Source organism: Ailuropoda melanoleuca, chromosome 2 (genome assembly GCF_002007445.2).
Source record: "Ailuropoda melanoleuca isolate Jingjing chromosome 2, ASM200744v2, whole genome shotgun sequence".
In the NCBI taxonomy this organism is placed as follows: Eukaryota; Metazoa; Chordata; class Mammalia; order Carnivora; family Ursidae; genus Ailuropoda; species Ailuropoda melanoleuca.
In genome coordinates this window covers 162,374,007-162,446,095 of record NC_048219.1, presented here as the reverse complement: position 1 = coordinate 162,446,095, position 72,089 = coordinate 162,374,007, and the positions used below count along the sequence as shown (strand labels likewise).

The following is a 72,089-nucleotide window of genomic DNA, read 5'->3' as shown; positions in this document are numbered from 1 at the left end:
AAAGACTAACAGTGTAGCAGTAGTAGAGCAAGCCAGGAGAGTACCACGAAACAAGGTTAGACAGGGTCAGAGCTGAATCATGCTGGGAATTATTAACCAGAATAAAGCAATTTGGAATTTATCCTCAGTGAGAAGCTGTTGAAGAATTCCAAGTAAAAGAGTGCTATTTCATTAAATCAAATCTTCAAATTACTTTTTAAGCAGTATTTTTCAAAAAGATTTTATTTACTTATTAGAGAGAGAGAGAGAGGATGTGCACTGGAGGGGCAGAGGGAGAGGGAGAATCCTGAAACAGACTCCCTGCTGAGGGTAGGGCCCAAGGTGGGGCTTGATGCCAGAACCCTGGGATCATAACCTGAGCCAAAATCAAGAGTCTCAACTGAGCCACCCGGGCACCCCCAAATTATTTTTTAATTTTTAAAAATATTTCCTATTTTTTTAGTTTTTTAAACGGGTTGGGGGTTGGGAGGGAACCACAGCGGCTCCGCCCCCCCCCATCCCTATCACAGGTCACCAACTCCCAGCGAAGCCCAGGTATGGGCAGATCCTCCAGCTCCATCTATTTTCAGGGTTAGCTGATTGGGCAGGTGAGCTGTTACACACTCCTTAGCAGACCTAAATTATTTTTTAAAAGGGGATTGGATGGCCTGGTGAAAACTCCTTATGTCATACATAAAATTTGCTTTGTAAAATAGGATTTACATATAAATAAAATTTCTTTAAGGACCTAGACACCCTACAATTTGGCCGGAGAGGAAGAGACAATCAAGTCAAACAAAGAATGGTTTAAGAAATTGGGAATATTCAGCCAGAAGATAGGGATGATACCTGAGGATATGGTTCCAAAATGTAAAACAAAAGTCCAGTCAGATGGAGACAAATTTGGGCTCCATAATACAAGAAAGAACTTTTCAACAATTAACACTCTTTATAAAAATTAGACGGGCTTATTCCAGAGGCAATGAAATAGAGGTCAATGAAAATGGGTAAGCTAAACACTTCACAACTATTAATTAAAATGTAATGGAAAAGAATAAAACATATGAACTATATGGATGAACTTATTGGCCTCTTTTAAGACTTCAGGATAGTTATGTATCCAGCTCTAAATAACACTTCAAAAAAATGAACAATGGGGAAAACAGAGTAAAACAAGATAGCTTTCAGAATTCTAGGTTTTCTAGGATATCACAAGTAGTATCTGATTTTACAGTGATGGTAACAGCATATTTTAAAGATATCTATGATTTTCTTTTTTAATCAAAAGAGATTTTAGATAGATTCACCTACTAGAGAGAAAAATATGTTCCCATTTTAAATAGATCATCTCCTAGAGAGAATAAAAGTGTGCTTCCAAAAATCTTTAAAAATATGATTTGTTATGTGAATCTTATTTTAAAGGCAGGAATAATATTAAAATAAGCCCATTGTGATTTTTCTTTAGAGTAAACCTGCAGTTTGCTTAGAAGTCAGATTATACCAATAATGACAGTTACTCTGCTAAATGAAGCAGAACAGCAGAAATAAAAAATTAAGCAGTTAATTTAGCTTCCCCCTTTAAAAAGTCACATAACATAATTTAGGATCTCTGTTAGTTGTACTAATTACAAAAACCAAATCTGGTATACAAAATACCTAATCACGTTTCCATTCTAAGACATTCTTTAGGTGACTTTGTTAAAACAGTTTTACCTATTTCCCCACTTTTTGTATAGATACCTTGTAACCTATTATTGGAAGCCAATTATGTGACAGATACTGAGCACACTTAATAATATTCTGATAAATATCAGAAAAGGTAGCATAAGACTGTTGCTTCTGAAGAGGTGAACTGGTTGACTAGGAAGCTTACTTTTCACTGTACATGGTTTTGGATTTTGTACCAAGTTTATGTAATACCATCACCCCAACCTCCCCTTCTCCCTGCTCAAAAAAACCCCACAAAAAAACCCTTACACAATCTGATTACAATTATAAAGGAAATACCTGTGTTTAGAGCAAGCTAACAGTTTTCCTGATGAGTTCCCATACTATGGTTACAAACCCTGGACAGCACATCTATTTTCACACATTATCAAGAATAATGTCTTCAACTGCAATAAGGAGCCATACAGTCATTATGTATCGTTAAACCATGAAATTCAAACTGAATCAGATGAAGGACAGGTTTTTGTCACTAACCTTCCAATACTACATCTCAAATACTCTACCATGATAAAGGCCAGAACGTATGTTAATGCTTCTGCCTAAAAATGAGCTAATAAACTCCCTCCCTCTTCATTATTATAAACAATAAATATTGGCCTTGTAATTTAAGTCTTAATTTGATCATTAAAACAATAGTATTTTTTTCTTAGAAGTAACAGTTTTATTTGCAAGCCAACATTTTATAAGGGTAACACAAGCTGATCTAAAGCAAGATAGGCTATGTTCTCCTTAGAACTACTTTTTCAGGTTGTTTCCTTCAGCAGGACTAAACGATATGACATTATTTTATTTCAATTTCAACCAATATTTGTCTAAAAGGATTTAGAGTTGGCTGGGGTTTTGGTACTTGAATAATTCCTGGAGTTCAGTATTTGTGCTTTCTCCATTCTATACTGTATACAACTGAGTACATTTTATTTTATTATTTTTTTAAAGATTTTATTTATTTGACAGAGAGAGAGACAGCCAGCGAGAGAGGGAACACAAGCAGGGGGAGTGGGAGAGGAAGAAGCAGGCTCACAGCAGAGGAGCCTGATGTGGGGCTCGATCCCAGAAAGCCGGGATCACGCCCTGAGCCCAAGGCAGACGCTTAACGACTGAGCCACCCAGGCGCCCCAACTGAATACATTTTAAACAATATAATTTTCGAGCATAATTTATAACAAAGTCATTAATAAAAAGAAACTAAGTGGTGGAAGTATGGAATCATTCCTGTCTCCGCCTCCACCCACCAAAAAGGAACCAACCAGGGAAATCGAAGGCTGGTTCAAGGTTACAGGACCTCTAAGTTACAGTCGAGTGGAAAAAAAATCCAGGTCCCCTACTTGGCTACATTTAGTTTTGCAAGCACCAAAGGGCGGAGTCAAAGGCCCCTACCAAAAACTGGGAAAGCACATCAGGCCAATTGGCCGGCTGGAGAACAGAAGAGGGCTCGCCGCCGGGCCACAAACTCCCACAGCCCGGCAGCCATCAACTCTTGGGCCGCAAAGTTAAAACTTTCCGAGAGCAGCAACAGCAGTAGGCCGTAGGGGAGGAGACCGGAAGAGCCCTAAGTTACCGGTTGCCGAGTTGCTTTATCAGCTGCTGCTAAAGTCGCTCTGCCGAGGACTCACTACCTCTCGCGAGGGTAGCGAGCTACCAACCCAGACGGAGCGTCTGGGACAGGCCAGCGAGCCTCCCGCCCGGGGTGACGAGCGCAAAGCCTGAGTCCCTCAAATACCGATCACAGATACTCTCTGTTTAGAGACGCGGAAATGCATCCGGTCCGGCTTCGCCTCGCCCCAAAATTCCTCGGTCCCTCCACTCAGCAAGTATAGGCCGAAAACTAACGCCGTCGCAGCACCCCCGTTGTTTATTACCTGACGTTCCGCGCAGCCCCCTGCGCCGGAGCCGAGGTTTCGGCCGATGCCGTCGACTTTGGACGGCATCCCGAAACCACCTTTCTTAGAGCCCTCTGCCCGGTCCGAGCTGCCATGATCATCTCACTGAAGCCGGTCGCCACCCCCGGGACCAGGCCCACGGCACCGCCCTCCTGCGGCCGGCCGAACCGCCCGGCTCCGGCGCCTTCCAACCAATCGGCGGGCCCCTTGAGCCTCCAGACACGCCCCCCTTCCCACCCTGAAAGCGCAAAGCTGACGCACACTCCCACTGCCTGTAAGGACTAGCGTAAACGCTGTCGTCATCCTACCGGCCAATCAGAGGGAGCGCAGGGCCGCCCGGACACACCCCTCTACATGGCCGGGCTCTAGTTCCCGCCGCGCGCTCAGGCGCGTTTTACGGGAGACTGGGGGTGGCCGCTCACCACACCTCTCGCGCTGGAACTGTTCTCGGGATTCGCCAACCGCCACCGTTCTTTTGGGTGCTGTTGAAGGTTGCGAGGCTCGGCACGTGAGCCCAGCCCAGGGGTGGGAGGAAGCTCGAGGTTCTGGGTGTTAATTACGTAACTGTCCAAACCGGTGAGTGCTGAGCCGGACTGCCATCGCTCCTGGCTGCCAAGTCTGGCCGTCACAGTCTTTCTGTTTAATCATAGTCTAACACAGGACCGGCCGTGCTTACCGCATGAGGTTGTTGAGAGGGCAATATAAGGTCATGTTCTTAGGGAAGAGGATCAGTTCTATTTGCCTTCCTCTTAAAATGTGGCCAACGTTTTAATTGGTGTTCGTGTATAGTGTGGTTTCCTATATTCCAGATAAACCAGACAACTTTGCTTTATTTTACCCATTTCAGGAATCAAGTCATCAAATCCTGACATCCTTTTCTCCTCCGTTTGTTCCCAGGTCCTTATTTAACTTTTGTACGCTTTCTGTAAACTGGATAGCAGTACTACCTACTGAATGCAGTTTTGAGGAGTCAGTGAGATGGTTGATTAAATATAGCCAACAAATATTGGGCACTTGTTATAGAAGAAAAAAAGGGTAATGAGGTGGAAAGGGGTAAGGTAGGGTGCTAATCTGTATAGGGTGGTCGGGTGGGCCTTTGAGGAGGTGATACTGGACAAAGGCCTAAATGAAGTGAGGAACTATGCGAGTCTTTGGGGGGGAAAGTAACTTCCGGTGGAATACCAAGTGCAAAGGCCCCAAACAGAAACAATCTTACCCCGTTTTATGAAGAGCAAGTTCTTTGAATCACAGTGAGGAGGAGAGAGGTAGGATATGAGGTCAGAGGTAGTGAGAGCTTTTTCACAGTGCCTTGGGAGGCCATGGTACCAACTCTGGATTTTATTCTAAGTGTGAAGGGAAGTCATGCAAGTATAGAGATCAGAATAGTGACTCGATCTAATTTACATTCACAGAAATATTCCAGCTGCTTTGTGTATGTATGATTATTTGGGGGAGGTGATATTTAAATAATGATATAGGGAATTTGTTATTATTTTTTATTATTTTTCTACTCTTGCTTTGTTCATTGCAATCATGCTTTATGGAGTGAGTTGAAATCACCAGCTACAAAGTTTGTCACTTTATAACACGGGATGTACTTGTTGATTGAGGTGGTTCTGTAGCTGCATCCAAACAATTCTATATTAGATTACCTCAAATACAGAATCTGTGCTCTTCCTGACTTAAATATTTCCAGTAATGTCTTCCTTAAAACACATTTTTATGATATTACTACTCCCTTGCTCAAAAACCAGTTATTATAGAAAATATAAGCATTACACTGCCACCTCCTACTAAGTTCTATTTCAAACTATTGGTATTGTTAACTAGAAGGCCTGTTAAACATAATTTTTCAGTACAATACATGATGTGCTTATGTACTTAATATAAGGCCTTTTATTAAATTTGCCAAACATTTTCTCATTCAACTCTTCCAAAACATATGAAAATACCTGCTGAATTGGGTCACCTAATTGAATATAGTCTCCCAATAAAAAACATTTCTTAAGGCAAATAAAATAATCTTTGTAATAGATAACAGTGCATGCTACTCATTTGACTTCTCAGCAAAGGAAATAATGTCATAAGCTTAAAGGTGATAATAAACTCTGGTTCAGTTTCAGTAGATGACCGTGCTTCCATAATTTGAGGATTAAAAGGTCTATCAACATCTATCAACATAAAAAGATTGGTAGTAAATTAAAACTCAGCAGAGACCTGTGAGAGGAAGTCTCTCAGAGTCCAAACCAGCTATGCTGTCAAAAATATATTTGACACAATACCACATATTAAATATTCTTGCCAAAATAATTGAATCTTAATCTGGTCAAGCTTTCAAATAAGCCAGTTTATACAGGGGATAGAAGAACAAGTTAAATGACACCAAAGAGATCCAATCTGTCAAATAATATGGGAAATTTTATACAAATGACCCAATTTCTTCAACAATTATCAAATACAGAAGGAGGAAGGATGAGGCGCCTGGGTGGCTCAGTTGAGTGTCTGACTCTTGATTTTGGTTCAGGTCATGGTATTGAGGTTGTGGCATCAAGCCCCGCATTGGGCTATGGGCTGAGCATAGTGCCTGCTTGGGATTGTCTCTCTCCCTCTCCCTCTGTCCCTTCTGCCTACCCCTGCTGGTGCCCTCTCTCTCTCTCTCAAAAAAAAAAAAAATGGAGAAAGGAGGCAGGGGACTGTGGTAGATTTATTGATTTATTTATTTATTTTAAGAGAGGGAGAAGGAGAGGGGCAGAGGGAGAGGGAGAATCTTAAGCAGACTCCACTCCCAGCACAGAGCCTTATATGGTCTCACAATCCTGAGATCATGACCTGAACTGAAATCAAGGGTCTCAGAGGCTTAACAGACCGAGCCACCCAAGTGCCCCTATTTTTTTTTCTTTCAGTATTATTGATACACAATGTTACATTAATTTCATAAATGTACAACAGTGATTGGATAAGTTTATACATTATGCTATGTTCACCATAAGTATAGCTACCATCCATACTGATTAGATTTAAAAGATTTGAGAGGCATTTTTTGGATTTTGTTTTGAACAAACTAAATATTAAAAGACATATACAAGACAAAGAAATTCAAGTGAAATCTCTACTTCAGTAAAGATTTATACTGAAGCTTTTACAAGTGAGATAAGATGTCTGTGATAAGTTTTGAAATAATACAATGGAAGGTGAAGAAATAGAGTATATAAAACAAAATTGATCATTGTTGATAATTATTGATCTGGATGATGGGTAAATGGGGAGTTTATATCTAATTCTCATGGATGTTTGAAGTCTTTCATTTTATATTTTCATTTATATATATATAATATTTAATATAAGGATGTTGTTAAACAGGGATTGCAGAACCATAGTGACAAAAAGTGCAAAAAGTGGATACTGATAAAAGAAAGCAGTAGGTATCATCATATGTCCCAAGGACCACTGGTAGGTTTGATGATTTGCTGAGAAGATTTATGGGACTCAGCATATAGTTGTACTCACAGTATAATTTATTACAGCAAAAGGATATAAAGTAAAATGAGTAAAGGGAAAAGAAACATGTGGGATGTCTGGGGGAACTGGATGAAACTTCCAAGGGTCCTTTACCTGTGAAATAGAATCATAAGGACAATTCTGACAATTCTGACCACGTGTGTGAAATGCTGCCAACCAGATAGATAAGCTCATTAGAGACTCGGTGTCCAGAGTTTTTATTGGGGGCTGATCATATAAGCATTCTCTATTTTTCATGTACTCAAATTTCAGACCCCACAAGGAAAACTGATGCTCAGCATAAACCATATTGCTTGCACAGTTTAAGAACAGCAAGTCTTAAAAGTTCTGGGAATGGTGAAAACTTATCTGAAATACAGGTCTCCAAATGCCAGCCAAAGGCCAACCTTGTAAGCAAGTCTTTCAAAGAATAGCAGGCAGGCCTGACTTTTCTGCACACTCCCCTCTTTCTGAGGGAACAGGGAAGAATTTGGGCTTATCAGAACTTAGAAACTTAGTCCCAAAATGCTGGGACCAAGATATCTGAGAGGAGGCCACTGCTTGGCTGGTGCTAGTGCCTAAGAAGCGTAAAAGTGACACATCCTCTACTCCTAAGCCCCACAGAACTGGGTCTCAGGTATCTGAGGAGGAAGCGTGGGTTGATATTGGTGCATCTGAGGGGTTGCAGTGAGGCCCTTTTGATCCAATCCTTCATACACTAAGAACAGGAAACAGGTTTAAAAATAAGTAACTTGCACAAACTAGAAAGTAGCACAGCTTGCAAGTGAACACTTGTTTTCTGACCTTGCATCAGTATGCTGCTTTGTACTCTATGACTTCTTGAAAGATGAAGCAGCAACTTTGTAATACTAAAATATTAGAACTGTTTCTTAAAACAAACAAAAAAAAACAGCTCAACTAGAACCAGTCAAAACTCAAAACTTGAGGTAGTGATTCAAACCAGAAATGTGAACAAGAGAAAAGAGGATAATTGACTACCCAGGAAGGGCCACAAAGGATAACAATATAGTTTAGGGGCTCTTCTCAGCTTCCCAGATTCAGACATTTTTAGTTCAGGGCATTTGGAGTTTATCAAGAAAATGGGTTTTCCTGGTTTCATAACCAGTCTCTCTTTTTTTTTTTATTTTAAAGATTTTATTTATTTATTTATTTATTTGACAGAGAAAGACAGCCAGCTAGAGAGGGAACACAAGCAGGGGGAGTGGGAGAGGAAGAAGCAGGCTCATAGAGGAAGAGCCTGATGTGGGGCTCGATCCCACAATGCCAGGATCACGCCCTGAGCCGAAGGCAGACACTTAACCGCTGTGCCACCCAGGCACCCCAGGGGATACTTTAAAAAAAAAAAAAAGATTGTATTTATTTGAGAGAGAGTGAGCAAGAGAGAGAGCACATTAGCAGGGGCAGAGGAGATGCAAAGCACAATAAAATAATTATATGAAAAGAAAAAACAAGGGAGAAGCAGACTCCCCTCTGAGCAGGGAGCCCCACACAGGGCTTGATCCCAGGACCCTGGGATTATGACCTGAGCCTAAGGCAGACATGTAACCAACTGAACCACCCAGGTGTCCCTAAGTCTTTTTTTCGAAAAGATTTTATTTAGTCATTTAACAGAGAGAGAGACAGCACAAGCAGGGAGGAGGGGCAGATGGAGAGGAAGGGGGACAAGCAGACTTCCCGCTGAGCACAGAGCCTGAATTGGGACTTGATCCCAGGATCCTGAGATCATGACCTGAGCAGAAGTCAGATGCTTAACACACCGAGTCACCTAGGTGCCCTTGGCTCGGGGTGGGGGTGGGGGGGTACTTTTGAATCATTTGTAACATACTGTTTTTGGAAGCAAAACTAAATTACCCAGGACATTGGATTTGTCAACAATTTGTTGAATAGGTCACCAAATGCACAAACAACAAAAGAAAAAAAAAATTGGACTTTATCAAAATAAAAACTTCTGTGCATCAAAGGATATTTGTCAACTGAGTAAGAAGTCAACCACTAGTGAATTAGAAAAACTCCTGTGTGTCTCCTTTACTACTCACACAAAACACTTCACTTCTGGTTACCAAATGTATGGAAGTTTTTCCCACACCAAGTAATTCTGTGCAATACCAGCCGAGATACATAGGGCAAAGTCTAGGAGTGTCCCAAGTGCAGGAGCTTCTCTCCTGTGGAGTTGGGGTGTGTTACCCTCTCAGTGTGGATATGTTCCCTAGCCTGGAAACTCTCTGAACCCTGTACTATTGGGATCTGATGGAGTCTCCTCACACAGGCATGATCAATTATTAACTCCATTTCTGGCCCCTCCCCTTCTTTCGACAAGTTGGGGAAGTGGGGCTGAAAATTCCAAGCTTCTTTTATTTTTTTTTTAAAGATTTTATTTATTTGACAGAGAGAGAGAGAGACAGTCAGCAAGAGCAGGAACACAAGCCGGGGGAGTGGGAGAGGAAGAAGCAGGCTCCCAGCAGAGCAGGGAGCCCGATGCAAGGCTCGATCCCAGGACTCTGGGATCACGCACTGAGCCAAAGGCAGACGCTTAACGACTGAGCCACCCAGGCGCCCCTGAAAATTCCAAGCTTCTAATCATGGCTTGGTCTTTCTGGTGACCAGTCTCTGTGTAGGAGCCCATCGGAGTCTTCTCAGTGGAACAAAAGATGCTCATATTACTCTTATCACTTAGGAATTCTCAAGGATTTTCAGGAGCCATGTGTCAGGGACAGGGTCAAAGACCAAATATTAGAACAAGAGATATTCCTAGTGCTCTTACCACTTAGGAATTTATAAGGATTTAAGGAGATCTGTGCTCGGAACTGGAGGCACAGACCAATGTATAAATTTCTATTATCTCACATACAGAATGGGAGAAGGTATTTGCAAATCATATATCTGATAAGAAATTATGGTCCAGAATATAAAAGAATTCCTAGAATTTAACAACACAAACAAAACCCACCTCAATTTAAAAATGGGCAAAGGGGGACACCTGGCTGGCTCAGTAGAGCTTGTGACTCTTGATCTCTGGGTCATGAGTTCGGGCCCCATACTGGGCATAGAAATTACTTCAAAAAAATAAACATTAGAAAGTGGGCAAAGACTGGGGCACCTGGGTGGCACAGCGGTTAAGCGTCTGCCTTTGGCTCAGGGTGTGATCCTGGTGTTATGGGATCGAGCCCCACATCAGGCTCCTCCGCTATGAGCCTGCTTCTTCCTCTCCCACTCCCCCTGCTTGTGTTCCCTCTCTCGCTGGCTGTCTCTATCTCTGTCAAATAAATAAATAAAATCTTTAAAAAAAAAAAAAGAAAGTGGGCAAAGACTTGGATAGACATTTCTCTTAAAGATGTACAAATGGCCAACAGGTATATGAAAAGGTGCTCAATAACCTTAGCCAGTAGAGAAATGCAAATCAAAATCACAGTGAAATACCACTTCATACCTACTAGGATGGCTATGAAAAATGATTACACACAGAAGATTAAGTGTTGGTGAGGATGTGGAAAATTGGATTCCTCATACATTGCTAATGGGAATGTAAAATCATTTAGTTGCTGTGGAAACAGTTTGGTCGTTCCTCAAAAAGCTAAACGTAGAATTACCATATTACTCAGCAGTCCAACTCCTAGGTATAGATATACCCAAAAGAATTATTTAAAGCAAAGACTTAAACATGTATTTATATGCCTGTGTTCACTGAAGCATTATTCACAATATCCAATTGGTGGAAATGACCTAAGTGTTCATCAGTGGATGAACAGATAAACAAAATGTGGTATATACATACACAGTGCAAAATTATTCAGCCTTCAACAGGAATGAAGTTCTGAGACGTGCTACAACCTGGATGAACCTTGAAAATATTGTGCTAAGTGAAATAAGCCAGACACAAAAGGACAAATATTGTATGATTCCAGTTATGTGAAATATCTTGAAAAAGCCAATTCATAGAGACAAAAAGAAGGTTAGATATTACGAGGAGCTGGGGGATGGGGAAGTTGTTGCTTAATGCGTACAGAATTTGTTTGAGGTGATAAAAAAGTTTGGATATAGACAATTGTGATAGTTGCACAACAGTATGTACTTAGTACCCCTGAACTGCATACATTAAAATGGTTCAAATGGTATATTGTTATATATATATTTTACTAAATAAATAAATACCTGCCAGAAATGGCCCACGGGCCAGAGTTTACTGTTCCTTCTGTAGATCATCGGGACTTTAGTGCCCCACTTAACCCTTTCTCACTCACTTGAGGATCCGTGGGACCACTTATGTTGACATCCTAATAGCAAGATATCCCTACTTGTTACCCTTGCTCACTATCTGAGTTAAAAGCCCCTCTAGTAATCATCCTCTCCTATATCCTCATTATACACCTCAGTACTCCATCTCAGCTGATTTTCTCTCTTAAACCTTTCCTTTATGCCTTCTAGAACCTGTAATCTGTGATTCATAAGCTTCCCTTCTCCTCAATACATCTTTTATTATAAGCACCTTTGCTTTCATTTCTTTTATATTTCAGTTAGGGTATTTTATTGATATTTTTCAAAATTATCTGTGTGATCAGGTCATATTGGCTATGATTTTTGTTTCAGGAGAGTATAGGAGGTGTTGTATAGGGTTGAGAACAATGACCTTAACTGCATCTTGGCTTCCCTGTGAAGCTCTTCTGTGCTTTCTCTCTCATATGGAGGCTGCTTATTGTTTTCTCACCCGTAGGCACATTTTATCTAAAAGTGGGGGAAGGTGACAGACCACATGTATTGTTGAACACTCGGGTACATTTATTTCTTTTTTTGACCATGGTACACCTGAGCTCTGTCTTCTCCCAGAATTCAGATGTAGATGAGGAAAGAGGCTTTGAATATGCAGTGTTTCTCAATGCATGCTAGTAGGCCACCTGTAAAGAATTATCAGCTCTTGGAGCACCAGGGTGGCTCAGTTGTTAAGCCTCTGCTATCTGCTCAGGTCAAGATCCCAGGGTTCTGCTCAGCAGGGAGTCTGCTTCTCCCTCTCCCCAACCGCACCCCCCACCCCACTCATGCTCTCTCTCTCAAATAAATATTTAAAAGAAAAGCTTCTCAGACAATTTGAGTGCTGTTAGAATTTGAGAATCAGTGCATTAGTGGGAGAGAAATGTTTCAGAACTGAGCACATGCATGTGCCCCCTGCCCCTGCCAACTTCCACACATGGAGACTCCTGGAGAGGCATAACCATTGATAAATTGCCATGAATTAGAAAAAGAGGCTTTATAGGTTATTTTAAATTAGTCAACATTCCAAGAAAGAAAAAAACGTTTGGGAATTTTGGAAGGGGCATTTGCTAATCCACATACTATCTATGTACTACCCGTGTACTTAGGACCGTTGTGTGTCTCACTCCTCCATAGTGCTTTCAGCCCATTATTTACCCACCTTTTGGTGAAAGCTCACACTATAGTCTTAAAAAAGATTTTATTTATTTAACAGAGAGAGAGCACGAACAAGGGGGAGCAGCAGAGGGAGAGGGAGAATATAACTCTATCATAATATAATCTTAAGCAATATGGACTTCTGGACATACAGCACAACATTCTATTAGTCCACTATATTGATGCATTGTATTAATCCTGTTAATAAGGCTAGATGATCAGGAAATGGTAAGTACTTGGAGGCCTTGGAAAGACATATACTCCAGAAGATGGTAGATAAACCCGAAGAAAATAAAGGGTCTGCTCCATTAGTGATATTTTTAGGGCAGGATTTCCTTTTTTTTTTTTTTTTAAAGATTTATTTATTCGACAGAGATAGAGACAACCAGCGAGAGAGGGAACACAAGCAGGGGGAGTGGGAGAGGAAGAAGCAGGCTCATAGTGGAGGAGCCTGATGTGGGGTTCGATCCCATAACGCCGGGATCCCGCCCTGAGCCGAAGGCAGACGCTTAACCGCTGTGCCACCCAGGCACCCTAGGGCAGGATTTCTTAACTGTGGCACTATTGACATCCTGTGCTAGAAAATTTCTAGTTTTGAGGAGCTGTGCCACATAGGATGTTGTGCAGTATCCCTGACTTCTAGATGCCAGTAATCTCTCCCTTTAAGTTGCTCTAGGTGTTACAGTCCAGTATAGGGAGACAGACACATAGAAATAATGATAATACAAGGTGATTACTTAGAGGTCTGCGGCATTTCAGGAGCGTGGCAAAGCATGCCATCTATATCTCAGTCCTTGGGAGAGGTTCCTCGGTGGGGTGACACTGGGCCAGTCTGACAGAATGAGGACAAGGTAGCCAACTGAAAAAGGGTAGAGGAAATGGGGGTGGAAATAGGAAGGAGGACCCTCTAAGCAGAGGATGGAGTTGGGACAACCAAAATGTCATAGACATCTGCCAGGTATCCCTAGGAGATAAAATCATTTTCAGCTGAGAACCACTGTTTTAGGGGCATAGTGGCCTCCAAAGTAAAGGACAAACTATTGCATCTTGTATCTTCTATCACCAAGAAGAAAGCACCATGCTTAGTAGGTCTCTTTGGGTTCTGGGTGGCATCAAACACTGCTGGCTTTGTACTGTAGCTGTTGTTACTGTTATTGCCAACTTGTTGACTCTGGTACTTGCTGACAACAGAGCACCTGTCATTGACCTAAGGACCCTAGTGTGCCCAACATTCCTTACCCTCCTTCATAAATTCTATTTCACTGATTCTCATATACCACCTTCCTCTACCTCCTACGAATTTCTTAGTTCAGCTAGTGAACAGTTAGCTTAAGGTGAATCATTAATGACAATGTTTCCTGCTTTTATGTACATCTATCATGGAAAATCCCATAGCAAAAATTATGTGGCTGTTCCCCCTGTGTTAGCTAACAGAGGCAGTATAGAGCAGGAAAGTTTGGAAGATATCTTCATTCAATATGCATTCATTCATTCTTTTTTCCAACAATGTAGTAGTACTGCTAGGTACCTGTGGTACCATCTTGTCTCATGCCATTTCCCCCCCACCCCTTATGTCACTCTGGACACATACAGGCCTCAAGCTCATTCCCACCTTGGCACATTTGTACTTATTATGTCTGGAGTACTCTTCTCCCCAATCCTCATTCCCTTATTTAAGTATCTGTTCAAATGTTATCCCCTCAGAGATCTCACCTCTGCTGTTCATCTTATCCTTCCATCCTGCCCACTCACCCCTTATTCTGCCTTTTCTTCATAGTATTTGAGAGTACCTGAAATTATATACACACACACAGTTCTTAATCTCTCTCCCTTAAAGGATCTAAGCTCCATGAGGACAGTGTCTTATTCACCATTGTATTCCCAGCATCTAAAATAATATCTGGTAATTCTACTACTGGGTACTTACCCAAAGAATATGAAAACACTAACTCTAAAAAATATATGCAACCCTATGTTCACTGCAGCATTATTTACAATAGCCAAAATATGGAAGCAATCCAAGTGTCCATCAGTAGATGAATGGATTAAAAAATTGATGAATGGGTAAAGAAGATGTGGTGTATATATACAATGGAATACTATCAGCCATAAAAAGAATGAAATATTGCCATTTGCAACAACATGGATGGATCTAAAGCGTATAATGCTAAGTGAAATAAGTCAGTCAGAAAAAGACAAATACCACAGTTCACTCATATGTGAAATTTAAGAAACAAATGAACAAAGAAAAAAAGACGAACAAAAAACCCCAGACTATACATAGAGAACAAACTGGTGGTTACCAGAGGCAAGGTGGGTGGGTGAGTGGTACAACAGGTGAAGGAGATTAAGAGTACATTTATCGTGATGAGCACTAAGTCATGTATAGACTGTTGAATCAGTGTACTGTGCATCTGAAAGTAATATAACACTGTAGGTTAATTATACTGGAATGAAAAAAAGAATAAGTGACAGCTACACACAATAGAAGACTATAACTAGGATGATTCTGTTTACATAAAAGTTCAAAAGACAAGCAAAATCAAACAACATACTTGATGATTACATACATATGTAGTAAAAGTATAAAGAAGTACGAGGGAATAATTAACACAAAATTCAAAAGAGTGGCTATTTCGCATATGACTGGTAGAGCTATAATTGAGGCAAGGCACACTGGAATCAGCACATAAAAGACTGATAATGTCCTTGGGTAACAGCTGCATGGGAAATTGTAAGGTACATACTCTTTGTGTCTACAATGTGCTCCATAATTTAAAAAAAATTAAAAAATGATGCTGGTATACAGTAGATCCTCATTAAATATTTATTAATAGGTCCTTGATAAATATTTTTTTAAATTTTTTAAAGATTTTATTTATTCATTTGACAGAGAGAGAAACAGCCAGTGAGAGAGGGAACACAAGCAGGAGGAGTGGGAGAGAAAGAAGCAGGCTCCCAGCGGAAGAGCCTGACGTGGGGCTCGATCCCAGAACTCCGGGATCACGCCCTGAGCCAAAGGCAGACACTTAACGACTGAGCCACCCAGGCGCCCCCTCGATAAATATTTTTTGAATGAATGAATGGTGAAATTTACCTTTAGCATTTATTTTTTTAAGGTCTTTTATTCATTTGAGAGAGACAGACTGAGAGCACAAGTGGGGGGAGGGTTAGAGGGAGAGGGAGAAGCAGACTCCCCACTGAGCTGGGTGCCTGACATGGGGCTCCATCCCAGGACCCTGGGACCTGAGCTACCCAGGTGCCTTTGGCACTTATATCAATCAGGTTTTAACTGGAGAAACAGACCACCAGGAGATACATATTAAGAGGTTTATTGCAGGGAATTGGTTTATGCAGTTGTGGACACTGGCTAAGAAAGTCCAAAATCTGAAGGGCAGAGACCATCAGTAAGGGCAGGCTGGAATTCTCCAGCATAGGATGAAGTTTTTGTCCACAGGTAGAATTTCTTCTGCATCAGAGAAGCCTAAATTCTGCTGTTAAGGCTTCTCACCTGATTGAATTAGATCTACCCAGCTTATCTAGGCCAATCTCCTTTACTTAAAGTCAATTATTATGGACTTAAAGCACATCTACAAAAGCCTTCATAGCAACACCTAGGTTGGTATTTGTTTGAATAACTAGGGACTGTAGCTTAGCCAAGTTGACACATCAGAAGACATCACAGCATTCCAGGCACCTAATGCTTCTCTCTGTGCCACAATCCCTTAGCTCTCTGGGACACCTACGATTTATATGTGCTTTGAATCTAGATGTTTCACCATTATGAATCAGAGAGACCGCTCAGTTGACTTTTAACTAGAAAAAGAAGCTAGTTAATGAATTCACACTAAGTGTTAATATACTGCTGTTCTGTTCTAGTTAGGCCCGGAATAGCTGGAGGGAAGAGAAATCTACCCAAGGTAGTTCAAGAAAAGCAGTACTATTTATTTATTTTTAAAAAGATTTTATTTATTCGAGAGAGAGAGAGAGAGAGAGAAAGCAGGAGCAGGAGGGAAAGGTAGAGGGAGAAGCAGACTCCTGGCTGGACGGGGAGCCTGCTTCAGGACTGGATCCCAGGACCCTGGGATCATGACTTGAGCCAAACGCAGACACTTAACCGACTGAGCCACCCAGGTACCTGAAATGCAGTACTATTTAAAGAATGGGCTGTTCGAAGGTTGGGGCTAGAGATGGTTCTGGATTTAGGGTAGCTGTGGGGACTTGAGCAGCAGGAATTTGTGATCCCTCAGTCTTTTGTCATTAAAGTGACATTCTTTTGATTCTTTCTGTTTCAGTAGCAACTAACAAGTTCCTTTCATACTTCCAGTTCAAATTTCCAAGAGAAGGAATCTTGGCTTAGCCAATAACTTCTATTTTCTATGGGTGGAAATGCCCTGTATTCCAGACCAGGTTCTAGGTAGCTGGCCAGGTGCTTTTCTCTTACAGGAGAACAACCCACTGCTGTTTCCCTGAGCAGAGTTTGGTCAGGTAGGTTGGAGCTAGAAGGGAAAGTCAGGCATGACAGGCACACTGACTGACATATTTAGAATATCATCTGAAGGTTATCTTTTATTTAATAGAGTAATGCATTACATTTTCAGAAATAAGATTCTGTAGTTTTGGAACTTTAGGCATAACTGAAAGGGAGATAGAAAGTTTTGGATTTTTGGCCTTGGGTAGGTAGAGTCTGATATTCCTTTGATATAGAAGACTTCTAGGAAACATTACGCATCAAGATTGTGGGCCATTTATCCATAAGTCTTCTTTTACCTCAGAAAGGATGGGCTTGGGTGGTTCAGTCAGTTAAGTGGCTGCGTTTGGCTCTGGTCATGATCCCAGCATCCTGGCATCCTGAGCATTGGGCTCCCTGCTCAGTGGGGAGTCTGCTTCTCCTTCCCCCTGCTCTTGTGCTCTTGCTTTCTCTCTTTCTCCCTCTCAAATAAATAACTAACTAAATAAATAAATAAACTCTAAAAGAGAGAAAAAAAAAGAAAAGATGGGTTTGATAAACTATCAGTGATTTTCCTATAGCAGAGAATTTTAAGGCCTATTTTATAGTTTCATCCCCAAAGGTGACTTGAGCAAGTTACAGCTAGCATTTAACATTCTGAAAAATTATTGTGTCTTGTTTTTTGTCCAGAAAAATTATGTATGCTTGCTACTTTGCAATATTTTTTTGAGACTCAGAAAAGCCAGCCTCCAAGTACCTCTGATAAGAAAAGGAATGGGGGTGCTTGGCTGGCTCAGTCAGTAGCACAAGCGACTCTTGATCTCAGAGTCATGAGTTCAAGCACCACCTTGAATGTAGAGCTTATTTGAAAAGAAAAGGGGGGCGCCTGGGTGGCACAGTGGTTAAGCGTCTGCCTTCGGCTCAGGGCGTGATCCCAGCGTTATGGGATCGAGCCCCACATCAGGCTCCTCCGCTAGGAGCCTGCTTCTTTCTCTCCCACTCNTTTCCCACTCCCCCTGCTGGTGTTCCCTCTCTCGCTGGCTGTCTCTATCTCTGTCAAATAAATAAATAAAATCTTAAAAAAAAAAAAAAGGAATGGATTCTCCTCTTAATTGGATTATATCACTGTCAATTGTCTAGGTTATAAAAAGATTAGATTACCTTTCCTAATTTGAAACAAAAAACTTCACCAGAGAAGGGCAGGAAATGTATTTTAAGTGATATCTGAATATTATTAATATTGAAAATGGAAATTAAAAGGTACTTATTGAAAAACCCTTATTGTCTGAATGTCCAAGTCATTATTTTATTAAAGACAAATTAGTCTTTAGAAGAGGACTAAAAGAAGGGAATCTCCCTTGATCTTTAGCAAATTTTTTCATATCTCACTATCCCATATATGCCTTTGCCCTACAAAAGTTAACTTAATACCTAGTAACCTAGAGAAATATGTATATAATACAAAGTGGCCAGCAGGTGCAGCTTCTATCTTGGAAAGACAAAGGACATGTGATACCTACTTTGCACATGCTTTTTATTTTTTTATATTTATTTTTTTACAGTTTATGTATTTTTAGAAATCTCTACACCCAAGGTGGGGCTCAAATTCACGATCCTGAGATCAAGAGTCGCATGCTCTTCCAACTGAGCCGACCAGGCACCTCATCTTTAATACATACTTTTGTGTGTGTGTGTGTGTGTGTGTGTGTGTGTGTTTATAAAAATACGTGCTCATAGCAAAGTATCAGGAAAATACTAAAAATTATTTTAAAAGTTCATAATTTCATCATTCATAAATATCCACTATTAACACTTTAGTGAATTTCCTTTGCATATATTTTTACAGGACAGCGATTGCCCTGTATATACAAATTTATCTTTTTTTTTAAATAGAGCCAAGAAATGCAATGTGATTGTGATTCTTTTCGTCAATATGGATGGATTTTTTTATATTGTTGATTATTGGTAGATATAATTCCTTATTTCCCATTCATCCTTTTTCATTATTTTAAAATAGGCTATTTTGTATATATAAAAGAATATATGTAATCAATGTGTAGGTTATAAACCACGTAAGGAATATCTGTGGGCCCTCAGCTAATACAAGAACTAGAGTTTACCATTAATTTGTATATTAATCTACATGTTCTTCTCTCTCATCCCCTTCCTCCCCCAACTATTGCTTAACCTAAATTAAAACAAATTAAAAATTGAAAATTTTATCCCATCAATTTGATTTTTTTCAGTGATGCTAATAAAAATCCCATTTTTGTTACTAAAGTTTCTACTGAGTGTGTTGTGACTCTATCACACAGCCAGTTGAACTGTTTTCTTTGTGATAGCTCTAATCTTAATCCTTCCCTGTTTTCCTAGGCTGCTTCCTGTACCAACTTCCCTTCTAAGTTATGTTGTCATTTCTAAAGTCCAAGGCCAGTGTGACAGTTCAAAATTACGCTAGTGTAATTGGTGCATACAAAAAAAAAAAAGACAGCCATCTTCGGATCTTTTAAAAATTCCTGATTTAAGAATGAGATTTAGGATTAAGAGGCATTTCATCACTGTTAATGCTGACGATCAGTGGTTTTCAAAGAACCTATAAAGTTAAAAGGCTTTAAAAGGGTGGCAAAGTTCCTCCTGTGTAATTTAATAACTGTGTGACCTTGCATATTTTATATATATCCCCGCCCTAGTTTTTTCTCTCATTTCTTCAATGGGATTAGCAACAACTTGTCCACCTTACTGGGTTATTTGTGTAGTACAATAGTGTTTGGAAATAATGTTGTAAACAAGCTCCTACCCAAATGGGAAGTAATTATTAAAAAATAAAGAAAAATGACCTTGAATTTTAGCGCGAAGGATGTGACTGTTACATGACTGTTTCCACAACTAACCACTGCAACAGCTAAGACAGATGCTAAGGAAAGCTTTTGTCTGGCACCAAGACACCTTCCGGTCGATTTGGAAAATGGGAATTGACGGTCTAAGATTTCTTCCAGCCCTGAAACCCGTAGTGTTTCTTACAGTGACTATTAACTGTCCTCGCACAATCCACTTTCCTCCAGGGCAAAGTTACTCACTTTAAAGCACCAAGATTTGCCCAGGCTTTTTCTCGTGCCACCACGAAAACCGCCTCCAGGCCCAATCGTGGCTCCTCCCCCTCCCCCACAATGCATTTCTCTGTTCCACCTAGGTGGCTGCTCTGTCACGTGTCACAAGACGGAGCGCGCTCCCGCTTGGCGCATGCGCAGGGAGCATTCCCCAGCTATTTTTCTCCGTGGCAGCGGCGGCGAGCGGAAGTTCTTGGGAGCGCCAGTTCCGTCTGTCTGTTCGAGTGGACAAAATGGCGAAGATCGCCAAGACTCACGAAGGTAAGCCCTCTTCCCATGCTTATGCGTCTTCTCTGCTGCCAAGCCTGCCAAGACTCTATTTTCCTAGGTTTTTCCCTCGGCCCGTGGTTTGTTTTATGGGGTGCCGCGCCCGTGCTTGGGGGTCCTGGTCGTCTCTTCCGCGCTAGCGGCGCAGGCCACTGCCCCACGTAATGGCGTCCTACTCATACACCGCCGGCAGGCGCTTTGTTCCGTGTTTGGGTCTTGTTCCTTCAGCGTTGCTTCTCTTTTCTGACCAGAAGGCCTCGTTCAAACGGCTAGCCAACGAGGTGTCCAGAGCAAGGGATCGGGGAAACGGGCGTGGAAGCCAAAAGTCTCGCTCGCGTCTCGGAACTGTTTGTCCGCACAGTTTGTGCAGTGGGGAGTCAGTAAAGCACTGAAATACGGCAGCCGCTTTGGGCGCCCCAGATCGAGTTTAGCCTACCTGAGGCCCATTTCTTTTAATCTTGACTAATTTGTGTGTCTTCAGGCATCCAAAAAACTTCGTTTTGTTTTTTGTACGAAGTGATTTGGGAATAAAATCTAGTGGTTTTTCTTCCCTTGATCACTTGTAGTCTACTGGTCTTTTTCTTTGGAGACTGATTATTGGTGGAAGAAGGGAAGGCACATTATTTTTTCTTTATGGCCAAAGCTTTCGAGGTACTTGATCATTTTATGGAATACGGAGAATACAAAATTAGGAATGTTGAGAATCGGCTGGAGCCCTTAGGCAGTATCCAGTACCCAGAAATGGCAGGAAATAGGGTCACTTCAGAAAAGATGAGGCATGGGAATTTGGAGGTGCATTCCTTGATTTCTGACGTGGAATCTGAAGTGTTCATCAAGCACGAGGCTTCCCAGAGTTACTTTTATTTCACTTGTCGTTTCTAAGTGCCTGGCTCAGTATGAGTCTGTAAAGTAGCAAAGAGTAAGGGCCTCAGAAGTTTTACTGGCTAATGGGGAAACTTGTGTATACATTTTCATTCCTTTATGAGGCAAATTAATGCTTAAATAGAAACACAAGCCATGTTGGGATCCTGGTAACGGAGTGATTAATTTAGGCTTAGGACTGTTTCATAGTGGAGATGACGTGTCCCTGGTCTAAAAGGATCAGTCCGTTTTAAATTAGGGGAGCACATTTGAGCCTGAGAGAACATCTTGTAAGGAGGCAGGGAGTTGTGAAAAGTATGTTTGAGTAGTGCACTGTGGCATTGCAAGGAGGGAAAATGTAGACGAATCTGAAAAGGTTGGTTGGGACCAGAATGTGAATGACATCGAATAATTGTGTTACCCACTAAAACTGAAGTCCAGCTTTCTGCAGCTTCTGAAACATGCTAATTAATTGGCAATGACTTAATATTCTTCTTATTCTTGGTAGGTATTTAGATTTAAACACTGGTTTAACCCTGAACGTTTTTTAGGCACTTACTCTAATTCTGTCATTAGACTCAGACATACCTTTTGCAAAATAATTAGAAAATGTAAAGATGTTGCTGTTCCTGTTTGTTCAGAAGTAGATTGTTCATTTGGGACATTTTGTGGCTTTGATTACTTGTTTATTGGTAGTTTTATCGTAAGATACTTTTGGACAGGAAAATCAAAGTTCGGATCAGTTTTCCTGCTTTCCTGAAACCCAGTTAAAAGCATTGGTCTATAGAAGATTGAAATTCATTGGCCAAATCTGCTATTTTATTTGGAATCATGCTGTCAATATGAATTATTTGATGCTGTAAAGAAAGCGTACGAGTGTTCAGTTAACATCAGGGCACTGTCTACAAGACACTGACCATCACTGTGAGTATAAGATGGAGGATGATAAATGTTTAGTGGAAATACACGTAATATTTACATAGTTTCTTATTCCCTCATATTTTTCTAAAGAACTGTAGTCCTTTATGGTGCATCTCTGTTTTCGCTTGATAAGTCACCTCTGATAACCTGGAGCAGAATTCGTGGTGGGTTTTTATTTTTTTTCTTTTTGGTGCTACTATAGCACTTTATAACTATTATATTAAGGTTGTGTTAAGGTTTTCTCATCCACTTTGAGATTGTTGTGTACAGGGTAGCTATATCTTGGTTTCCCCGGTACCTAGTGCCTAATGGGTACTAAATATTAACATTTATTGAGAGATTATATTGGAAATATTAAAAGTTTCACAGGATGAGGTTGCTTAAACTGACTTTTGAATGACTGGGGAGGTTTGGGTACGTTGTTTGGCTGAGATAGGTGGGAAATAGGACTTATTAGTATATTGGGGATCTTCTGAGCTGAGAGGAAGAAATGTTAGGTTAGCATCAAATTAAAAAAGACTTTGAACACTGAGCTAGATTTGACTTGGCTTCCCAGTGACTACAGAATAATGCCTTGCTCCTTCTCCCAGGTGACAGGTTACTTCTGTGTTTTAGGAAAGTCATTGTTTGCAGTGTGAAGGATGACAGTAAGACCAACAATTTTTTTTAAGCTAGTGAAGTAGTTGATAGGAGGACTTGAGTTTGAACCTCACTGGAGTGACTTTTAAAAATGTATAGTACTTGTTTTATTTTTGTTTTAGAGTTGTCCATCATCATGTTGCCTTTTTTATTTTAAGATTTTATTTATTTATTTGAGAGAGAGAGAGCAAGAGACAGGGAGCACGGGCAGAGGGAGAGGGAGAAGCAGACTCCTCCCTGATCAGGGTGCCCGATGTGGGGCTTGATCCCAGGACCCTGAAATCATGACCTGAGCCGAAGGGTGATGCTCTACCAACTGAGCCATGCAGGTGCCCCCCACCATGTTGCTTTTTTAAGTAAGGAAGGTTATGTAGTCTTTTTATCGTAAGTAATGTTGCTGGTAAAGACTTCTTGTTGTATTTTGTAATTTATTTTTAAAGTAATGGCTGCATCAGTAATTTTTAGTTGAATTTTGTGAATTAAATAATACTGTATTCAGAGTGAAGTAGGTTATTGTTGTACCATCCTGTATGTTCTTTTCACAGGTTATTAGTTCCCATCATTGAGCCAAACTGATAACTGGTTTTTTGGTGGGTTTTTTTTTTTTTAATGCCATCATATTCCTTTTGAATATTTCTGTTATGATCAGCCCTTAACATCCTCTTTAAGCAGCCTGATTGTTTATTACCCTGGTGGCTTACATTTTCCAGTAATGCAGTCTTAAAAGAGCTGGACTGGTTCACATCAATAGAACCTTTTGGACCTTTCTGCATATTAAGTTGTGTCAAGTGTATACAGTTATTAATGTGCATAGTCTTGCTGTCCAGCAGTTCACATATTGTTGACTTTGACAAACAAGGAAACATACTCTTTTTCCTCTTGGAAAGGGGAAAATGGATTGTCCTAAAATCTCATATATTGGCTTGTTTTGCCACTGTCTCTTGAATGGATTTTTTGGGGGATCACAAAGCTGAAAAAGGTTTTTTCCCTAAATTTTTGCTTTTAGAATGTCTGAAATAGTCATTGTATTCTTCATTTTCTGAGATTTTTATTTTTCTGTGTTTGGAATACTTACTGTTTTGGTTTTGTAGACTTCTAGTATGAATGTTTCTAGTAAAAAAAAAAAGGAAAGCAAATTGCTTAAAGATTCTGAAAAAGATTTTCCTTTTCTGTGTAATTATTTAAGAATTGATTTAAGTAGTGCTAATTAGGGATTAATAACTTAGGAATTGATACCTGTAGTGTTCAGTAAAATAATTTACCACCAGAGTTAGTTTTCTTCTGGGGGTTTGTTTAAGAAAAAGGATGAAAGTATTGGTATACAGAATATACTTGGGGTTTTCTGGATGTCTTTTAAAGGTGTCCTATGTGAGAAATCCTTGCTAACTGCTTGCTTCTGCCTGTTGGAGAATAGGTAACACTTAGGACCAGACTAAGGTGTCAGTAACATCCATGGGCTGTGCCTCTGTAACATGTAATGAACAGTGATTAGAACATTGAAAATGTTCTAATGAGGAATAAAAAGACACATCAAGGAAGAAAAATGCTGCAAGCTGGATTTAGCATTATCTGGGGCATGGAAAAAAGAAAAAAGGCACAGAAGTGGAAACTATTAGAGAGACAGAATTGGTGGGGAGCAGTTAAACAGTTGCCTCAGGTGTGAACTTTTTTTGGGGGAAGATTTTATATATTTGCCAGAGAGAGAGAGGGAGAGAAAGCACAAGCAGGGGGAGCAGCAGGCAGAGGGAGAAGCACGCTCCCCACCAAGCAGAGGGCCTGATGTGGTAGAGCTCGAACCCAGGACCCTGGGATCATGACCTGAGCCAAAGGCAGATGCTTAACTGACTGCACCACCCAGGCACCTCTTTTTTAAACTTTCTATTGAAAACTGCAAACATACAAAAATAGAATAGTGAAATGAACCCCCGTGTTGCACGTATCACCTAGCTTCAACAGTTATAAATGGGCCCACTTTTGTTTAATCCTCATTCTGGTCCCTTCACCCTTTCCAAATAACCAGGCATATTATTTTACCCATATGTTTTTCAGTGTGTACCTCTAAAACGTAAAAACTTAAAAAAAAAATACTGTTGTTGTACCTAAGATTAATACAACAAAATATCCCGTGTTCAGTTTTGTTGATTGCCTTATAAATTTTTTTTCCAGTTTGTTTGCATCAAGTTGCAAATAAAGTCCATACATCAGTTAGTCTTAAGTCCATACATCAGTTAGTGTTCCTCCTCCATCTTTCTTTTTCCTTGCAATTTATTTGTTGCAGCACCTTTGTCCCGTAGAATTTCCCCATAGTCTGCAGGAACAGGGGAAGAGGGCAGAGAAAATACTCATGACTCCCGCTTAGACTCTCCCACCACTGCTACTGCAATTAAGATGTCTGGAGGCGCACAAGCAAGGGAAGCGCCAAGAAAATTATTGGCTTTAGGAATGAACACAGTTCCTGAAATCATACTGCATGCAGGGTTAGGTTGGACCAGCCATGGCAAGGGAGTCTAACAAAGGATTTGCAAAATCAGGTGCCCCTCCCACTATAATTTTAATGGCAATTAAAACAGTTCTTATGTAGATAGTTATTTCTATGTGAAATAGTTTTGCTTGAGTCACTGTGATATTCGTACCTTAAAATAGGAATACCAACTTGAGAAAAACCTCATTCTCGGCACTTTATACTGTCAAGTCTCCTCCCTTAGTGAGGCTCTTGCAGACTCTGATAAATACAAATAGATTACTTTTTTATTATTTATTTTAAAAAATATTTTATTTTTATTTATTCAACAGAGAGAGAGACAGCCAGTGAGAGAGGGAACACAAGCAGGGGGAGTGGGAGAGGAAGAAGCAGGCTCCCAGTGGAGGAGCCTGATGTGGGGCTGGATCCCAGAACTCCGGGATCACGCCCTGAGCTGAAGGCAGACGCTTAACGACTGAGCCACCCAGGCGCCCCCCGAATACTTTTTTTAGCGCACATATGCTTCACGTACACGAGCAGAGGGGAAGGGAGAGAGAGTGAGTCCTAAGAAGACTGTGCTAAGCGTGCCCCAGGAGGGGCTTGTGTCACGACCCTGATCACAACCCAAGCAGAAACCAAGAGTCAGAAGTTTAACCAGCTGAGCCACCCAGGTGCCCCTAAATACAAGTCTGATACTTAACTAGTAGTTTGATTTCTTATCTAAGACATCTTTTTTTTTTTTTTTAAATTAAACTACTACTAGACTGCCAACTCTGGGGATTTGAAGGACCACCCATAACTTCAATTTTAAGATTCTGAATCTGCTGTCAAGATAGGGAATTCTTGCTTTGTTTTTACGTTTTCAGCATCAGTAACCAAGAGTCCTACTATATATGCTCCCACTCCATAGATTTTATTGAAGACAGAGGCTGGGGTGGGGCAGATGTGAAGCTTTAATCTGGAAAATCGGATAATTTAGAAATCCACATTAGATATATCTGTCTCCTGATAACCCCCTTTTTAACACCATAAAGCTAGAATTTTACTACTCACTTATCCCAGCGCCCAGCTTTTCTTCATTTTACTTGTTCTCTTAATTTCCTCCATTTCATCTCTCAAAATGATTCTTCCTCTTTTATACGGAATAATTCAGCTCTCTTCTGTTCTCAGATTTGGGTAAGTAAACCCACCAAAAGGACTTCGTAAGTTTTTATAAAATTAAATATATACTGCTTTAAGACCCAGCAGACTAGATATTTACCTATAAGACGAGGTATTTACCCAAGTACTGTTAAATCCCATAGTTACATAAAAACCTGTACATGAGTGGTCTATAGCAGCCTTATTTGTAATCTTTACAAACTGTAAGCAACATGGATGCTGTAGTACATTGGAATACTACTTGATAATGAGAAATATTGATGCACGCACCATGAAGACTCAATATTTATGGGTTCACATGGATTAGAGTGCCAGCTCTTAGTCTTATGTGTGGCCACGAGGAGGTCCTAGTCTCTTGTCCAATCACTAGCAGACAGTATCCATTTCTCTTTATCTTCACATCTGAATGTCTCAACTACAGGGAGTCTGAATTGGAAAGGGATTAGGCAGGAACAGAGGATTTATTCACGTTGGTTATAATTGAAGTAAGTCTCCTCAAGTCTTTTATTTAACGTTTTGGACCTCTGGTTATTCTTTTTGGTGTGTTCCCTCATTTTTTTTTCTTATTATTGCTAACAAATTTTACACATTTGTTGCCAGAAATGATCTTGATGATCTTTATTTCATATTTCAGAAAGTACAGGAATACCTGCATACCTTTAGCTATGATTTTGTGTGAGATAGCTTTGAAAACAAGAAATTAGAGACAACTTTGCTTTTCCCAGAAATGCAAAATGTTTATAAAATGTGGGACAATTACTTTTAATGACTTTTACAGATTGGAAGTTGCTTTTTAATTATGAAATAGTGTAACATACAGAAAAGTACAGGAAAAAAATATAATGAACCCAATGTAACCCGTTGCTCAGATTTACCGGTTCTTAATATTTTGCCATATTTGTGTCACAAATTTATTCTGTAAACAAAATATCACAATTACCTTGTTTATAAATGTAATGATACGTTTGTTTGCTTATAAATATTTGAGTTTATTATAGTTCATATTTCGGCACATAGTTTATTAAATAATTACTGAGTTTTCTAGTTTTTCTGTCATTTTCATAACCGCTGAGTGTTGTGGAAGCTGTTGTCTCAGTTTTGTGGTTAATGTGACATTTGTGTAAATGTGCTACAGTTTACAATGCATAAACATAACCCACGAGCTTTTTAGGCTTTTTTTCTGTAGTTTCAAGCAGATACACATTGAACTGGTTTGTGTATAAACACTGAACTATACAACTTGTAGAAATTTAGTGATGAATTCCCTTCAGAATTAATTAACTACAAAGAGCTACCTAGCCCCTAGGTAATTTTGTTGCTGAATTTTATTTAATAGGAATTCAGTCATAATATATATTAGGCATTTTATACAGACAAATTTGGTATTTTGAGTACTTTTGTAAGTACTCAAATTAGTGTTGCTAATCCTTACATAAAATCAGTAGGTAAGATTCAGTAGATGAAAGTAGTTCCTGGATAAATGTATTGGATCCAAATAAAGGACTAGCTGCTGAAAACTTGGACTGGAAAAATCATTTCACAGGAATATAAAACTGATGTATTAATTAATGTGTGTGGAGGGGGAGAGCAAACTGCACAATATGTATTGTATGGTGCAGTTTTTTTTGAAACAACACCCCTTTCCTCTTTTTGGTTGCTGTTGTTGTTTTGTATGAGCTAGAAAAAGTATAACATGTCCTAAATTGGAAATTTTGGTAAGGGCATTCTGGGGCTGGAAGTGGAGAGTTTCCTGGGGTGTTTGTTACTGATGTCGAAACCTGGGCTCTTCAGTTGGAGGTTCTGACTTAATGTGTCGGAGTCCTGGAGTCAGTCCTTATAACAGGGGCCCCAGGTGATTTCAGTGTAGGTTGTTAGTAGACTTAGACTGATGCTGTAGAGGGGAGATTGCAGATTTTTTGGCTGGCCTGGTTTACATGAGTGTGTCCTTTCTGGATCCGGATGGCAGTAGCATTTGTGTCCCGATAAAAGAACCTATTTACTTAAAAGTGGTCCTTGCATTTGGTGTTTGTTTTTAAGCCTCAAACATTTCAGAAATGCAAATGTTCAGAAAGAAAAAAATGAAGACTTAATCTCCATTCACCCCTTAGCCAGTCTAGCTAACTCCTGAGGCTTCTTCTGTTTTTCAAGGCAAAATATTCTGGGGGTTAGGGAGGGGACCAAATGTGGATTTAAAACTTTTAAAAAATATGCCTCAAACAGAAACAGAAGTAGAATAGTAAAATAAACCACCCAGTTTACATGAGGCTATTTCTGTTTGTGATTGATCATGGTGGGGGCCCCTGGCTACCTGGGCTGCTGTAATAGTTTTGAGGGGAGAGATGCCAGAAAAAGTAGTAACTGTGGAGATGGTGGTGCTGTGATACACGATAAGAATTTTGAGGTGTGATTACAAACTGGAGCTGCTAAAGTTCAGTGGTAAACCTGTTCTCTTATTTTGAGTTTCTGAGACTTGCTCCCACTCTTACTGGGAAAATGTGGTATAACGTTACTACATTTTCTGCTTTAAACCACACCCGTCTTGAACTACAGAGGGTTTTCTGCCTTTGCTGAGGATGTGCTTTGGGCATTTGCATTGTGCCATTTGAATCCGTTTCTTTCTGGTCCTTGCAAACTAGTAAATGAGCTTTTTAATTATTTTATTTTAAAGATTTTGTTTATTTGACAGAGACACAGCGAGAGAGGGAACACAAGCAGGGGGAGTGGGAGAGGGAGAAGCAGGCTTCCCACTGGAGCGGGGAGCCAGATGCGGGGATGTGGGGCTAGATGCCAGGACCCTGGGATCATGACCTGAGCTGAAGGCAGACGCTTAACGACTGAGCCACCCAGGCACCCCTAAACGAGCTTTTTAAAAGTTCCTAGCGTCAAAGGGTTTTAATTTGTTCATGGAATGCTTAAGTGCTTCATGTTCATTATCTCATTTAACCCTTAAAAAAAACACATTGTAGGATACTGGGACACAGAGGCGAAATAACATATTAATTAGTAGAGAAAGCCTTTATTTGAAGGCAGACATTTTGATTCCAGAGCTCAGACTTTTTTTTTTTTTTTTAAAGATTTTATTTATTTATTCAACAGAGATAGAGACAGCCAGCGAGAGAGGGGACACAAGCAGGGGGAGTGGGAGAGGAAGAAGCAGGCTCATAGTGGAGGAGCCTGATGTGGGGCTCGATCCCGTAACACCGGGATCACGCCCTGAGCCGAAGGCAGACGCGTAACCGCTGTGCCACCCAGGCGCCCCCCAGAGCTCAGACTCTTAATCATAAAACTAACGTCATGGTGGTTGTAGCCAAACTGTAGGGCTCTGAATTCCAGGCTATAAAGAATTTAGACTTTATCCTTTATTATTTTACTCATCAGAGTGTGATCCTAGATGTTTAGGACATCACCTGAGAACTTGTTAGGAATGCAGAAACTTGGGTCTGATACAGGCCTACTTCATTTTAACAAAATCTACAGACAGTTTGTTGCACATTCTAGTTTGAGAACTACTCTCCATAGTAGTGTTGTTTTTGCCTTTCTAGTATTGATGAGTTTAAATGATCTTGAGTATTGTTCTTGGTCCCTAATCAACATTGACAGTATTATTTTTTCATTTGGGGAAAGGTTTGGAATTCTCAATAATTTAAACTTTGGAACCTGTTCTAATTTGTAGTTGATGAAATGGTAAACATCTCTTATGTGTAGAAATATTGTCGGTTGAGGTGGAGATGTAGTAAGTGTATTAAAAATCAGTATTAGGTATAGTTCTAAATCTTTATATATTATAGTTATTTTAAAGTTTATGTATTTAGGAGAGTACTTTGATAATTTCTACTAGAGAAATGCATTGTTTTGGGTCTCTTTGGAAAATTAAAGTCTGTATTAACTTTCTTACAGATATTGAAGCACAGATTCGAGAAATTCAAGGCAAGAAGGCAGCTCTTGATGAAGCTCAAGGAGTGGGCCTTGATTCTACAGGTTATTATGACCAGGAAATTTATGGTGGAAGTGACAGCCGATTTGCTGGATATGTGACATCAATTGCTGCAACTGAACTTGAAGATGTGAGTTACCGAGTATATATAAGTCAGGCATTTCTTTGATGAACAAAAATATAAAGGGATTTTCTATTTAGTCATCTTATTTAATCTGGGAAGATTTGGGGATTGGGAGATCTTTTGGAGGATAAAACTATTGAAGGTGTCCTTCCTCTCTAAGGTCCAGAAACTCCTGGAAGTGATCAGTTCTGAATCTTTACATTAAAACTAGTTTCTTTATCCAGCAAAGAACCTGCAAATCACTTACTATTGTAAAATGAATCCCTGTTGTTCCCTCCTGAGCTCTATCTAGAGTAGCCAGTGTTTGAGATATGACTTTATTATAGATAGCCATCTGTCCTTGCCACTTTTGACTTCTGACTTGTGTTTGATGCTGTTTTTCCACTTGTCATCTTAATAAGAATGGAATGTTTCTTGTTACTGATGCTAATGGCCTTTTTTAGTTACTCTAGAGGATGACTGCTTCTTGTTTTGAAGTGCATCTGTTAAAGTGTTTTTATATAGTCCACATAGCTTATTTTGTGAGACCATTCCAAACATCCAGATTTGGTGAAGTTCATTTTTTGAGTGATTGAGCAATAGACATTTCACGTATAAAGATTTTATCAAACTTGTTGTTTTTATGAAATGCAAGCCACATTTTATTTTTTAGTTGGCACTTTGTCTTTTAAGAAAAAATTTAAAGTTCTAGAGGTACAATTTCCAGAAGCTAAGGGGGAAATTGTGATTTCATTTTTGAATAAAATAGGTGTTAAAATCTTGGGAGTTAATCCATTGTTGCACTTCTTATATTAGTAAAGTAATATAACATTGGTCTGTTTAAAAATACTACTAGGGAAACAAATACATTTATAATTAATTATATTTTATTTGTGTGGTTAAATAATGTTTAAAAAAATGAGTTAAAAAAACAAGAAGGGGCACCTGGCTGCCCGAGGCAGTAGAGCATGAGACTCTTGGGGTTGTGAGTTCGAGACCCATGTCAGGTGTAGAGATTACTTAAAAATAGAATCTTTTTTTTCTTTTTTTTTTAAAAGATTTTATTTATTTATGTGACAGACAGCCAGCGAGAGAGGGAACACAGCAGGGGGAGTGGGAAAGGAAGAAGCAGGCTCCCAGTGGAGCCCGGAATGCCGGGATCACGCCTTGAGTCAAAGGCAGAGTCAAAGGCAGACGCTTAACGACTGCACTACCCAGGCTCCCCTGAAAATAGAATCTTTAAAACAACAAGGAAACTGGAGAGTTCTAAATAACTGTTTGCAGTCTCCAAATTTGAAAAACAATTTTTTAAAAAAGATTTTCATTTATTTATTTCTCAGAGAGTGCACAAGCAGGGGGAGCAGCAGGCAGAGCAGACAGAGGGAGAAGCAGGCTCCCCAGTGAGCAAGGGGCCTGATGTGGGACTTGATCCCAGGACCCTGGGATCATGACCTGAGCTGAAGGCAGATGCTTAACCAACTGAGCCACCCAGACGTCCCAGAAAACAAATTTCATTATGCTTTCTGTGAGAAAACGAAATGCTCAGGCTTTTTAGTCCATACCTACTGTATTGTAATTAAGTTCCATAGAAATCATTCCTTGTTTAATGTTTTTAAAAGTAAAGAGAACTAAATTTAATTTCTTTAAAAGGTTTATGAGTTGAAAGAAAACCTAGGTGTTTACAAGTTTTATGAACAAAGGTTTAGATGCCACTTTGTCAGTAAGTCTTCTGATACCATGTTGAGTCTGTATATTCTGTCTAACTTTTAAGTTCTGACATTTTGTTTGTGGTTTTTTGGGGGCATTTCATTGCAGGATGACGATGACTACTCATCATCTACAAGTTTGCTTGGTCAGAAGAAGCCGGGATATCATGCTCCTGTGGCATTGCTTAATGATATACCACAATCAACAGAACAGGTGACTCTCCTTTTGTTCTTTTCCCCTCCTGCCCCCTTTTAAAATTTAAAATGAGTTTATTCAGCTGAGAAAAACTGAATGTCTCAATTTCCGTGGAAGCCCACATATTTTAGAAATCAAGTTATTAGAATGTCTTGAGGAGAGTTGATTGGGAGGATTAGTTTATTTTGTTAAGGTAGTCATTTCATGAAGAAATGAACTATGGAAATGTGGACATGTATATTGTCTCTCTCATTTTTTCATGTTAACATTTATCCATAAAATGATACAAGAGAACTTCTTTCATTCATAGGTATTTATTAAACATTTTTACATGTTTTCTAATGTTCTGGTTTTTGTATATGATATTGTTTGGTTGTTTAATAAAGTGGTTATTAAATGAGACTTACTCTTTTCAGTATGATCCATTCGCTGAGCACCGACCTCCAAAGATTGCTGACCGGGAGGATGAATACAAAAAGCACAGGCGGACCATGATAATATCCCCAGAGCGTCTTGATCCTTTTGCAGATGGTAATTCTTTCCCACTTTTCTATAAGTTTTCAGGAATTTATTTGTCTTAAGTTGTCTTTAGCCCTTTGATTTTTTTTGGCATGCTTATGAATTTGCTTTTCTTTTTTAAAATCCCCCTTATTATAGATTTGTATAGATTTGGTTGAAGTCACAGATGCCATATTCTTCATCTTTATAATGCAAGTTTTCTTTCCAGGTAGAAGGACAAGAAAATAATGAGCCAATGCCATAGAAACGCAAAGGGTTAAAGGTTTTTCTTTTACTTTTGTTTTGGGTACGCTTTCTATACTTTGAACAAATGTGTTTTTCTGCTCAAAATACTTTCAGACTATTGAAAGTTTTCATTCCAAATCCTAGACTTTTGGGCTTGTTACTTTTGAGAAACTGTTTCTCACATTAGAGCTCCCCCCATATTGCTCTAAATATAGTTTAGTAAATGCACCTACTTTGCTCTAAGCATACTTAAAGTTAAAACAAAAGTATGTATACAAAGACTTTGATATTTTTAATAGTTGGAGTCTGTTTTGCTAATTTTAGTGTGCAGGTCAGAACAAGGGGCATAGTGTGCCTGATGGAAGCTTTCCTCAGGTGAGTTTCAAAATCAAAATTAGGTGCCTGTTTCTTAGAATTAGATTCTGCTGCAGGTTTACAAATTAGACTTTCAGCCTGCATGAATTTAATAGGGATATTTTTTTACTTGCATAATTGTAATTGATTTAAACATGTATGTCAGAATTCACAGGCCCATACTAACTGTCCTTAATTTCTTTCCTACAGCAGTACTGCTATATGCCAGTCCTGTCTGCATTCTTAAGGGTGCAGTTCAACACATCCTCTCTAGATTATGGTGAAAAAGTATTCCAAAGGAAGTCTTATCAGAGCTAGTGTCAGAAAGAATGACACTATCAATTGGGCATGATCTTCAGCATAGGAAATGTCTTAGAATTTTATTATTTTTTCCTAAATTGTGATGCTATACTACTGGTATAGCTAATTATCACATTACTAAAACAGTGTGCCTCTGTGAATCTCGTTATATACTGTTTGGGCTTCTTTAAGATATTTTGAAGTTTGAAAGCAAATAACTGAAACTTGAACCAAGAGACTAACACATCTCTTTGTACACCACTTTTCTTCTGTGTGCAACATCATAACTGGTAGAAGTAATATATTTCAAGTAATATGTTTCCAGTTGTAATTTATATTTTCTGAGAAAAATGTTTTTGGGTCAACAAAACTTAAAAAGAATGAAGCCCTTTTTAGTAACATGACATCAGAGTAAGATTATAGGTGTATTTTAAAAGTCAGATTTTCTGAACTATAACTGTTTTAGAACATTGTATGGAGAACTTATCTAGTTATAGTTACTTGTAGTCAGGATTTTAACAGCTTGCAACAGGTAATGTTTTGAATATAAATATCTTTCCAAAGTGTTACTAATGGTAAAGAGATAATTTTCTAGGCTTCTATTCTGCTGCTTGAAGTCAGAACTGCTGATGGAGACAAAGGCACGAAAGTGTACGTATTCCGGATTAGCAACCCAGGAACCCATCACTTCTGAAGACTCTAAACTGTGCTGTCATTTTGTTTTTATATGCATTAAAATATTTGTTTTAAACTGCTGTAGATATGTTTGTGTTCAAACAGGTTAAATTGATCAGCAAACTCAATAAAAAGTAAGATGTATAATTATTAAAGTTTTCCATCAAAAAATAAATTAAATGATTATGGAATAACATAATATTAGAGCAGGGCAGATAAATCAATTTAACCTAATTATCTTTTATTTATTGTACTCTTGTCCTGTTGCTGTTCTTTTCTGCAGGAGGGAAGACCCCTGATCCTAAAATGAATGCTAGGACTTACATGGATGTAATGCGAGAACAGCATTTAACTAAAGAAGAGGTATGTGAACCTGATTTTTATTTTGGTGGTTGTGAAAGAATGTAAAAAGAAAGTTCAAATTGAGAGACTTTTGTTTTCTTTTTATTTGCTGCACAAGTAATATTTTAGTAGTATTAATAAATACTAAGTTGAGAAATAAACTTTACCCAGAATTCTGCCTCCTCCCAAATTAAACTTTTCATATTTCCTTTTTTAGTCCTTGGCCACTTGGCTGTCAGGATGTTTACACATATATGTATATGTATGTGTATATATACACATAACAGAGAGAAATGTATCTCATGGTGAATATATCCTTGGGGAGTATTGGTGGTGTGTGTCTGAAACAAATGGCTAAGGGAAAATTCAAATAGTTAAATCATTCCATGAAAAACCTCTAAATCTTCCATAAGATTCAGTTTGGATATGGGTGGAAAATTCTGAAGGATTCCTACTGGCCTGCAGTGTAGATTGCTCCATTTTGTTTTAACAGTAAGCCTCCATAAGTTTATTACAAATATATACTTTGTTATATGGAGTAAGTGGAACCTTACAAAATCACTGGGTAAATTAAGTATACATTTGTTATGACTACATTATATATGATATTTCCGTACAGTTTTTAAGTTTCTACTTTTTGCCACTTTTCTATATTATTACATAGTCTGAATTGCTACATATGTGAGTTTCAATAAAACTGTTTCAGTGAAAACATTTTGGTTTTCCATGTTGAAGATTTTGCTTCACTGTTTTTAAGGTAGGGTGCTCCATGTTATAAATTCCGTAGTTGCTTGTCTTCTATGCAAAAAGACATTGTATAAAACCAGAAATACAGAAAAGAAAGGGAAATAAGGAAGGGGACTCCCAGTAGCATAGAAAGCAGAATGAGTGAAGACAATGACATTCAATTGAAATGACTGTGCTGATTATATGAAAATATGTTGAAAAGGTTTTAGAGATACTCAGTGCTTATTGAAATATTTTTAGAGAGAAATTAGGCAGCAGCTAGCAGAAAAAGCTAAAGCTGGAGAACTAAAAGTTGTCAATGGAGCAGCAGCGTCCCAACCTCCCTCAAAACGAAAACGGCGTTGGGATCAAACGGCTGATCAGACTCCTGGTGCCACTCCCAAAAAGCTGTCAAGTTGGGATCAAGCAGAGGTAATTTATTTTTATTTTTAATGACGATTTCTTAGATTTTTCCTCTCACGTGGAGTGTATTAGCCTACTCTTGTTGACATCAAGGTAACACAGACCAGGTGGCTCAAACAACAGACATTTATTTTCTCACAGTTCTGGAGGCTCGAAGTCAATATCAAGGTGCCAACAAGGTTGATGTCTAGTGAGAGTTCTGTTTTTGGCTTGCCTAAGGTTGCCTCCTTGCTGTGTCCTCACATGGCCTTTTCTTTGTGTGCATGGAGAGAGCAAGCGAGCTCTCGTGTCTCTCCTCAGGACACCAGTGCTATCAGGTTATGGCCCCAACCTTATGACCTCATTTAACCTAATTACCTTGCTAAAGGCCTAATCTCTAGATATAGTCACATTGGTGGTTAAGGGCTGGCTTCAACGTAAGTTTTTTTTGGGGGAAGACACAGTTCAATCCATAACTCAGAATAAAGGAACGTCCCTTTTGGAATATTAAAATAGATATTTTAGTGTGTCACATTGTGGAGGTTGAATACAATATAGTGATCTTCATTTTCTGGATGGGTAATTTAATCATCTGACCACTGGTGTCACATGGGTAGTGCTACTGCATTTCTTTGGTCAGTTTATTTTCCTGGAGAATGTCTTTTCTCATTGTTTTTATTGTTTCATTTGTTTAAAATTTTAAAAAATCGTAAAAATAACATAAAATTTGCCATTTTAACCATTTTAAAGTGTACAATTTAGTGGCATTAATTACGTTCACAATGTTGTACAAACTGTCTTCACTAATTTTGAAATTTTTTCATTACCTTGAGCAAATTGTAATCATTAAGCAATAATTCTCTATCCTCTCTACCCCAGAGAAAATTCCAAACAAATATGTCTCCTTAACAGCTTTTTATTTTTTTTATTTTTATTTTTTTAAAGATTTTATTTATTTATGTAACAGAGAGACAGCCAGCGAGAGAGGGAACACAGCAGGGGAGTGGGAGAGGAAGAAGCAGGCTCATAGCGGAGGAGCCCGATGTGGGACTTGATCCCGGAACGCTGGGATCACGCCCTGAGCCAAAGGCAGACGCTTAACGACTGCGCCACTCAGGAGCCCCCCTTAACAGCTTTTTAGTTGATGACTTTTTTTCCTATTTGTCCTTTCCAAAGTAGAAACAATAAAAAAACACTGTTGCCACTGTGAAATCTACCAGTATGCCTATGTCCGTTCTCATTTACTCTTTTCTTTCTGAGTTAGTGCAGTTTGAACAACTTCTTATATACTGTTTCCCATCTCTTACTAATCAGAGACATTTGTGTAACGTCTCTGTACTCCAGGTTATTATCAGCAAACACTTGGTACCCATTTTCCTCTTTAAAATACAAAAAACTTCAGGAACCATCCCTTGATCCTCACACCCCCTTCTAGCTACCATCCCATTTCTGTCTCTTCACTGCAAAATGATTTGAATGAGTTGTCTGTAACTGTGGTCTCTGCTTATCTAGTCTTCTGCTTGCACCACTCTCTCAAAACATCTCTTGTCAGGGTCACTTGTCAAGTCTCAATCCTCATATCCTATATCATCATATCATAGATCCTATCATATGTCAGTGGCATTTGCCATTACTTGATTCCTTTTCTTACATTCTGGACTTCAATCTCTCCTGATTCTCCTAATACTCTGCTCACTGATTCCTGTTCCTCAGTCTTGTGTACTGGATCTTCCTCAGCTTCTTTTAACTTTGGGGTTTTCTAGTGCTCAGTCCTTGGACCTCTTTTCCATCTAAATGCACTCCCTAAGATCTCATTCCTGTCTTCATATACCGTCTCTATAGACTACTCCCAAATGTACAAATCTGTCCCCTGCATGTTCTCTGTTCTCAGACTTGACACTTTTATTTGGCTGTTTAATAGACATTTCAAATAGAGTTTTTCTAAAATAAAATTACTGATTTTCTCTATTCACTCACCCCTTTTAGCCTGTTGGCGCAAACCAGGTGCTTAAAGAGTCATGTCGGTGTCATCCAATAGTTACTCTCTTGTCCCAGATTCTATCCATAAGTAAATTTTGTTGGCCCCACCTTTAAATATATTTGGTAACTAACCACTTTTCATAACCTCTGTCTCCACCACACTAGTCTCAATTAAAGTTTATTTATTTTAGTAATCTCTGCACCCAGCGTGGAGCTCAAACTCATGGCCCTGAAATCAAGAGTTGTTATGCTCTTCCAACTGAGCCAGCCAGGCGCCCCCTAAGTCACTGGTTTAGCATAGACTACTGTAGATTTATTTACAGACCATGGCAGTATTTTCCCAAACCCAGAATTGGGATATATATAATAAACCTAATATTTTCCAAACACTTCAGTTTAAGGTGGAGCCTGAGGAGTTCCCATTTGCTTGCTGATACATGAGAGGATTTGGTTCTCTAGAATATAAATTATAACTAAATTTATTTATTATTTATTTATTTTAAAGATTTTATTTATTTGAGAGAGAGCGAGCCAGCAGAAGCAGAGGGAGTGGGAGAAGCAGACTCCCCACAGAGCAGGGAGCCCGACGTGGGGCTCGATCCCAGGACCCTGGGATCATGACCTGAGCCAAAGGCAGACACGTAACTGAGCCGCCCAGGTGCCCCTAATTATTACTAAATTTAATTCTGTGGTTGATAATGCTGATTTTAAAAACAGGAAAAGAGAAATTTGTGCTGCTGTTTATTTGTATGCTCATGAAAACTAGACACAAGAATTGATGTCTCTCTTAAAAAACTGTAAAGTTTCAGATGATGTTTTTTTTCATTCTGCTTGTTTAACACAGCTCCATCCTAATTGGGACTGTGGGAATTACAGTGGATAGTAGAAAGAGTTTATTTTCTACCCGATCAGTAGGAGGAATAGTTGCCAAAAATGAAGTTTTGAAGTTTATGTGCTTCACTCACCTAATTGAAAATTTCTCAACCCTGAGTGATACATAGAATCTTTTTAAAGGAAAAAGAATACTGAGCCTTAAATTTGCAAGTGTAAAGCTAAATAGAATTCTTGAGTTGGTTAGAGCATCCAATTTTAAATATATAAAAGTATATTACAAAACCTGTGGAATATTTAATACATCTTAAATACAGATTTTGTTTGACTTACACTGAGGCACCTGCTGCTTTGGTACTGTATTGTCTGCACTGTGCAGTTTCTTCCGTTACCATGCGCTGTCTGATGCCTTGCATCACCTACTCCTTGTCTCTGAACTATATTGGAATTTTGATTACTTCAATATGCTTCTAATCTTTTTTTCTCTAATCTCGTCAGCATCAGAGTAATACTACAAATGATTGTAAATCTCAGGTTTGAAATAATGTGGCAGTATCTAGTTAGAAGATAATTACCCAGGTGATCCAGAACATACTTGGGTTATTAAACATGCACATGAAATTGAACAAAGACACAAAAATCATATTTCTTAGAGCTCAGTGATATATGTCTTTAAGCACAGTTTGGGAAGTATTGCTATAAATAAAGCTGAAATTGTTTGCAGATCTAGACAGAGAAGGCTTAGTAATTTTCTCAAAGTTATGGAACTACTTATGGTATATCTAAGACTCAAACACAAAATACATTTTTTTTTTTAAGCTAGGGCTTTTTCACTGCTCCAAATTAAAACTTCATATTGTTCTTAGTCAAACATATTTGCTGTAAATTATAGTAGGTATCCCTTAAGTGGGGTGATTTACTCTCATTTATACAGAATAAGACTAAAACATTTGTTTACAATTTTTTTGGTAGAAATTTTCTATGTATGGTGACTAACATAATAAAAAATATTATTATTTTAAAAAAAGAAATTTTCTAGTTATTTTTACTTGGGTGTGTAGGTATGTGAAATAAAGTGTTTTTTGCTTTGTTAAGACCCCTGGACATACCCCTTCCTTAAGATGGGATGAGACACCAGGTCGTGCAAAGGGAAGTGAGACTCCTGGAGCAACCCCAGGCTCAAAAATATGGGATCCTACCCCTAGTCACACACCAGCGGGAGCTGCTACTCCTGGACGCGGGGATACACCAGGCCATGCAACACCAGGCCATGGAGGCGCAACTTCCAGTGCTCGTAAAAACAGATGGGATGAGACCCCCAAAACAGAAAGAGGTACTTCTGGTGGAATCTTGCTGTTTGGGTGAAATATTGATTTGATGAATGGTATGTTTACAGAAGGAAATCTGTTCACATCTCTGGTCCTGGATAGAAATGTAAATAGTCGCTTTGGGAATAAAGAACTAAGGAGATCATACACCTTAATTCTTTTCCCTTCTTGAAGACGTAAATTTACCATTTTAACCATTTTAAGTGTACAATTCAGTGGTGTTGAGTACATTTGCAGTGTTGTGCAACCATCACCACTATTCATTTCTAGAACTTTTTCATCATCCTGAACAGAAACTCTGTACCCATTAAACGATAACTCCCCATTCCCTCCTCTTCCCAGCGCCTGGTAACCTCTGTTCTATTTTTGGTCTGTATAAATTTGACTAATCTCTTGTTTTTTTGTGTAAACTATTTAAAGCTATGTTTTGTTAATTCTTCATGAGATTAACTGTGAGAGGTTAAGACTTAATAGTACATCTGTTATATTAAAATTCTATAAAGGATTTCTAATGATACGGGAGAGTGCTTGATAATATGGTGGATGAAAGAAGCAGTTTGGAGTTGTACATGCAGAGTAATCTCAACTGTATAGAGAAATCAGAAGTAGCTCAGGATGCATTAAGTGGCTGTTTCTGTGTTGTGCTCTTATGCCTGGTTAAAAAAATACTTTTGTTTTTCTATTCCTCAGTGGTTACTGTGTTTTTGTAATCAGTGGGAAAGAAAAAATAATGTGGGAGGATAAATATGAAATGAAAATTTAAACTTTAAATGGGTCTCCATTTTAAGACTATTTCCTGTTTTTGAACCTGACCAGTTTTAATATATTAGCTCTTTGAGAGTAAACAGTGATTTTTGACAGTGGTTAATATTTTTTATTTACTTACTTTTTTTTTTTTTTTTAAAGATACTCCTGGGCATGGAAGCGGATGGGCTGAGACTCCTCGAACAGATCGAGGTGGAGATTCAATTGGTGAAACACCAACTCCTGGAGCCAGTAAAAGAAAGTCACGTTGGGATGAAACACCAGCTAGCCAGATGGGTGGAAGCACTCCTGTTCTGACCCCTGGAAAGACACCAATTGGCACACCAGCTGAACATGGCTACCCCTACTCCAGGTAGAAAATCTCCCATTGGAAATAATTTTTTTCCTGGAACTATTTTGAGTTTTTTTTTCTCTGAGGTATTCTGTGTGCTGTTAACGCCTATTTTTGGCAAGAATAACTGGATTAAAAAGTTTTGGTTTGAATTTATAATACAAAGCAATTAAAATTACAGTTGATGTTAACTGTCTTATAACTCAAGGGCCTTTGTAATGATAAAGACTTGCACTATAGATTGTTACAGAAATTTGCTCTTTTGGTAGGTCACATAATGAGTATGACTCCTGAACAGCTTCAGGCTTGGCGGTGGGAAAGAGAAATTGATGAGAGAAACCGCCCACTTTCTGATGAAGAATTAGATGCTATGTTCCCAGAGGGATATAAGGTAATAACAAGTATCAGTGTGGTGATATTTAGGATGTGAATTTTATTTAAATGTTTTTTGAAGAAATTAATTGGTCAAGTTTGTATTGGCCTTACCCAAATTTACTACTGCTATTCCATTCTTTTAGCTATTTCCAAGTATATTTCAGTTCCAAAAAGTAATAGAGATGAAAAAATGAATGACATGAAGCTTTTATTACTTTTGGAAGGTGAGAAATTTCAAGGACTTCTAGGACCATACTTTGAGAACTGCTGCCTTGGTGGTATGGAATAGCTTGCTGCTTTAGTTTATCAACAGTCCCAGGATTAAGTTAACATTAGATCATAGTTACTTTACTTTGTGCCTCACAAGATTTTGTGTATTTAAGTTTCTGGGTTGCAAATAAACAGAAAGAATATTCTCTTTACCATATCAACTTGAAGTTTACTTTGAATTACAAAATTTTCTAAGTACCTGGGACTCAAGACCCGTTTGCTCGTCTGAAGGTAGTCTGTGGTCATATAGCTGGAACCTAAGACATCTAGATGGCCTTTACAGAGCCTTATATTGCCAGTGCCTGCTGCTTTTTAAGAGTTTGTATATGTATGTTTTTCCCCTTGTTAGGTTTCTGTTAGAGTGTTTTAAGTGTGCACGAATTTCTGCTTTAAACTTCTTAAAACCTCCACATAATGCTGTGGGAGTAGACATTGTGCAACTTACTGTTGACTGCCTAAGTGTCTTCTCAATTGCAGTCATTAATTTCCTTAATACCAGTAGGAGAGAAAAATCTTAGTGAATCTTAGGTGAAGGTTTTGGTTTAATCAAATGGTGTATTTTATAGGGCTTTGATAAGTATTTTACTTTCGGTTTTTATGCATTTAGTTTTATACACTTAACTCATTTTTGTCAGATGACTTGAATATTAAGATTCTTTGCTTTTACAAAAGTGCAGATATTTATGTGAATGGTTTTTCATTTTATTAAAATGAACCCTTTATTATGTGTACTTTGTAAGCTTACTTCCATTTATGACCTATCGGCTCATCAACATGTTTATATAGGTTAATGTTTGAAAGTGATCAGAATTTTATAAGCCTGCTTCAGGTATTTCATTTTCCCATATTCCTAATATTCTTAATTTATATTTTAATTAGCAGATGAGAAATAAGACTTGTTGTCATACAGATTTTAAACATAAGATAGAAAGATGGGATCAATGTTAATTCTTGTTTCCAAGCAGAAAGCTTCTAGCTAATAAACTGTAAGATGTTTTAAGTGCAAATATTATTCATTATGTTACTATGTAACGAAACTTCTTTTTATAAAGTCAAGAAAATCCTAAACTGTCTTTTAACTGTACTAGGTACTTCCCCCTCCAGCTGGTTATGTTCCTATTCGAACTCCAGCTCGAAAGCTGACAGCAACTCCAACACCTTTGGGCGGCATGACTGGTTTCCACATGCAAACTGAAGATAGAACTATGAAAAGTGTTAATGACCAACCATCTGGAAATCTTCCATTTTTAAAACCCGATGATATTCAGTACTTTGATAAACTTTTGGTGAGTAGTAATAACAGAACTAAAATACTGCTTTTTATTTAGGACTTGGAAATTGCAGTGTTTTAATCTACCTTTGTATTTTCTTTCTTTTTACTATTAGGTTGATGTTGATGAATCAACACTTAGTCCAGAAGAGCAAAAAGAGAGAAAAATAATGAAGCTGCTTTTAAAAATTAAGAATGGAACACCTCCAATGAGAAAGGTAAGTACCAGTTCACCAAATCATCAGGTTCACTATAATTTTATGTTTAGAAATTTACAATTAATCTCCTTACCAAGGGCATAGTGTAAGATAGAGAAAGGTGTGTAGTATGAGGGATTTAGCTTTTTAATCAGACAATTTTATGCTAATAAGGATGTTGAAAAATGAGATTCTCCTTTTTGTTCTCAGGGCCTTTAAAACATGCTGAAGACACTAAGGTAATTAGTGAAATTATGTGAGGAATTACATTAATAGCATATGTAATTTGAAGATGGGCATTGCTTTAGCGGAAGCTAAGGAGTTTTCTATTATACCTTGTGTCTCCATTATTTTACTAAATTACCCTTTTTTGAATTAACTGAAAACATTGAACTTCAGTCACAGGAGTTCAAACTTCAGAGTAATTTGAGGGGAATGCACTCATGCTATTCTGTGTAAGATGTCTGTGAGTTTAACGTTAAAAATACTAAGTTATAGAAAATCATGGAGTAATTTGCTCATTCAAAATGCTTTTAATTATAAAGGGACAGACCTTTTACTCTTCCCCTCTCCCCCCAGGCCGCATTGCGTCAGATTACTGATAAAGCTCGTGAATTTGGAGCTGGTCCTTTATTTAATCAGATTCTTCCTCTCCTGATGTCTCCTACACTTGAGGATCAAGAGCGTCATTTACTTGTGAAAGTTATTGATCGAATATTATACAAACTTGATGACTTAGTTCGACCGTATGTGCACAAGGTTTGTTGTTCTCAAGTAGTGTTTCTACTGGTTGAATGTTTTTTAATATAAAAGGAATTCATGGATTTCTAAAACCAGCTTATTATATTTGGGAAATTTAAAAAAAATTCTAAAAAAGTAATAGCTGATGCATGCATTCACAGTATAAAGGGAACTTTCAGCCCTCTGCAAGACACTGAGTTAACCAGTACTAAATTTACATGTCCTCTTAGACCCATTTCTTTGCATAAGCATACATCACACATATACAAATGTATATATTGAAGGAACTTTTTGTCATTTTTTACAGTGGATTCATATTATATTTTTTCATTTGCTTTTATTGGTATAACATTAGGATGAGAAAAGATGTGTGTCTGTAGCATGCCATTTAGCATTAAGGACCCATCTTTCTGCTGGTGGTAATACTGCCAAGAATTGTAAAATGAAGGTTGATGTATAAGTTATTATCTTTTAAAATATTGACTGTAAGTCTGTGTGATTAATAGTTTTCCCCAGTTTTTATCTTTGTATTTATCTTTATGTATCTTGAAATTACATAATTAAAATTTTTAATTTGTTCCTTCATTAACAAATTCCTAGTAATTATAAATTTCCTGGTAAAATATGTTTTGCAGGCTTGTGTGTTTAAATTACATAAATGGGGGCGCCTGGGTGGCACAGTGGTTGAGCGTCTGCCTTCGGCTCAGGGCGTGATCCCGGCGTTATGGGATCGAGCCCCACATCAGGCTCCTCTGCTGTGAGCCTGCTTCTTCCTTTCCCACTCCCCCTGCTTGTGTTCCCTCTCTCTCTGGCTGTCTCTATCTCTGTCAAATAAATAAAATCCTTTAAAAAAAAATTACATAAATGACCCGTAATAAATTTTTTTCTATATGTATTTAATTTTGTTACAAGAGTATGGCATTAATAATTGGTGTAAAAATGTAGCTCTTCTTCTTTTTCAGATCCTTGTGGTCATTGAACCATTGTTGATTGATGAAGATTACTATGCTAGAGTGGAAGGTCGAGAGATTATTTCTAATTTGGCAAAGGTATTTACATTATATTTCTAAAGAAGAAATTTTTTTATCCATCACTGGGATTATGTGATTATAGAAAAAGAGTTCAGGGTTAATGTTATCAACTGATGACTGTCCTTTTTTCTTGACTTTTTAGGCTGCTGGTCTGGCTACTATGATCTCTACCATGAGACCTGATATAGATAACATGGATGAGTACGTCCGTAACACAACAGCTAGAGCTTTTGCTGTTGTAGCCTCTGCCCTGGGCATTCCTTCATTGTTGCCCTTCTTAAAAGCTGTGTGTAAAAGCAAGAAGTCCTGGCAAGCGAGACACACTGGTATTAAGATTGTACAGCAGATAGCTATTCTTATGGGCTGTGCCATCTTGCCACATCTCAGAAGTTTAGTTGAAATCATTGAGCATGGTAAGTTGTAATATAACTCTGTCTTTTATAGGACAGGTGTCCTGAAATTTGGGCTACTGATTTGGAGAGATGAATGGAAGGGCTTTGACTACATCAACACAATACAGTTTATAATGGGATTTGTAACAGTATCTGCTTATAGGCTGTGGGTCATACTGGCTTTTGCCTCATTTTGTCTAAGGTGAACAGATTCTGCAGTTTGACTAACTGATGAGGTCGTGGAAATTAGGAAATGTCACTTAGTTATAACCTGTGTTTGGTTTTCTAGGTCTTGTGGATGAGCAACAGAAAGTTCGGACCATTAGTGCTTTGGCCATTGCTGCCTTGGCTGAAGCCGCAACTCCATATGGTATCGAATCTTTTGATTCTGTGTTAAAGCCTCTATGGAAGGGTATCCGCCAACACAGAGGAAAGGTAGGTTCACCCTATACGTTTTATTTTTCGTTTGATTTCTACTCACTGAAGTTAAGGCAACTTAAATCTTAATTTATTACGTATATGTATTTTTTATTTTAAAATAGGGTCTGGCTGCTTTCTTAAAAGCTATTGGGTATCTTATTCCTCTTATGGATGCAGAATATGCCAACTACTATACTAGAGAGGTGATGTTAATCCTTATTCGAGAATTTCAATCTCCTGATGAAGAAATGAAGAAAATTGTGCTGAAGGTAATTATTCCAAATTTTTATCCCAGATTTGTTCATCTAAATTGGGTGTGTTTCATGGTTCAAAGAGAATATTAAAGAATGTTAAAATAAACAACTGTTGTGTGTTAAGCCAGGCCAGTTTTACTATTATTTTCTAACCGTTTAGGTGGTAAAGCAGTGTTGTGGAACAGATGGTGTAGAAGCAAACTACATTAAAACAGAGATTCTTCCTCCTTTTTTTAAACACTTCTGGCAACACAGAATGGCTTTGGATAGAAGAAATTACCGACAGGTAAACTTTTATTGTAAAAAATATTTTCAAGGGATTCCTGGCTGGCTCAGTTGGTAGAGCATGTGACTTTTGATCTCAAAGTTCAAGCCCCACATTGGTTGTGGAGCGTACTTTAAAAAAGAATATTTCCAAAAATCCTTTCAACTAATTTTTAAGTCCGTTTGAATAAATGTTATATATTATTTTTTGCCTTGGTTACTTCACAGTATGTTCTTGGTTGTGAAAGGAAATGGATTTTAGTCAGCCAGTTGATTTCCATTTTGATATTGCATCCTAGGATAAATTCCCAACCAGGAATTAATGTCTTTGTCTAGTTAAATGAAATGCTTAATCTGGCTAGGTAAAACATGACTACAGTCTTGCCTTAAATCACTTTGACATATATCCACATTTATGGTTTTTATGGTCACCTTTCTCTTCAAGTTTCAAAATAGGAGTTAACTGTTCTCAGCATGCTTTTGCTGGCCTGAATATATCTAAAGGGTTTTTTTACTTCTTTTTAGTTAGTTGATACTACCGTGGAGTTGGCAAACAAAGTAGGTGCGGCAGAAATTATATCCAGGATTGTGGATGATCTGAAAGATGAAGCTGAACAGTACAGAAAAATGGTGATGGAGACAATTGAGAAAATTATGGGCAACTTGGGAGCAGCAGATATTGATCATAAACTTGAAGAACAGCTGATTGATGGTATTCTTTATGCTTTCCAAGAACAGACTACAGAGGTAATGATGCTAAATATTATGGCAAATTGCTGCTGACTTTAATGTTTGTAAAACACATTACTTTTTAAGCAAATAATTATCACTTAAAAAGTAATTGAATTTAAAATTATAAAAATGCTCATGGTCTCATTCCAGTTGTCTATGAGGAAATACTCTTCTACTTTTCATTTTGTTAAAACAATATTAGTGTTTTTAAACTATTCAGTCAAACAGTTCTAGTTTCCAGTGAATGTAGTTCTGAAATTTAACTGAGCTTTTCTTTTTTTAGGACTCAGTAATGTTGAATGGCTTTGGCACAGTGGTCAATGCTCTTGGCAAACGAGTCAAACCTTACTTGCCTCAGATCTGTGGTACAGTTTTGTGGCGTTTAAATAACAAATCCGCAAAAGTTAGGCAACAGGCAGCTGACTTGATCTCTCGAACTGCTGTTGTCATGAAGACTTGCCAAGAGGTGAGCTTTTGTATCAGAATCTTGTTTCTTCACCAGATAGTTTCATGTGAATAGTAACATTTTAACATTGTTATTTTTTTTTTATTACAGGAAAAATTGATGGGGCACTTGGGTGTTGTTTTGTACGAATATTTGGGTGAAGAGTACCCTGAAGTATTGGGCAGCATTCTTGGAGCACTGAAGGCCATTGTAAATGTAATAGGTATGGACTTTGCTGGTCATGTAAGAATTTTTTTGTTTTGTTCTTTTAACTTTGTTTTTTTTGTTCAAAGTAAAATATAGAACCATATTTAGGAGTTGGTTTCTGATACTTTGTTTTTTAAGCACTTAAAAATTATAGTGAGTTTGAGATGTCACAAAAGTCTTGTTTCCTAAAACTCATTTATATTGTACTTTAAAAAGAGAAAAGAGGGCATGTTTAGGGCCTATAAGAGAGGTGGGAATAGTTACAACTCAAAAAACTTTGAAGTCCAAAGGAATAGAGAATCCTAATAAAAATAGTGTCTCACCTGAAATGTATTTGGGGGTGGGAAGAGACAATGCAGAAGTTTTAATGTAGTTTTAGGACAAAATATTATATATTTAACCTTGAATTAGTAAATGACAGTGGCAGGTTTTTCTGTTTGCTGTCATGTTCCAGGAACATAACCAGGGAGAAAAGTGAATTTTTCAAATTGTTGTCTCATTCTGTTTATGTCTAATTCTTTATCCATTCAGTTTTCTAACCCAAAGTAAAGACACAAGTATATAACAAATGCTCTTGGGTATGGAGAGCAAGATTTTATTATTTAAGGACGTTATGATGAAGCAAACAAATGGTCTCTTGTGTTTAATCTTTCATTGCAGTTGAACGTGACTGTTGGGAAAGTAACTTCTGTATGGTTTAGAGGAGCCAAAATAAGCTAGCAGGAGGTCAGAGTGGCTGGCTGATAGCCACAGTTTTTCCTCTTTTTATTTAGTAAGGGGTTTTTATGCAATATAGGAGAACTTTGAACCATTGCATTTACATACAATCCCCAACTTAGCCCTGTCTTCTATACTTGAAGATAGCTATTTGCCAAAAGTCAGTGACTTGGCCACTTGCGGGGCTCTGATTTGCAGGGAGTTTTAAACCATATTGTTGATCAATGGGAAAAGCAATGGAGAGAGAATCAGAACAAGCAATTCTAGTTAGAGCAAGAGCCCCTGCCAGCTGCCTCCTTTTTTCTCTCTTCATAGGTGTAAATACCATCCAAGTATGCCCTGCATTGCAGGGAGACTGGAGATCTGTTTGTTTTGCAGTTAAAGGGTAAGGGGGCCCTTTCTGGAGAATTTTGCTTTAATTTACATGTCTACCTCTGGCTTATATTGTTGTGTATGGCCGGAACATAAACTGTCCCCATATTTAAATGTGAGTGTACAAATACATTTCAGAACCAGATAAAACTTTTTTTTGTTTTTGAGTATCCATCATTCTTTAAATCACTTCACTAATTTCTTTCATTTCTATGCATAATCAGAAGTTTTAATAAAAAGTTAAAAACAGTTCTGAGTCTGGTCAGAATCTGGGACTTTTTCTTTCCATAGGTAGCTGTAAGTTTATATTTACGCCTGGTCGCGTATATTACATTGCTAATAAAAGGTAAAATGAACAAGGATATAGTTCAAATGTTTATTGATAGTGTGTTGACTTCTGTTAAATAGGTATGCATAAGATGACTCCACCAATTAAAGATCTCCTGCCTAGACTCACCCCCATCTTAAAGAACAGGCATGAAAAAGTCCAAGAGAATTGTATTGATCTTGTTGGACGTATTGCTGATAGGTAAGCAGATTACCTAAACATTTTTATGAGCTGTATTGGCTTTCACATTTAGGCACTTTTTATTTGCTGCAAATTTGCTTAGTGTTGCTAATATAAGTATATATGGTAAGACTATCCAGTGAAATTTTCAGTGAAATTTTATTTTAGATGGTAATGAGAGGTGGCAATATACTTTTAAGATTAAACCATCCTTTCTGAGGAGTAATATTTTTATTTACACTTAAACTGAGTAGGTGATCATGTTTTTAGAATTGAATTTGCAAGTTTACCTTCTAAAATTTCTTGTCACCAAAAAAACCCCTTTTTTCTTAAATTAGGGGAGCTGAATATGTGTCTGCAAGAGAATGGATGAGGATTTGCTTTGAGCTTTTGGAACTCTTAAAAGCTCACAAAAAAGCTATTCGTAGAGCCACAGTCAACACATTTGGCTACATTGCAAAGGCCATTGGGTGAGTATTACTTACTTTTATATATGTATTTTTAACTTTGTAATAAACCTGTTATGTTGAAAAAGCTTCTATTTCGGTAGTAGTAATCTAATCTGTAAAGGCATAGTGTGAGTAATACAGTTGAGAAAGCACATCATTTAACCACTGACCTTCAGTTTTTGAGATGTTTTCTTAAATTTCAAATTGAATTAAAAGAGTTCTAGGTTGTTTTTTTTTTAAATTAAAGATTTATTTATTTTTAGAGCAAAAGGGCAGTGGGGAGGGATAGAGGGAAAGGGAGAGTCCTATGCGAACTCCATGCTGAGTGTGGAACCAGCTGTGGGGCTCGATCTCATGACCCTGAGATCATGACATGAGCCAAAAGCAAGAGTCAGAAGCTTAACTGACTGAGCCACCCAGGCGCCCCCTAGGTGGAGAGTTTTATTTATTTATTTATTTATGATTTTTTTATTATGTTAGTCACCATACAGTACATCCCCGGTGAGAGTTTTAAAATTTAATCACACCTCAGATATTTTCAGAGAGGAAAAGAGTGTACTGTCTTTAGAATGATTTCAAATTTTTGTTGGTCTTTTTCAGGATATTGTTTAAATTGTTATGGCTAGTTCTTAAATAGCATAATTTAAGTCTCATGTGAATGCTTTGTGTGGTGTGTGTGTGTTTGTGTTTTAAAGATTATATTTATTTTGAGAAGGAGAGTGAGCCAGCATGAGCAGTAAGAGGGGGAGAGGGAGGAGAAACAGAGCAAGGAGCCTGACATGGGTCTCGATCCAAGGACCCTGAGACCATGACCCAGGCCAAAGGCAGACGCTTACCTGAGTAAGCCACCCAGGCACCTCAGTGCTTTGTGTTTTAAAAATAATTTTCTAAAATGACTTCACAAACAACTGAAATTGTAACTATTAGATAATCTTTGTATTTGCTTCCACTTGGTCAGAACCAAACTAGGAGAAATAGTCATTTTAGAAAATGAGATACCACGTATACCATGTGGTTTAGTAACAGAAAATATTTTCAAGCAATAAAACATAATAAAAGTCTGATTAATTAGATGGAGTATCCTCACCCTCTTTTTGGTAGCAGTAATTTATTTCAGCAGTGATACATTCAAGATATTGCAGTGAACAGCTTTTGTGCTTTTTTTTTTTTTCTTTAGCTCCTGTGTCTTTCTAAGTTTGTGGTAAAATAAATGCTTGAAGGAAATATAGATGTAATAAAGGTATGTGGGAGGGAAGATAAGGAAAGTAGATGTTGTGTGTTGGGGCATGAGAGACCACAGTTTGGATACTGCCTAGCTCTAGTGGCCATGTTTTGACCACTCTAGATTTATTATTCATTCTAAACATTTAATTATTATTCATATGAATTCATATAATTCATATATATGAATCAATTCATATATAATTATTCATTCTAAACATTTAATTAAACTTCTTTATATTAGGAAGTTTACTAAGGACTAAAAATTATATTTGAAAATGAATCCATTGAATTTTTTTCTTCAAAAGATAATTTATTAAAGAAAAAACACATATATTTTTTGGTGGTCAGCAAAGCAAGGTTTATTGAGTGATAGCAAAGTGATAGTACAAAGCTCCCAAGGGAGGGAGGGGACCTCAGAGGGTTGCCCCTTCAAAAGATATTTTAATTTAAATGGAAGTTATTGGGCACTTGGGCGGCTCAGTGGTTTAAGTGTCTGCCTTCAGCCCAGGTCATGATCTCAGGGTCCTGCCAATGCCAAATGACTTTAAAGCATTATATTTTATCATAAAATTATGAAGTTTCCAGTATTTACCATAAAGTTTTATTCCTTTGCACTTTTTTCTTTTCTTTCCAAAAGAAATTTGACTTACAATCTGACAGTTTGCTGACACATTGCTTTTTTCCAGCCCTCATGATGTATTGGCTACACTTTTAAACAACCTCAAAGTTCAGGAAAGGCAGAACAGAGTTTGTACCACTGTAGCGATAGCTATTGTCGCCGAAACGTGTTCACCCTTCACAGTACTACCTGCCTTAATGAATGAATACAGAGTTCCTGAGCTGAATGTTCAAAATGGAGTGTTAAAATCACTTTCCTTCTTGTTTGAATATATTGGTGAAATGGGAAAGGACTACATTTATGCTGTAACACCATTACTTGAAGATGCTTTAATGGATAGGTAAGTGACCTGAATTAAATGCAAGAAAATAGTTATGATTCTTCCTGTATTTTAGAACTTATTGGAATAATTATTATATGATCTGTTTGTTAAGATGCAGTTAAAGAATACTGGCCTGGATTTTTATGAAACTGAACATGACTGTTCTCTTCAAATAATATAAATGCTATTATAGTGGTTCCCCACATTTTCTCATCCAGGTGCCCCCTCCCTCCCCTTTTTAATCCCCCTTTCATATCTTTAGACCAAATACATTTTGAAAAACAGTAATTGATAAACTTTTGTTTTAAAAATTAAAGTCAAATATAGAGGAAGTGATAAGAATGAGCTTAGTGATGTGGCAAAGAGACCTGATCTTTTTAGGTTTATGTTACTGGTTGCGAAGCAAAGATTTCCATTAGGCTTTTGAACTTCTGAACATAGCCACACTATTCCCATTTCAGGCCCCAGTTGTGCAGACAGTGGCCATTGATACAGTACTGCTTGAGTTGGACAGATTTCTAATGCCTTTAACTGTCTAGACTGACATACAGCTTTAACACAAAAGTAACTGAAGAATGTAAAGGAAGGGTCAAGGTCAGGGAGTGGAAATGACTGTTTTGGCTCTTTATTTTTCAGGAAAGATGAGGTATTCAAGTTTAGAGTGAGTTCAGTTACTTTGTGTACAGATTAAAGTTACTCATTCATGACCTTCCAAAAGGGAGACCTAACAGGACTCAGCAAGTTACCACAAGTTGTGTAAATGCAAGACAGAGACAGAATAAGAACCGTGCTCTGTAAAAGCCTGGACACCTGGGGCCCAGTAAACTAGAAGCAGATTGCTCATATTCCTCAGTGAGGTGTGCCTGAGCATCATAGTGCGGCCTTTGAAGTATGTGACTTGACGTTAGAAATTATATTCTGTGTACTATTAAGTTGAGGTGCAACTCATTTAAAATTACTAAATGAGAAAAAACAATACTTTATTTGGGACATTTATTAATGAAGAATACTGCTTTGCTATGAGGTGTAATAGATGAAGCATTATTATAGTGATAATAAGAAACAAAGATACTAGTAAGTTCATTGTGTTTTCTTAATACCTTTAAGGTGCTGTTACTTCCTTTGAAGTCAGAGAGTGAACTTGTTCTTGATACCCACTACAACTTGTTATCTGATGTTTGTACTCAGTTGAGTAATTGTAGAATAAATAATTCAATGATTTGTCGTAAACGTAAATGTAGTTAATGCTGGTGATGATAGAATTCTTAGTCTGTAGGTTTGAAAAAATTTTTGGTCCTTCTCCCCAAATTGCATTTTTGAGTGAATTTTAAAATTTATAAGGGAAAGTATTTAATTTTAGTTATCTGTTACATACCAGTATTGAATTACTTTCAAATCTGTCAAGTTTATAAAATTTAAAATGAGTTATTAGTGTTATTCATACCAAAGAGTCATGTATCCCGTCTTTAGTAGAATACTAAAATGTACGCTGCACATGGCACTCTTGCTCTTACTCCTTTCAAAGGTTAATTAGGAAATACGGCTTATTTTTGAACCACAGTGAGGTTTGAATCATTAAATGTTCTCAAGTAGAATGGTGTCATTCTAAAGGTAGTCTATATCAGATACATAAGGTATGAGATGACTGCACTGAATTTGTAATTTAATTTCTAATTAAGACAGGCAAAATATTTGTAAAACTAAGACTATCTTAACAAACAGCTTTTTTCCCTACCCTGTTACAGGGACCTTGTGCACAGGCAGACGGCTAGTGCGGTGGTGCAGCACATGTCACTTGGGGTTTATGGATTTGGTTGTGAAGATTCACTGAATCACTTGTTAAACTATGTATGGCCCAATGTGTTTGAGACATCTCCCCATGTAATTCAGGCAGTTATGGGAGCCCTGGAGGGCCTGAGAGTTGCTATTGGACCATGTAGAATGTTGCAGTATTGTTTACAGGTAAGGTTAAGATTTTTTAAAGGCTTACTCAGTGAAAAAAATAACTTAGTTGAATTAAGTCACTATTCCTAATTATCACTAGGATGTTTTGTACCATATGGGAGGATATTTGTCGGGGGAGGAACAATTACATTTTGTCTTTGCTTGTTCCAGTTTTGTGCATTTGTCAGGTTTTTTTTTTCTTAAAGGGAAATATTTGGAATCCTATCTTTGTAGGTTTTTCTGGTTAGTTGTGCTAAGGTTATGTATGTTACTGAAAATTGAAATAATATATAACTTTTAATTATTCTAGGGTTTGTTTCACCCGGCCCGGAAAGTCAGAGACGTGTATTGGAAAATTTACAACTCCATCTACATTGGTTCACAGGATGCTCTCATAGCACATTACCCAAGAATCTACAATGATGATAAGAACACCTATATTCGTTACGAACTTGACTATATCTTATAACTTTATTGTTTATTTTGTGTTTAATGCACAGCTGTTTCACCTCTTAAACTTGCTTCGATTTGGTGATGTAAACTTTTAAACATTGCAGATCAGGTAGAACTGGTCATAGAGGAAGAGCTAGAAATCAGTAGCATGATTTTTAAATAACCCGTCTTTGTTTTTGATGTTAAACAGTAAACGCCAGTAGTGACCAAGAACACAGTGATTACACACACTATACTGGAGGGATTTCATTTTTAATTCATCTTTATGAAAATTTAGAATTCATTCCTTGTGTTTAAAGGGAATGTTTAATTGAGAAATAAACGTTTGTGTACAAAATGCTAACTTGTGTGTGTTTTTTGAACATGACTTGTAAAATGCGGAACTTTGATGAAGTATTGGTTTGTGTAGAATAAGTGGCTTAATTTTATTTTCTGTTACCTGGTTTATAGAAAGTAGTTAGCAGAATATAAACTATATAAAGTGATGGCATCTTTGTCAAATTCCATTGTTCTGTTGATATTGACATCAAGAAGAGTAGCTTTGGGGGTGTTCACCTCAAACTAGCACAACCGTTCCATCACCATAGAAATATAGCACCTTTGCTAACCTGTCTTGCATAATACTATTTTGCACTTACATAGCGCCTTTCATCTCTTGATTTCTCAAAATGCTTTATGAACGTGTTTAAGAGAAGTGATTCAAGTCCTGTCTAACTCTTGAGTCTGTGGTTAGAAGGTGGGGAAGGTATCTTTACTTCAAAATTGCTTTCTACCTAAGTATTTATTGCTAATACGAGAAGACAATCTTTGGGCTCTTTCCCATGTCGTAAGCCACTACTCAACACTGTATTCAATAAATACTTGTTGAACACCTACTGTATACCAGTCACTGTGCTTAGTGTAGGGGATACAAAGGTGCTTTTGACCTACCCCTTGCCCTTAAGAAATGCAGTATAATGGAAAAGGGGAGATACGTCTAGTTGCATATTACTTATGTACTGTGATATACAATGGCAGCGGCTAAAACGTCTTGGTTTGTTTAAATTGATCTATAGGTGTCAAACATAAATTGAAACCATTTAATTCTAGAGGAGCTAAGCGCTGAGGCAGTACTTTATTTTTTGGCAACGACTTTAAATATATTTTCAACTTTTCCTAATTTCCTGACCAAAAATTTCTTCGTTTTAGTCCTTTTACTCCCCGTAGCAATTTTGTCTCCTTCGGTTAGTACTTCAGTGAACTCTAACGGGAAATGAGGTTCTGTAGCAGGTCAGCATGGGATGGCTCTGCCATTCTAAGTAAAACTGTTCTACTGGGACGAGGAGGTTTGTTCCTCCAACTCTTAACACTTAGGGCTTCCTGTTTTGGAGGCTTCCATGAGAGTTTGTAATTGGCCAACTTTTACAAAATTAATACTGAGCATTAGCTGACTCTTCAGGCAGAATTTATAACTTCTTATTGTTCCTTGTGAAACGTAACTTTGTGACAACATGTCATTGTGTACTAAAACAAATTGCCCAGATCATCTTTTTATTCTTGAAATTTTTCTAATAGTAGCCTGCATGTAACTTTACATCTTGCTGTTCCCCGTAATGTCAAATGACCTTCAGTAATTTCTAATCATGAGAATCGAAGAAAACGATTAGATTTCAAAGCCAAAATTTGGTTTTAAATCAGTCTTGGAAAAATTTAGTTGTATTTTCACTTCAAGTACTTGGGTAACTTCAGTTTGCTTGGGCCCTGGCTATTTATGGAAAATATATCTGCTTTGTAGTGGCAATATGGAACAAAGGAGACCGCCTTATGTGACTTTTACTGATGCAAATAATGTGTAGACAGGTGAGGGAAATACGGCGATGACCTTAAAGGATGGGACCAAATAGAGGCTCATAGACGTTTGGATAATTTTATATGCTTATTACTGAATAAGAAAAGCATTTTGTGACATACCCATGTGAAAGACGCTATGTGAAGTTTTAACTATCAGAAGACTTTTTCTTTCGCACTTTCTTTGGTGTTTCTTAAAGCCAAACTTAAGCAGGAAGAAAATGTTCTTAAGGGGTGACGGTGGGTTTTTCTGTGGGCTTTTGTGGGTTTTTCTGTGGGCCCTCTAATGGAATTGATCTCTTTGGCTGTTCAATTTTTTCATATTGTATTTTTAAAATTTGTTGTACGGTGCCCTGTGAGCATCAAGTACCACCAGATGAATAAAACTTATTATATCTAAAGTCTTAGACCAGTTTTTAATCTTAGTTGACTCTGTTGTTCTTGCACTATACTGTTGTGGTTGTGCCATTTAAATAATACTGAGTTCTTTGGGTTTTCCAGATAAGGGAACTTAATATTTGAAAAACCAAAAAGCTTCTTTAAATAAGAAAGCAACTGGAAAAGGCAGTTGCAGCCATATAGATTTAATTATTTGGTTCTTTGGTTTCTAGTGCCTCTTAAATCCCATAGGTTAAAAGAAACAAACCACAGCTATTTCAACCTTGGCATTACTGATATTTTGGGTTAGATAACCTTTTTGTTGCAGGGGCGCTGTCTTGGGACATTGTAAGGTGCTGAGCAGCATCTGTGACCTCAACGCACTAGATGCCAGTAGCACCCACCCCAGTTACGACAACTAAAAATGCCTCTAGATTGTGCCTCATGTCCTTTGGAAGGCACAGTTTCCCTAGGTTGATAACCATTGAGACTTGTTTAGACAGGGCTCATGTCTGAAAATTAAAGCATGGTGTATAAAGCGTTTCATTTTAGTCAGTGTTTGCCTAGGAAGTAACTAGAAATACTATTTCGCAAATACTTAAACACCTACCGTGGATGAAGTGCCACATCAGTCTTGGGGAAGGCAAGCTGAAAGCATGTAAGATGCTGACTGACATCTCTCTGGTCCTCAGAGAATCTTGTGGCCCAGTTGGAGGCAAATGTGTAGTGCAGGGACAGGAGTGTCAGAGGCTCAGTGTTCCACTTGGAATGCAGCTGTTCAAGGCCCTGGTTGTCACCTGTGGGAGGAAGAGGGCGGGCAGGGCACAAAGACTTCTCCCCACCTTTTAAAAAATGTGGATAGAAAGCCATAGAATTTAAAGTGAACTGATAAGAGGATTCAGATTTGCAAGGAAGTCAAGGTTTATAGGCAGGAGGGAGTAAGTAAACTAGAGTACAGGTCATTTCTAGCATTCGTGCTAGAAAAACCAAGTTTCAAAATTTATTATTTTACAATCTAAAAGGACATGCTTGTATATCATACTGGATACACTTTTTAGAAAATGGCCTAATACATTTTTTTGGAAGGAGATTTGTAACAAGTTAGTGAACAAGAAGCTCTGGAGGAGATTTAGTCTGAAGTCATATCCTGGAATATGTTTGTCCTGGGAAGAAACTCGCCAATAGGAAAAATTGTTAATTGTTCCTATGTCTAACTATACCCTAAACTTTAAAATTTTTTCAAATATTGAAAAAAGTTGGAGGAACAGCATAATGAGCACCTGTATATGTATCCTCCACCTAAATTTAGCAATTAAAATTTTGCTAAATTGTTCTCCGTATTTTTTTTTAAACGGTGTATTTTATGAAAGTTTTCTATCAGTATTACTGTAGAGAAGTTTGAGACTATATAAAAGGCTGGTGAGAAAGAGAAAGCAGGTAACTGCTTGAATGAGTTTCTTGTGAGATGGAAGGAGGTGGAAGTCAGGACACAGATGGATTTTCTTGGACAGGAAGAGAAATCTTTCCCTGAATTCGTAGGAAGTCAATGTGGTGGGATGTAGGCATGAAAAGTTGCCCATGGTGTCTCAGCAAGTAGCAAAATAGAAAAACAGTTTTACTGCTACTTCAGAAACAAGTAGACATAAATGAGGAAAATCAAACATGCAAAAAATTCAGAATGTTTAAAACCTGGTGAAGTTTAATAACTGGTGTCCATAGTGTGTGCGTGTGTAATGTGTGATATGCAACTGCATACTCTGCGTAGATTTGATCACCATAGCAGAATGTAATTTACACATTGGGGAAGAAAATCACTTAGCACCAACAGGATCACCAAGGAAGAACTAACTGTTCATGTGCCAGATATCTAGGGCATTACGACTCAAAAGTGTGGGCTGGAGATAAGCAGCATGGGTGACCCTTGGGAGTTTTTGAGAAACAGACTCAGGTGTCACCCCAGACCCACTGCATGAGCATCTACATTTTAATAAGATCCTCAGGTGATTTATAGGGTGCGTTAAAGTTTGAGAAGTAGTCATCTAGGGCACCACTCCATTCCCAATGTGAGAAGGTAACTTCTGTGGTTACGAGGGATGGAAGTGTCTATGGAGGTGTGGAAGTAAGTGGGCCTAATGACATACAAGAGGTAGTCAGAACACCCCCGGGATGGTACTTCAGTGAAACCTAGGTGAAATCAGAAAGGAGGGAACCAAAGGAGACATTTGTTTTTGTATAAAATCAACTACTTTTTCCAATAAGGCTGTGCTATGGACTGAATGCTTATGTCCCCCAAAACTTGTATGTTGAAACTAATCCCTAATGTGATGGTATCAGGAGATGGAGCCTTTGGGAAGTGATTGGGTCCTGGGGATGGAGCCCTTGTGAGTGGGATTAGTGCCCTTGTAAAAAGATATGAGAGCTGACCATTTCTCTCTACTGTCTTCCTTGTCAGGAAAAGATGGCCACCTGTAAACCAGGAAGCAGGTGGGCCCACCCTCAGCAGACACTGGATCTCGCTGGCACCTTGATCTGGGACTTCTCAACCTTCAAAACTGTGAGGAATAAATGTTTAAGTTACCCAGTCTATAGTGTCTGTTGTATTCTGCTATGGCAACCTGAACTAAGGCTGGTTAGGTCAATGCAGTTAGTAAAACTCATAGATGTATATCCACATTGCATCTTCTCCTCCAAACTAGTTGACACTGGTTGGAGGAGAACTGTGTACTGAAAAGATAGAGGCTTGTTCTCTAGAGGCCAATGTGAGCTAGCCTGGGGCCAGAGCCACAGCCTATTAAAAATCCTCTCCCTGCCTTTACCATGTCCCAAGGCAAGAGAACCTGGAGTCAACATAGGATAGGCTTATCTGTAAGTTTGTTTAGAGTTTATCATATCCAGGTTATAAATCCAAGTCCTGGATTCATAACTTGGATATTACACTTAGTGACTCTGCGACCTTGGGCAAGTCATTTGACCTCTGTCTGCTTCGGTTTCCTAATTTGTAGAATGGGGATAATAGTACCTAATTCAGTAAGTGGTGCTCCTTGTGAAGATTAACTGAGATAATGCTCCTGAGGTAAAATGCCTAAGTAAGCATAGTGCTTAGCAAATGATGTTGTTACAGTTTATTATTGTTATCATGAGGAGAGCTCTGTTGTCATTGCTGAAATTAGAGGGGATGGAGATTGGTAGGTGGCTTGAGAAGAAGTAGTTTGGAAATAACTCTTGAGGGAATAAGAGAAGGAACTCATCAGGGACATTTAAGATGTCCCAAGGGAGGGGTGCCTGGGTCGCTCAGTTAAGCGTCTGCCTTCGGCCCAGGTCATAATCCCAGGGACCCGGGAAAGAGCCCCACGGCAGGCTCCCTGCTTGGCAGGGAGTCTGCTTCTCCTTCTCCCTCTGCCCCTCTCCCCAACTCGTTCTTTCTCTCTCTCTCAAATAAATAAATAAATAAATAAATAAATAAATAAATAAAATATTTTTTAAAAAAAGATGTCCCAAGGGATTGCAGGATATTCTTTCGTATTGTTCAACAGCCCAGGTAGATGGAGAATGTGTTCAGTTGGGTTAATCAGCAGGTGTAGGAAGTGAGAGGATTAGGGGATTGATGTGAGTGCCGTCGAAGTCTTGAAAGTACAGATTTGCTGTTCAAATCTTTAGATCATTTTAGAAAGAACTGGTGTCACTCAGCGGTTAGAAGCACACTCTTCAAATTTTATTTCTCTGGAGATACTGCATGATTCTGCTTCAAATACTTTAATGTGATATGCAGTCCAACACATTTTTTATTTTCTTAAGGGCATTTTTACATTTTCATTGCATTGAATAATCTTGAACAAAGGACCTATTTGGCTTTTGAGTTGATGAAATCATACCTTTAAGGGGACTTGAGACATGTATTCTCAAATGTGTAAACAGAGTATCTACAACCTAAGTCACAAGGACTTCATTAGGTCATTCGTTTATTTGCCATTTATTTATTTACTAAGTGCCAACTATTACTAGGCTAGCTGCTGTAAGTACAGTTGAAAAAGTCTTTCCCTGAAAGATAGAGGAGAAAATTTTGAAGGAACAGTAATAGAGGAGATAATACCAAAACAAAACTGCAGGTCAAGTTCTCGGTGAGTTCAGAGGACAGTGCTTCCTTCCCCTCAGAGAAGGAGAGAGAGTGTGGTTAGGAGGGAGCTTGAGGAAGAAGGCACACTTGAACTTAATTTTTATTTTGTTATAAAAAGTCAGAATTGCCCATATGGTGTTGCAAGGGAAAGATAAAGAACTTTAACAAAGTAGCAGAAGCTTGGGTTGTGTCGTGTGGGCGGGTGGGCAGCCCTAGTGATAATAAATAGTGGAAGATCGGATGTAACCCCAGGAAGTTAGGTCCAAGCATGTGGTGTATCTTTTCGTATCTGAATCTCCACCACCAAGAGTTCTTTCCTTATTAGGTACCCAATATATCTTTACTGAACAAACGAATGAATGAGATATATATTGGCTTCAGTTTATGGAAATCTTCCAAGGCCATTTTTTAAACTTTATAGGCAATGAGTAAACACTAACAATTCAGCATTCATTTATTCAACAGATATTTATTGAAGGTTTTAAAGGGAAATGGTGTAAATTGAATCGTGTTACAGGGAGATTAATATCCCTAGGCTCATTGCCTTGATCCAGAGCATAGATTTACATAAAGAGTTTTTCCAGCAAGTGTTCTCAGAGCAAAATTAGTTTAAGAAGACACTCAGACTGATTAAATCATGACCCCCACCAACACCCTTCTGTGACACTGTGGCCCTTTGTTGATCATTGCCTCAACTATAACCCACTACTGCAGAATATAGGCCAATTGTGGAAGGAATTGATGTTTTGGTGTTCTTCAAATTACTTGCTTGTTTGTTTCTTTCCCTAAAAGTCTAACATTTGGGGGGGGCTGGAGGGTGTTAGAAAAATGATTTTTTTATATCACAAAGGGACCTAGAATATTCTGTCATTTTCAGGGGGAACTCATTTAAATAGCGAACCTTCCAAAGATCATGGCTAATTTGACTTGCAGACTGCGGGGCTTCCTGGACATTTTCCACATGAAGAGTGGGGATGGATGAGCCGTCAGTGTTGTTCGTGGAGTTGTTCATGGAGCATGACACTACAGCTCTCTGGCCAGCTGCCCCAGGAGAGCACATAGACATGTGACAAGGTAAGGAAACAGAAGCAGTTAATGCTCTGCAAATTTTAGTGAATTTCTCTGTCTCCACTCGAAATTATATATGGATCCTACTTTTAGTATTTCTCTTAGAGGAAAAGAAATCCTCTTTTTGCTCTAATAAGAAAATGAAGTTTGTAGTTAGATGCTGATGTTGTCATTCATCTCTGTCCAAGAAAGGCTATTAAAGGGGGTCAAGCTGTCTAGTCCCTTTGATGCAGTTACTGAGCTCAGTCCTTGGAGGTTTATCATAGCATACCTGGGGTCCGTCTCTCCCTTCAAGGTTTCAAATGATTTGGATTTCTAGAGGGAAAAAAGTGGCCTGAAAAGGGTCGGATGCTAGTTGATTATTACTTGACATTATCTTGGGTAAAAAATAAAAGGGGATGAAAAAAAAAAAAAACCCTCTTTGAATGCAGTGCTGTTGTCTTCTGTGCTGAAATTTTTGTCTTGCTAGTTTTAACAAGAACTACTTAATTAACTGGGGCCTAGCAGAGAAAAGAGAATCATTGCTGATTTTGACAAGATCCTAAAACAGTGAGGTAAGAGCAAATAAAGAATGTTATCATGATTAGAACCTTGGTGTTCAAGAGAAAAATTATGAAATCTACATTCATTCAATGAGCAATTTAGCAACATGCCTTACATATGACTATTGCTTTATAATTTCCAAAACATGTATCTATTTGCTTGTTTGTTCCTCACAACAAATGTATGAGGTAGACATTTATTATGCCCATTGTACACAGGAGACAATTAAGACTCGGTGAGGTGAAGTGGCAGTGTCATCATTTGAACCATGGCTGGTCTGACTCCAAGCTGATAGATGTTCTTTCCACTGATGTATCTAGTCAGTGTTATTTTAAACTATTTTAACTATTGAAAGTAGTTTTGATCCTGTTGTTCTGGGCTAATGAGAAATATGTCTTTTTTTTTTTTTTGAGGGGTGTTATATTCTTACAAAATCCTTAAGACTGATAAAGTCAAAGAAGTCACCAGAAGACCAGGAGAATAGGAAACCTTATTATAGTGGTTAGAAATAAATGCATATTTAATGTTTGATAGAGAGTGAACTAAAAGGAAAGAAAAAAAAATAATGGAAAACTTTTGCCAAAAGGCTGTTCAAAGGGAAAACATATGATTTATTGAAAGATGAAGCATGACATGGAAGTGAGATAAATAATGGAAACCTGTAAGTGATTAATGCCTAGGTGCATGTGTATTCTGACAAAGACAAAACTGCTTTCGTGAGGTGAAGCAATATGCCCAGCACTGAGGGAATGTAGGGGAAATGAGCACTAAGTTTTAAGTGTCTCCCATAGGTAGAGTTTTCAAATACCATGGATGATCACTGGGTTTCTTTTCCCTTGGTATTTCTTTCTAGTGTCTTGTGAAGAGTAGATTTGATGATGTGCAAATCTTTATTGACGATTTGATGGCTCCTGCTCCCCATTCAGGTCTTAAGTTAGCTAGCACAATATTTTACTTTTTGTGGATGTAAATGGAATGCTTGCAGAACACAGGGCAACTGCTGGCACCTTACTGGGTTTTTCTTAGCAAATGACCACCTCAGGAATTCCTTTTGCTCTCCTTTGTCTTGACAACTCTGAGGTGATAAGATGAAGTGGCCCCCAGGCCAGCAGCCGTCAGGCACAGGAGTGGCAGCTGGGCTGCTAGGAGTAAGCTCACCACGTAATTCAGTTCCCCTCTTGCCTTGCCACTCTCTTCTGGGCCTCCCTTCCCTGGCACAGACAGTTGCTGCTATCTGGTAAAGCCCTTCACTTCTTTCTCCATTTGGCTGGCTCCTGCTCTGTCTTTGGAAATGGGCTCCTTTCACTTCATTTGGAACCCACTGGTTAAGGTGTTGCTCTGATAATACTCTCCCAGCACCTGGTACCCACACGCCTCTTCTCCCTCTGTGTTGAAGTTGTCCATTTGCTCATGTGTCTTCCCAAGTGGTCTGTGAAAGGCGTGAGCCCATGGATGAGGGTCCAACACCTGTCTGCTGCTGGGTGAATATATGCCCAGGGACTCAGTGACAGCCTCTTGAAGTATTTCAGACGGTTGTACAAGAACTTCTAGGCAGTAAAGCAAGCAGGCACATTTCTAAGCAAATAATTCTTTGGTATTAATTGACAAGATGTGGAAATAACCCATGTCATCATGCAATTGAGGAAATCATATAAACCGCTGTTCTATGAAAAGCTTTGTTCAAAAAATTCTATTTCCTGTGCACCATGCACTGGGTGTTACATGCAAACGATGACTCGTGGAACATTGCATCAAAAACTGGGGATGTGATGTACTGTATGGTGACTAATATAACAAAATAAAAATTATTAAAAAAAAAAAAAACAAGCCCAAACCTGCCATGGTCTGGAGCAAGCAAACATTACTTTCTACCATCAATATTTCAATATTATTAAAAAAAAAAAAAAAAATTCTATTTCCTGCAACCTTCTTAGCTTCTGACAGGGGGCAGCAGAGCCCATAAAAAGTAAAGTTGGCTGCTTTTAATTGGTGGTTTGCAAAACTTTAGAGTCAGACCTTTGACAATTTTCAGCAGAAACCAGCCCTCGATACCTGACAAACCGCACTGTGGAATAAAGACTTTAAGGTAAAGTCTAGTTTTATTAATTCAATATTCTCTGAAGGCACTACAAATGATTTACTGTTGTGGTTTTTTTTTCCCAAGGAAAAACAGTTTATTATTTTTTAGCCATCTCCCTCACTTTGTTGTTTAGTAGGAAAAACTCACTCTTCTTCCTGTGTGTTCCTCCTTTACTACTCGCAAGAACATTTCACTTTGGACACTTCTGATCACCAAATGTGTGTGGGTTTTCCCCCACCAAGCAATTCTCTGCGACACCAGCTGGGTGTCATGTAATTCAGTTCAGTTCTGACACTATCAGGAGTTATAGAGCCCACAGGTTAAGGATTCAGTCCCACAAGACCACCCCCCCCCAACACACACATTTCAGATGCCAGATTCAAGTCCCAAATTGTTACCATGTTTCTGACCTATTGGCTATAAATTGACGTTCCCACAAACCCCTCCTTGAGATCAACAATTTGCTAGAAGGGGTTGTGGAACTCAGGGAAATGCTTACTTACATTTACTGGTTTGTGATAAAAGGATACGGTAAATACAGATGAACATCCAAATGAAAGAGATACATGGGACAAAGTATGTGGGAAGGGGCACAGCGCCTCCATACCCTCTCCCAGAGCACCACTGTCCCATCACCTCTATGGGTTCACCAACCTGGAAGCTCTCCAAGCCCTTTGCCTTTGGGATTTTTTTGAGGCTTCATCATGTAGTCATGATTGATCATTAACTCCATTTCCAGCCCCTCTCCCCTTCCTGGAGGATAGGGGATGGGGCTGAAAGTTCAAAGCATCTAGTCATGACTTGGTCTTTCTGATGACCAGCCCCCAGCCGGGAGCCCAGCAAACATTGCCTCATCAGAGCAAAAGATGCTCCCATCACCCAGGAGATGCCAAGGGATATAGGAACTCTGTGTTAGGAACTGGGGTCAAAGACCAAATATTATAGCAAAAGGTGCTCCTAGCGCTCTCATCACTTAGGAAATTGCTAAGTTTTAGGAGCTCTGTGCCAGGAACAAGGGGCAGATGCATATGCATATATATATATATTTTTTTTTTCCCCCCACAATTATAAGGTGATTTTTAAAAAAGATTTTCTTTATTTATTTGATAGATAGAGAGAGTGCACAAGCAGGGGGAGCAGTAGGGAGAGGGAGAAGCAGGCTCCCTGATGAGCAGGAAGCCTGATGCGGGACTCAATCCCAGGACCCTGGGATCATGACCTGAGCCGAAGGCAGACGCTTAACCCACTGAGCCACCCAGGCGCCTGATTTATGTGCTTTATATTTTTCAGTTGCCACCACGGCCTTGGAAGTAGGTATCATTACTCCCATTTCTGAGATGAAACTACTGAGTCACAGGGCAATCAAGTAATTCCCCGCTAGCTGCACTGAAGGCCTCTTAGGACACCATCCACATGAAGCACCACGTGAGCAAAGCCCCCTGGAATGACGCAATGTTACACAGCTATTACGAGGCCGAGTCCAGATTCACGCCCAGGCTGCTTGGCGGGCAGTCCAGGCTCTTAGCACCCGTTCGTACTGCATTTCCCGAGACAACTTTTCTGGAACCTAACATTGCCCGGTTAGGCCCTGTTCATCTATGTCTTCAATCCAGCAAGAGAGAACATTGCAGTTTATGGTAGCAGGGGAGAAATATGAGCGCTGGACTCAGAGTCCAAGGCTGAGGTTTGAGTCCTGGGTTCGCCCCTGACGTGTGTGACCTTGGCCAGTCATTGCACCTCTTCACATAGCCATTTGCTTCTGTAACAAAGGGAGAAGAGTTAGGGTACCCTTCTCTCAGGCTTAGGGGGAGGACTCTGAGATTAATGAATGTAAAAGTGCTTTGTAGGCTGTAAAGGTCTGCACAAACATAGGGGTTACTACAAATCAAGGGAACAAATGGAGCTAGCAGGCAGCTATTTATTATTTGGGTTGATATGTATGCAGAGTATTGACTTTGTATGCCTCATTTGCTTCTGTGAAAAATGTGCAAGTGACGGTATCTTGAGTCTGCAAATAGAGGATGAGGCCTTTGTGTGTGCTGTGGGTGCTGCAGGGGCTGAGGGAGGAGACCAGGAAATGAAAACCATGTGGCTCTGAGTTGGGTCTTGAAGCTTTAAACTTCCCCACAAGGAGGAAGAAAATGTGCTAGATGTGTTTGGGTAACGATGATTAGAAATATGAAGCAAGCCTATGTTCCCTGATTTCTTGTATTTCTCTTGAGCAAATGTTTCTGTTCTTTAGGCAGCTTAACAGCAAAATCACGTTTCATTTGAAATGTGATGAAATTGGGCAGAATCAGAGGCTCAGGATGCTGTAGTAAAAATGAGCTATAAAATTTAAATGAGTCTTCAGTGAATTGGCCTCAGGCATTTTCTAGATTAAAAAGAAGAATTGCAGGAGCCAGGATCTTGTTTTTATCTTACTGTCTTCTCCTATGGTGGCCATGACCATATGCAAAAGTGCTCACACTTAAAATTGTAATCTTTAAAGAGAAAGAGCAAAGAAAATTTCTTTAACCTTTCATTTCCTCGCTAACCCACGATTGCAGGAAGGATCCAGCTAAGGTGTCTAGAAAGGCACACTCAAGAAGTTCCATCCAGGGATGCCTGAGTGCCTCAGTTGGTTTAGTGTCTGCCTTCAGCTCAGGTCATAGTCCTGGAATCGAGTTCCGCATCAGGCTCCTTGCTCAGTGGGGAGCCTGCTTCTCCCTCTGCCTGCTGCTCCCCCTGCTTATGCACTCTTTCTCTGACAAATAAATTTAAAAAAGAAGAAGAAGTTCCTTCCATGCAGATCTGTGGTCTAAGGGTTGGAAGGTAATGGCATTTATCAGAGAGTGTGAGTGAAGAAAACAGGACAGATACTTGTGAATCAGAGGGAGCTGCTCGGCAGGAGGGAAATCAAAAGATTCTTGACCTCAATTTGGGAAACGGAATTAGCTAGAAGTACCATAACAAATGTGTGGGTTTATATGGGGAGTGGGGGAAAAGGGGGGTAGAATTTAATAACATACAGGTGCTTTGGTCAAATATAAACAATAAATAGCACTCACACCAAAAGTATTGAAGCAGAGTGGAGATGTGTTGATATTTGTCATGTGAAGCTCTCTAAACAGACTAAAAACCACATATCCAAATTAAAGAGACAGCTTCTCAAACATCTACCTTAACAGAGAGCTTTTACCAAGTGACTGAGATTAGCCACAAATCCCTCCTGAAACCAAATTAATGAGATGATCCCTGGTTATTGAGAAAAGGAGCTGAGAAAAAAAGGGAAAGTGATTTTTCTCAAAAAAATGGTCAGTAGTTTTACATTTGAGTTTTGGAGACAATTCATTGACTCTTAGGAGCTGGAATAACTTCAAAGATGCTTTCATCCAACCCCCCTCAGATGAGTAAACTGAGACCCAGAGAGATTCAACGTCTTGCCCAAGGCCCTCCATGGGAAGGGGGCTGAGCCAGCTTTGAGCTCTAGTGTCCCCTGTCTGCACCCTGGATAGAAAGATCAGTGAGGTTCCCTCCTGAGCCTGGGACTCAGGATGCTGGGCAGTTGCTCTGGAATAATAAAGAAGGCTTTTTAAATATTCCCTCATTTAAAAAGTTTGCATTTAACATCTGCTACAGAGGGAGGAAAATAAATTCCAACTGGCCTCCTTTTTCATTTCATTTTATTTCTCATTTAAGAGTGTGGGTGGAAAGAAGGGCTGGAAGTTGAAAGACAGTAACATGAGCCATGAAAACACTGTGTGTTCCACAATTAGAAAGTGAAATGCTTTACAGATGCCACAAAAGAAAGAAAGGAAGGAAGGAAAGGAAGGAAGAAAGAAAAAGAAAGAAAGAAAGAAAGAAAGAAAGAAAGAAAGAAAGAAAGAAAGAAAGAAAGAAAGAAAAAGGAAATTAAAAAAGGAAAACAGAGGAAAAGGCAGTCTTGAATCAGGGTATACCTTTCTACCTTCATATCAACCAGGTAAAGGAAATCAAATGCTAATGAATAATATGTCCACTAGAACCCTTCTTGAGTATTTATTCACTTGGCACGAGAGACAGTAGAGTATATATGACATATGCGTTGCGTTCAGAAGACTTCTGCACCTCTTCATCCTAGTTCTGAGGTAATCAAAGTGGATATTCTTGTCCTGCAGGTTCTTTCTTCACAAATCTCGAATCAGACTCAGAATCCCAAGCTGAGTGAAGGGCTGGTATGTGAAGAGCTGCTGTGAGAGGACGAGGACTTGAACTTGTCAAGCTTGTCAGAGCAGATGCACGTCTATTCTTGAGACTGCCCATCTCTTTATACCAGGTGCCCACTCCCTATTCAGCCTGGCAGTAAACGCACCCTATAGTTAGCTACCTTCCCCACTAGGCATTTTTTTTTAAAGATTTATTTATTTATTTATTTGGAGAGAGAGCAAGAGTGGGGGTGGGGTGGGAGGGGCAGAGGGAGAGGGAGTCTTAAGCAGACTCCTCACTGAGGATGGACCCTCCTGACCCAGAGATCATGACCTGAGTTGAGACCAAGAGTTGAATGCTCAACCGACTGAGCCACCCAGTCACCGCACCTCCCCCCCCTGCTTTTTTTTTTTTTTTTAATATTTATTTATTTTGAGAGAGAGAGCCCAGTAGGCATTAAAAAAAAAATTAAGCCAGAATAAATCTAAGAGAAGCCTGGAAGATCAGGATCTATATTCTTTGACAATATTCTGAAGAGATTTAGTATGAGTGGGATTTTTCAATTATTGTTGAACATGGACAGGTATATTTTGTTCATTTTAGATTATAAGTGACAATGATGGGTATTTTATTTCCCTAGAATATTGGTGATTTAAAGTGTCTCAATTAAAAATCTATTTGGCCACACATAACGGAAAGCCCAGTTTATGGAAACTTAAACACACGTGTTTCTATTTCTTACTTAACTGTAAGTCTGAAGTAGGAGTTTGATGGTGGTGGTTTGCTAGCTAAAGATGGTGGCCAGTGTGCTGGTAAATGTCTTGGCCTTTCCCTTTTAGTTACACCATGTCAAATAGTGACCAACATGCCTAAATGGAAGACAGGAAGAAGGGGGGTAAGAGGAAGCCAGCTGAGACCAACCATTTTTTTTTTTTTTAAAGATTTTATTTATTTATTGGACAGAGATAGAGACAGCCAGCGAGAGAGGGAACACAAGCAGGGGGAGTGGGAGAGGAAGAAGCAGGCTCATAGCAGAGGAGCCTGATGTGGGTCTCGATCCCTTAACGCCGGATCACGCCCTGAGCCGAAGGCAGACGCTTAACCGCTGTGCCACCCAGGCGCCCCTGAGACCAACCATTTTTATTAGGAAAGCTAAACCTTTCTCAGACCTTGCTCTCAAGCAGATTTCTGTTTGTGCCTCTTTGGCCATTAGTGGGTCATATGGCCACCTCCATCTACAGAGGAAGGTGGAAAATCAAGGCAAGATTATCATGATTAGACCAGGATAGCGGTGGATTTTGAGTAATCACAAGCACTGTGTATCACACAATGGAGTTACAATTTCGTACGTTTACAAGTGTGATTTTTACTGTTAGCCCTGTGTATTTTAAATGCAGAGATTTTTACATTATTTCCCCTTGCTTCTTTACCTCTGTTTTGATAGCCTTATAGTTTCCATACAGTTTTCTTTGAAATGGCCACTGGCCCTACTTTCTTAAAAGAAACATTGTTAACGGAGCCCTGGCTGTCTCAGTCAGTAGAGCATGCGACTCAGTGAGTTCAAACCTCACACTGGGCATAGAGCTTACTTAAAAAAGAAAGCATTGTTAAGACTGATCCCAGCTGTTTGCCTCCAGGGTTCTGACATGTGCTTGTCAGAACTTCATTAGTCTCCTGGTACATATATCTTTATGAACAGCTGGAAGTAATTTTCAATCTAAGCATTTCACATTTCATGGATGGGTGAACTTTACAGTCACTTTTGAAGGAACTATTTTAAAAGCTCATGCATCTTTGATTGGACACTTGGCTAATCCCATCCATTTCATTGGTGCTTAAATATTTAAAAACTCCAAAAGGGTCCTTACCAGAGTTGTAAAAGAGATACAAGAAAGGCACAAAGAAAAAAATTATGTCATCTCTTGTCCCTTTCGGTATATTCAGTCTACTGTCTATGCAACAGCTAAGTGATTCTTCAAAACAAAAAGGAGACCATGTCATGCTTCTGTTCTCAGTACTCTGGTGGCTTCTGGTCACCCTCCTTACAATGGCTTTCTGGGCTCTAGGTGACCCGGACCGTGCCTCTGTCTCATGTTTTTCTACCCCTCCTCACTCTGCTGTGGCCACATTGGCCTTCGTTTATGTCCCTTGAGTAAGCCAACCATGTTTCCATATCAAGCCTTTGTCCTTGCCTTTCTTTTGGTCTGGGGTTCTCTACTCTCGGGTATTTATGTGTCTTGCTGCCACCTTTATTCAGGTCTCCACTCACACGTCACCTTCTCAGTGAGTTTTTCCTGACTACCCCTGTGTAAAGTATCACCCCTGCCCCCGCACCATCCTTCTCTGTCCCCTAACTTAAGTTTTTTACAAGGCCCTTATTTTTTTTTTTTAAAGATTTTATTTATTTATTCGACAGAGATAGAGACAGCCAGTGAGAGAGGGAACACAAGCAGGGGGAGCGGGAGAGGAAAAGCAGGCTCATAGCGGAAGAGCCTGACGTGGAGCTCGATCCCATAACGTCGGAATCACGCCCTGAGCCGAAGGCAGACACTTAACCGCTGTGCCACCCAGGCGCCCCAAGGCCCTTATTTTAAGCTGACATTATGTTATATATTTGTTGGTTGACTTGTTTATTATGTGTTCTCTCCTAGAATATGAGCTCAGCAAGGGCAGGAGCTTGGTTTTGTTCACTTCTTTATCTTTAGTGCCTAGAATGATGTCTGGTATCAGTAGCTACACAGTAAATATTCGCAAATATTTGTTGGATGAATGAATAAGAGTTTCAAAAAACTAGTTCAACTATCATCTATTCAGAAGACTAATAAGTGGATCAGAGCTAGTTGGGCAGTTGTTTATTTTTTCCCATGAGTATACTGGTACTTTATTTAAAAGAATAAAACTTAATAAAAATTCTCAAATCAAACAACGTTACATTGAAATGTGGTCCTTCCTTAAACTATTTATTTAACAAATATTTATGAAGTGCCTCTGCCTTGAAGTGTCAATGATTTTCCATATTTAATGTGTTCTAGCTATATTTTCTTATAGAGTTATCTGTACATTAACTATTAATAAAAGGGACCAGGAGGAGTGTTTCTAAACATTCCTTAGGACTCAGTTTTTGGCCCTGTTTCATGAACATGTTTTATTGATGACATAAATGAAGCTTATAGGAAACTCTTTGACCATTTTAGTAAATGATAGGGAACCACTTAACACAGTGGTATTATAGAATCGGGATCCTAAAATCTCTTGACCAGCCTGTAGTAATGAGATATCCCACCAAAGAGAAAAAATCATTTGGTAAGAAGACATGCTTCAAGAGGGGAACTGAGGTTGATTGGTAGTATATTGGGAAAGATTTAGAATTACAGTCACTGTGACTCAATAGTATGCCTTGTTTATTACTAAGATGAAAGTACACTTAGAAATGCTAATCTAATAATATTACTATATTATTAATAGCTAATATATTTTCATGACTATGGTCATGAAAAACAAAATCCAGACTTAGTAAGGGGACACTATTGGAAAGGATTATTGCAAGGAGGGAAAGAGACAATTGCAGTGAGGGAGGGGGACCATTGCTGCAACAGAGAGAACGCTTTGACCATAA

General features: G+C 38.7%; 2 protein-coding genes across 3 annotated transcripts in view; one reads left to right on the top strand and one right to left on the bottom strand.

Moving 5' to 3' along the window:
• Positions 1-3,747, bottom strand: part of COQ10B (coenzyme Q10B) — a 19,861-nt gene extending 16,114 nt beyond the window's left edge. Inside the window, exon 1 of one of the 2 annotated variants that reach the window (XM_019800486.2) lies at positions 3,567-3,747. In XM_019800486.2, the coding sequence (XP_019656045.1) occupies positions 3,567-3,688 (122 nt within the window). In that variant the 5' untranslated portion in view covers positions 3,689-3,747. The remainder of the gene's footprint in view (positions 1-3,566) is intronic. The other variant, XM_002920026.4, reaches the window with a different exon arrangement.
• Positions 3,748-20,169: 16,422 nt separating this feature from the next.
• Positions 20,170-54,639, top strand: SF3B1 (splicing factor 3b subunit 1). Its single transcript, XM_002920027.4, is given in 26 exon segments — positions 20,170-20,324; positions 30,271-30,437; positions 32,226-32,330; positions 32,729-32,843; positions 34,669-34,748; positions 35,715-35,885; positions 39,762-39,999; positions 40,901-41,087; positions 41,089-41,111; positions 41,360-41,481; positions 42,824-43,021; positions 43,122-43,223; positions 43,782-43,961; positions 44,906-44,992; positions 45,117-45,387; positions 45,656-45,801; positions 45,909-46,055; positions 46,201-46,326; positions 46,830-47,051; positions 47,320-47,502; positions 47,593-47,704; positions 49,186-49,306; positions 49,624-49,755; positions 51,645-51,917; positions 53,645-53,861; positions 54,154-54,639. Coding segments are annotated over 26 exon segments (3,912 nt in total). The 5' UTR covers positions 20,170-20,296; the 3' UTR covers positions 54,313-54,639.
• Positions 54,640-72,089: the final 17,450 nt, after the last annotated feature.